The 71630-nt window shown below is 43.8% G+C and overlaps 2 protein-coding genes and 1 long non-coding RNA gene across 5 annotated transcripts; 1 reads left to right on the top strand and 2 right to left on the bottom strand.

Annotated features, from left to right (window-relative positions):
- Positions 1–11110: 11110 nt before the first annotated feature.
- Slc19a3 (solute carrier family 19 member 3) lies at positions 11111–48627 on the bottom strand. 3 transcript variants are annotated; one of them, XM_045147935.1, is made up of 6 exons: positions 48563–48627; positions 22679–22838; positions 18340–19147; positions 14444–14636; positions 12119–12260; positions 11111–11346 (listed from the first exon to the last, which is right to left on the bottom strand). In XM_045147935.1, the coding sequence occupies exons 2-6, from the start codon at positions 22826–22828 to the stop codon at positions 11185–11187; spliced, it is 1455 nt and encodes a 484-aa protein (XP_045003870.1). In that variant the 5' UTR covers positions 22829–22838; positions 48563–48627; the 3' UTR covers positions 11111–11184. The 3 variants fall into 3 exon arrangements, with proteins under 3 accessions (XP_045003870.1, XP_045003871.1, XP_045003872.1); XM_045147936.1 differs by lacking the exon at positions 48563–48627 and adding an exon at positions 44295–44381; XM_045147937.1 differs by lacking the exon at positions 48563–48627 and adding an exon at positions 36152–36228.
- LOC123460162 lies at positions 36491–55404 on the top strand. Its single transcript, XR_006636824.1, has 4 exons — positions 36491–36697; positions 49390–49570; positions 52631–52743; positions 54874–55404. It is a non-coding gene; the product is annotated as an uncharacterized LOC123460162 (long non-coding RNA).
- Positions 52891–53181, bottom strand: LOC123460161 (small cysteine and glycine repeat-containing protein 5-like). The gene has a single exon (XM_045147938.1). It carries the CDS (start codon positions 53179–53181, stop codon positions 52891–52893), a length of 291 nt encoding a protein of 96 aa, XP_045003873.1.
- Positions 55405–71630: the final 16226 nt, after the last annotated feature.

The raw sequence follows: 71630 nt of genomic DNA, 5'->3' as shown, positions 1-71630 counted from the left end.
CGCTTGCACGGGAAGCACACGCAACCTCTGACCATCTCTCCAGTCTTTGGTACAATTGTTTTTTTTTTTTTTTTAATCTCTTATGGAAGGAATAATGCTCCAGACTTTCTTTTATTCTAGCAAGGGCACATTTATCCTCACTCCTTCTTTGTCTTTTTGTCTGTTATGACATGAGTAGGTTTGATTGTCTACCAAAATCTTTTAAACATAGTTTACTACATCTTTGTTTATTTATTTTTTTTAGGCAAACCAAATAAGACACTGATTCTTCAGCATCTGCCACAGCAGCCAGTGCTCCTCACGCAAGGTGGGCATTAGATCTGCATGACCAAGGTTGTGCCCAGAGTCATAGCCAGGCACAAGTTTAAGACATCAAAAAGAAAAAAATTTCAGGGAAACCCAGGCATGCTGGCAGATGGCACAAAAACTATTATCTTTTTACTTAGCAACAGAGAAGAACTTTAAGAATGAATGTGATAACTGAGAAAAAGCTTACAAAATCCAGTACTAGTATGCTTGGCTAGCATGGTGTATCTAAACAGTGGTTATATTAGTATGTAAGTATAATCACGTCATGTGGAAACCTGGTGCCCCTGGCTGGGCCAGTATCTGTAACCAGTAATTATGAAAGCACTGATTATCTCTATTTAGCTTTTATGATTGCTGTATTGTGAAATCAATGATGGCTTGTCCATATATATATAGAAAGGAATGAAATGATCAATAGGATATTGTAAGAATAGAAGAGTCGTGATGGAAGACAGCTCGAGAGCAAAGAGCACCTGGGAGTCTGATGTCGTCTCCGAGGGGCGGGGAAGAGAGTGCCTGCATCATGCAGGAGATGAGGACAAGAGTAAGTGATTTGATAAGACGTGACCCACAAAGTACTAAGAGCAATGCACCTCTGTTAGGAAGTTGTGATCTCAGTCAAATAAATCTTCAACTATTATGGCAACAAGTCAAAGGGTAGTGTTAAATATTGAAAGATTGGGCTGGGAAAGTGACTCAGTGTTAAAGAGTGTTTCCTTCACAAGCCTTAGGGCCTAAGGAGGCCTGAGACCCTGAGTTCAATTCCCCAACTCCCGCGTAACTAGCCGGACATAGCCACCTCTCTTACACCAGTCCTGTGGGGATCAGAGACTGGAAAATTGCTGGGGTTCCCCAAAATTACAAACTACAGAGTCATTGACTCCATCCCAAGGACACAGGCAGATGGGCAATGGCAGGGGGACACCCGCCCTTCTCCCCTGGCCTCTGGCTGCACACACATGGGGAAGCACATCTGCACATAGATGTGCACGCACCACACCACGCCTGCTACACGTGTGCACTTCAAGAAAGAAATCAAGGAAAGTTAATAGGTGAGCCTGGAATTCTGGACTTTGCCAGGCTAAGATAGGAAGCCAGCCACAATTAGTCCCTGTGTTGATGTTTCTGTTGACACAGACAGACTGAGTAGATGTCTTCGTCACAAGCCTCCGTTAAGGGACGAGGTCCTCATTTGCTCAGCAGACGGGAGGACAGTCAGACTTCCGTACTGCGGGTTGGTGAGGCCTCTTTCTCTCCAGGGTGAGAGAATGGACTTGTCTACGTCCCGAATCACGTCTGGGAGGAGCTGACTGCAGATGCTCCCAGTTCCTAAGTTTGTTAGTGACCCGAAGACGGCTCACCTTCCTGCTGTGTCGCCATGTTGACTGTGGCTCCCTCACACAGGCACCGGGCACCCATGGCACTGACTTTAGGAGTGAGGGCCCCGTTACCCCGCTCAGGTTCAGAGGCGGCCGTGTGCCTCCCCCCCCCCCCCGCCCCGGGCAGGTGAGCACTGTGGGCTTGGGTGATACATCACATACGTCCTCAGGGCAGCTCTGTGCTGCCTCTCACGCCCTGGGTCTTTCCAAGTCACACTTCACTTCCTGATACATCAAATTGGGATGACATTTTAGGGATTCATGGACCCCCTTTTTTCTTCTATGTTTGTTCGTTTTTTGAGGCAGGGTCTCACTGTAACTCGGTCTGACCTGGAATTCACCATGTAGTCTCAGGGTGACCTTGAACTCTCTGTAATCCTCGTACCTCTGCCTCCCAATAGCTGGGATTAAAGAGGTACAATACAACACCTTGCCTGGCTCAACCCTAACATTTTCTTAGGTAAAAATCTCCTTTTCCAGGATGTTAAAAACAATTGAATTTATTAGGGCCAAAGCTCAGGCATCTGACTGCCTTTATTGCACTTTTCTGGTCATACCACTTGCAGCTGCTCTTGAGTCAGCTCCTTCAGGGTAGTGGCAGCGGCCCCAGGCCCAGTTCTCTTCTCTTGCTTAAGTGTTTGTCACTAGCACTGTGAATTTTACATAGTGATCCCCTGCCTGAATACATTCCTCCAATAGGAGGGGTGTCCTCAATAATAGCTCCAAGAGCTGGAAAAGGGAAGGAATTTCACAAAGGGAACAAAAGCAAACCACAACATCACCCAAGAGTCTCATTTTGTGCATAGTTCAAAGGAATGGAGTTTGGAATGTGGTCTCCTATAACTCTGGAAATCTTGACTTTGGGTAGATTTAGCCTCCCCTTCCTCTCCAACTGAGTCATCCTGTCTGTGCAAGAGGAACTAAAAACAATCTCTCAGAAATGGTATCTGTCAGGGCAGGAGAGATGGCTTTGCAGTTAAAGACCCTTGCTTGCAAAGCCTGAGGGCTCAGCTTCAGTTCCCCAGTGCTCACATAAAGCACAAAGGGGCACATGCATCTGGAGTTTGTTTGCAAAAATGTGAACCATTTTCTGCTCACTAACAAACTTGCTCACTTTTTCTTTAAAATTTTTTATTGATTTGATCACATGATCACGGAGCTCTCCTTGCCGTGTCCTCACATGATCATCTCTGTGTGTGCACATGATCAGAAAGCTCTGGGGATCTTTCCTATTCTTAAAACATCAGCCCTTTCAGATTAGGGTTCTGTTGAACAACCTTGTTTAATTTGAATTATCTCCTTAAAGGTACCATCTGCACGCCCAGGTTGGGTTTCAACATATGGTGCTTGGAAGAACACAGTCCATAGTGGATAACACTTCTGACATAATCAAAATTCAAAGGAATACCTAGGTGGGATTCCACATAGTATGTTTCAGTTACACAAGTTATTTCTCATGATGCCATAATTCTATTTTGTCTATCCATAATGCCATCTTTTTCTTTGCAAAGCAGTTCAGCAGGTGTAGATGATGGAGTGAATGGCCCTCTTGTGTTTCTCATTGTTCTCAGGACATGCACTTTCCACTGTGTGTCTGGATGTGGTAATGATGTGTTTGGTATAATGTGCTTTCTGCCATCTGGTAAATGTGCCAATCCATGGTACACATCTATAAGACAGCAGGGATATTTAGGTACAATCTGTGGGACAAAGCTAAGTGGCCCACAACAGTAGGACTCGTACTGTGGCCAAGGCCAAGGCCGAAGTGTCCCTCCGTGATGGTATAGCCCTCACCTGGTGCTCTCACTCTAGTTCTATCAATGGCTTGGAAGATGGGCTACAACTTTCTTCAGCCCCTCACCCTGAATGGCTTCCCTGCAGTCATTAATTCCTTCATCATTTGTCCCCTGACACAGTGGCCTGGGGCACTTGCTAGCCAGTTCCATAGGTACCATCACCCTCCACAGCACATGTAGAAGGCTAAGTGTCTTCCATGCCACACAGGACCTCAGAAGTTTTGGGGTCACTCTTTTGAATTGAACAGGTTATCACAGAAAGAGAACAATACATGTCAGTCAACTTACTCCTTCTACTTCGATATTTCTTCTGTCCATACTCTCCTGAGTCAGAGGCATTCATATTTTTCTGTCTTTTATGAACACCTTTTGAGGTTTTTAAGTCTATGAGGGTTGGTGCTTAATGCGTCAATGAGAGCTTTAAAATGTAGGTCTTTTATCAAGCTAAATGTTCCTAGTATGGGCAGAAATGAGAAAAAAACTGTAATATTGTCTGGATGCTGAAATAAACAGTAACAAGAAAGTAGATATTGTCATATGTCCTGGGTCACACTACCGTTATCCTCCTTAAGGTGGTCCACAGGGGGAGGCATCACACGTCTCTCTCTCCTCACTTCACCTGAGTCCTCTCTATGACGCCGTGGGTTGCTGTGGTTGTGGAGGCTGAGCCAGTAGAACAATATGGCTTGTCTTCTGCTTTCAGGTGCGATTTGGTAGTTCCTTAACAAACAGTGACCGAGGGGCTCGTGATATGGCTCAGTGGGCAAAGGGCTTGGTGCATAGGCTTCTCAGAGTCCAGGCGTGATGGCGTGCATCTGTAATTCCAGCGGTGAGGTGGAGACAGGGCCATCCCTTGGGTTCTCTGGCTGGCCAGCCGAGCCTAACTGGTGAGCTTTAGTTTCAGTAAGAGATGCTTTCCCGAAGAATGAGGCAGAGAGTAACCGAGGAAGGCACCTAGCATCAATCTTTGGCCTCTGCACATAGGCACACGTATGGGCACATGTACTTGCACACACACACATGACCTCACAAATACGAACACATCGACACAGCACACACACTCCCTCAAAACTATAGAAAATGCAGGTCCAGCTCAATGCGGATCACTCATTCACTTTGTAGTGCAGGACGGGGCTGCAGCCGGGTGGTGGAGTGGAGCCGGCTGTGCAGAAGGCTCTGGGTTTGGTCTTCGGTTCCCACCTCCCCATTAGCGCCTTCAGTGTTTGGTAGGTAATTTTTTCGGCACTATTTCAAATTTGACTGTAGTGCATTTATATTTGTTTTAGTTCTCTTACAGAAAACAATTATGCTACAAATGCATAACTATAGATTTAAGAAATTACTATTCATAATTGTCAAAACCAAGAGTAAAATGCATAATTGTGATCATGCTATTTATCCAAAGCCTTTTATAGTTTTGTATTTAAAGGGATGTAAGTATTGTATAGTGTTAAATTATTTTCACTGCCTCTCAAAAAATGACACATTATGAATGTTTTAGATTTTGAGTATTTACTTCGATAGAAGTGAGGCATTTTAGTGCAAGAATATCAATAGACCAAATACATATATGAGATACCAAGTCATCAGATATTATTTGTATTTTGTTTCTTATTGTTAAACTAAATATTATCTCTTCTAAAAAGGCATTGGTCAGAGTTGATGTTGTAGAAAGCTTGATTAAACCAAATGATAATTTTTTTCAGGTTTTTTTTTTTTTTTTTTTTTGAGGCAGGGTCTCACACTAGCTCAGGTTGACCTGGAACTCTATGGCACAGGATGGCTTTGAACTGATGGAGATCCTGCTACCTTAGCTCTCACAAGTGCCAAGATCGAAAGTGCGAACCACCATTCTGGCTTCAATGACAGATTTCTATTAGTATTTATATGCTGCAATGAACATCTTTATTTCCTATGAACAGATGGCTGGAAGACCTGCCAGTGAAAGCTGGCTTTGGACGAGAGCTTTTTAAAAAAAAAAAAAATTATTTATTTATTTATTTGAGAGCGACAGACACAGAGAGAAAGACAGATAGAGGGAGAGAGAGAGAATGGGCGCGCCAGGGCTTCCAGCCTCTGCAAACGAACTCCAGACGCATGTGCCCCCTTGTGCATCTGGCTAACGTGGGACCTGGGGAACCGAGCCTCGAACCGGGGTCCTTAGACTTCACAGGCAAGCGCTTAACCGTTAAGCCATCTCTCCAGCCCTGGACGAGAGCTTTTATGAAGGTGCGTTTGGATGAAGCATGGTAGTCCTGGAACAATATGTGGTGACACTGATGTCACATTCTTTGCAGTCCCTTTATGGAAATAAACTCTTCAAATTCAGAAGATAGATAGTGCTAAAAGGCCCAGGCAAACTGTAATGTAAGCACCATCTTATTTGACAGTGTAGACTTGACAGAAATCAGAAATGGATTAATTTTATACAGTTCATTCTGAGTGTTTGGATTAGGTATTAGTGAGCTCCATTTTGATCCATATCAAGAGTGACCATATCTTTGACCCATCACTGACTGAAATGGGTAGTGGGGTCTCTGGAAAAATCTCACTTTAGCATCATTGCACCTGACTGAAAGTTGTCAGTCAGCCCTGTACCTCCTTAATATGTGTACATATGAAGATGCCCGCATTCTGAACAGAATATGTATCTGTATTAGCTACTTTTCTCATCGACGAGGCAAAACGATCTGACAAAAGCCGCTTATGGAAGGAAGGGTTTGTTCTCGCTTACACTTCGGGGGCACAGTCCACCTCGGCCAGGAAGGCCTGGGGCAGCCGCTCGCATCGCACCACAGCTCGAAGCACGGTGCCAAAGGCTGGGCTCCGCTCACTGTCTCCTTTGAAACATTTTATTTATTTGCAAGCAGAGAGACAGAGCGAAGAGAGAGGAAGACAGAATGAGGATGGATACGCTAGGGCCTCTAGCCTCTGCAAATGAACTCCAGAGGCATATGCCACTTTTTTCATGGGGACTGCGGAATTGAACCCGGCTTATTAGGTTTGCAGGCAAGCATCTTAGCTACTGAGCCACCTCTCTCTCCCATTGTCCTTTTTATTCAGTCTTGGACCCTGGCTCATGGGATGGTAAAACCCACATTCAGTGTGGCTCTTTCTTTCTCAGTTAAACTGCCTCACAGACACATAGGTGTGTTTCCATGGTGATCCTAAGTCCCATTAAGTTGACAATCCAGATTAACCATAGCAGTATCTTTTGGCAGGTGTCCTGCGCATGTGTGTTCATAGCATGTGGATGCATGTGTGTATGCGCAGGCAAGGGGTTGATGTCAGGTGTCTTCCTCCATGGCTCTCCACTTGATTTGCTGAGGTAGTCTCTCACTTGAACCAAGCGCTCGCTGATTCAGTTAGTCTAGTTACCTGACCTGCCCCGGGGACCCCGTTTGGGCCTCCTGAGCACCGGGCTTACAAGAAGGCTGGCAGCCCACCAGACATTTACGTGGGTGCTGGGATCCAAACCCTGGTCCTCACCCAGCGTGCAGCAGGTACTTTACACACTGAGCCATCTCTCCGGCCTCCTTTTGAGAGACAGGCTTTCATCCAGCCTGGGCTGGTCTCCAGTGAGGAGGATCTTCCTGCTGCTCCTGAGGGGCCGGGTGGGAGGGAGGAGAGCGGCTCGCAGAGCTGCGCTGACCCCGGCCCACGGCCCACGGGGGAACCGCGCAGAGCTGTCACCTCCCGCGCCCCCTGCTGTGGCGTCGGTGAGCGGGCCCACTCCAGTCCCGGGGCACCGGTCCGTGGCTGCTCCCAGCCACTTCTCTGTGGCCTCAAGATGGGATTTTTCCCTCCACTGTGCAAAGGTCTGTCTCCTCCCAACCTGCACCTGGTTTTCAGGAGCGTGGCTTCCTTTACCTGCGCTTCCCGCATGCTTGGGGGAGACTTCTGCTCCCTCCCCTCCCTTGCCATCCTCCCCTTTCTTGGCATTCTCAGGTATGCTTTGGGAATTTCTCTCTTAGATGTCTTCTTGCTTATCCTCTTTTCTTTTTCTCTCTCAATGGGAAACTGAGAGTCATCTTACCTGGAAGCTTACTTTTCCATTTTATTTTACTTTTAAGTAATAAATTTATTTATGTATTCATTTATGTATTTTGAGACAGGGCTCACTCTAGCCCAGGCTGACTTGGAACCCACTCGGCAGCCCAGGCTGGATTTGAACTCACAGAGTCCTCAGCCTCCCAAGTGCTGGTTACCTTTTCACTTTTTAAAATGTGTATTTTTTCTAAACTTTCATTTATTTATTTATGAGAGAGAGAAAGGCAGACAGAGACAGAGAGGGAATGGAGAGAATGGATGATCCAGGGCCTCTAGCCAAGGCAAACAAACTCCAGATGAATGCACCACCTTGTGCATCTGGTTTACGTGAGTACTGGGGAATTGAACCTGGGTCCTTATGCTTTGCAGGCAAACACCTTAACCATTAAGCCATTTCTCTAGCCCTACCTTTTCATTTTAAAAGGTACTTTCTTTTATAATTTTCCAAGAACCATCTTTAATAGTTTTGAAAAAAATGTGTTGTATTTTCCCTTCAGGGAAAGAATTTAATTTATAAATTGACTTAGGAGGGTCTGATGTATTAATGCATTTTTTTTCTAATGAAGGCACATTTTCTATAGCTTTAGCCATCATTTTTTTAAATATTTATTTATTTATTTGAGAGAGACAGACACAGAGAGAAAGACAGATAGAGGGAGAGATAGAGAATGGGCGCGCCAGGGCTTCCAGCCTCTGCAAACGAACTCCAGATGCGTGCGCCCCCTTGTGCATCTTAGCCATCATTTTTTATAGTTAAAAATTTTTCTTTTCAACATAGGGCCTCACTCTAGCCCAGGCTGAGCAATGGAGTCTCAGGGTGGCTTCAAACTTACAATAATCTTCCTAACTCTGCCTCCTGAGTACTGGGATTAAAGGCATGCACCACCATGGCCAGATGGGCATAATTTTTTAACCTTCAAGTGTTTTCGGCCTACTTATATGCCTTACATATTTTAAAAAAAACCAGTAAGCTGGGCATGGTGGCACACGCCTTTAATCCCAGCACTCGGGAGGTAGAGGTAGGAGGATTGCCATGAGTTCAAGGCCACCATGAGATGACAGAGTTAATTCCAGGTCAGCCTGGATCAGAGTGAGACCTTACCTTGAAAAACCAAAAAAAAAAAAAATAATAATAATACAGTAAATGCAATCTTAGTTACTGATATCTTTGTTTCACTTTAAATGGGATCTAACCTTCTCAAAGATCTCACAAATGTTGTACCATAGAAGCTGTCAGTTTCTATGTAATTACTTTCTATGCTATCTTAGTTTTTAGTTGAGACTTAGGAGTATATTCATAACCTCTGGAATACTTTTGTCTCCTCCTTTCTAATTTTTTTGACTCTTTTTTTTCTCAATTTTTATTAGCATTTTCCATGATTATAAAAATTATCCCATGGTAATAACCTCCCCCCACACCGTCCCCTTTGAAATTCCATTCTCCATCATCTCCCCTCTCCATCTCAATCAGTCTCTCTTTTATTTTTAAAAATTTTTTTTAAATTATTTATTTATTTGAGAACGAGACTCAGAGAGAAAGACAGATAGAGGGAGAGAGAGAATGGGCGCGCCAGGGCTTCCAGCCACTGCAAACGAACTCCAGACGCGTGCGCCCCCTTGTGCATCTGGCTAACGTGGGACCTGGGGAACCGAGCCTCGAACCGGGGTCCTTAGGCTTCACAGGCAAGCGCTTAACCGCTAAGCCATCTCTCCAGCCCTCTCTTTTATTTTGATGTCATGATCTTTCCTCCTCTTATGGTGGTCTTGTGTAGGTAGTGTCAGGCACGGTGCAGTCATGGATATGCAGGCCATTTTGTGACGGGGGAGCACGTAGTAAAGAGTCCTACCGGCAGAAAGAATGTAAGAGCCAAAGAAAGAGTAGGACTCCTAATTTTTGACTTTTGATTTTTTTCTTGTCTAACTGCACTGGTGAACACCTCTAGTCCAATAAGGTAAACAGGAAAAACAAGTAGTGGTCATTCTTTCTGATAAAGGTAGGACTGTGTCACTGACGAGGTTTTCTTCAGAGTGTGGGTGAGCGTGCTGGTCCTGTGCTGGGTGTTGACATCACGAACCGTATCACAGCTGGCAGAATCTATGTTTTTGCCTCTATACACAAACCTATGACACAGTCAGCTTTTCCATTTTGTATGCTGGAATTTCCAGAATTACTCCTAAAGCACTTCAAGGTCAATAAAACTGAGAGGACCATTAAGTGATTGATGGGAAAGTACCACAGATAGACTGGATAGAGAGATGGCTTATATCCCAGGCAGGGTATAGTAGGAATGGTGAGTGAGATTTCAGTTCTGCCACTCATAGTAGCATGCAATTTAAATTATATTCTCTTCTGGAATTTTCCACTTGATATTTTTTTGGACCATGGTTAACTAGAATTACAAAAAATAAGACTATGTAAAAAGGGAGGCTACTGTATTGGCTTTGGGTTGAGTTTCAACTTCAATTCAGTTGGTGAATTTTGTGAAATGAAATAAAACATATTTGAGACATAAATCCTGAGTCAGTATTTTTTATTCACAGTGGCAAACTGCTTACTGCCTTAACCACTATGTTTCAAATGACAGACATACTTAGATAACTTTCAGTACAATCTCCTAAAAAAAGACGTATTTAGCACAATCACTGGCATTTAAAAATCAGGTATTTGGGTAGGGCTGTAGCTTAGTGGTAGAGCACTGGCCTGCCATGTATGATGCCCCGAGCTTGACCCCCAGCATCAAAAATAAATGAAAACCAATCTGAATCAACCCCGTCAAGTGTGGTTCTTTTTCTATTTATAAAGACTTCTAGAAATGTCTAGAAAGTCCTCTGCAGGCTTCTGCTGCGGGCAGCCCAGAGCGTGGGGAGCACTGGGGGACTGCTCTGAGGTCAGGCGGGAAGAAGGCTCACCCCTACCCCAGCCCACTGGAAACTGGGGTGCGTGACGTTCTGTGGACACACCAGAGTGTCTCGAGTTACTTCTGAGGTAGTTTCAACATAAAGACTAGCAGAGCACAAATTACAAATGATTATGAAACATTCCTAATGGTGAATTATCCGATCATAGCTTGTGAAAAGAATGTATATTATTAGTGGTGAGGTGGAGCCCTTAGAAATGGGACCAAATCTGACAATTCCCTCAGAGAATTGTGAAGTTCAACGGGAATATGAGGAAGGATGAAAGATGAAGTAAGATAAGGGAGAAAAATAGTCGAATGTGGCAAAACCATATGTCTCATTGTTACCTAGTTAGAGCAGGCTGGCATCCAAGCTGAGCCTGAGCCAGCACTGTTACCATCTCTGCTCACGAATGGGAACCCAACTCCAAACTGGGTTCCTCACGGCTTGTTTCTGCAGCCATTCACTTTGATCGGAACCAGATTTCTCTGGTTATTGCTATCCATGGAGGCCCCTGTGGGTGGTCTCACCGTGTTGGGCCATAAGGACTGCATGCAGTTCCACTGGTCATTACAGACCTCTGGTCCAAAGCTGGGGTTTGGCTTTGTGGTTTTGTAAAGGCCTGCTGGGATCCGCACTGGTGGAGTATGATAGCATTTGGCAAAAAAAAAAAAAAAAAAAAAAAGGCGCGTCCATCTCAAAATCCTGTCCCTTGTTAACTGACTCACAGTGTTGGAGTTGATGTGACCAGGTCAGAGCTTGGTGGACACAGTTTGTATCTCCTCTTTGGCCAGCCTCTGAATTGCAGCAGGGCTCTGAACTTCCTTTCGGCACTTGGCTGAGTAGAGAATGTACATGCTTCTTATTAGGAAGATTCCAGCAATGACTGCAAAGTAACTTCCATACACTAAAAACTGAAGAAAAACAAATAATTAGCAAATATCGGCTCTGACCACCTATGTCACTAATAAACAATTTGCCTGGATTATGGGTAGGGGAGCCCCAGAATTTAATCTAGGTCATTTAGATTGGTCAGGACCTTCATCTATCTTAGAAGAACCATGTACAAAAGTTTAATCAGGGCTGGAGAGATGGCTTAGCAGTTAAGGTGCTTGCCTGCGAAGCCTAAGGACCCAGGTTCGACTCCCCAGAACCCACATAAGCCAGATGCACAAGGTGATGTGTGCACACAAGGTGGTACATGCATCTGGAGTTTCATTGCAGTGGCTGGAGGCCCTGGCACACCAATTCTTTCTTTCTCTCTTATAACTTTTTTTTTTTTTATGTAATCAATGCAGTGACTAAGGGTCACTGGACTTGGAGCACAATGATTTGGTTCAAATCCTAGCTTCGTCACCAACAGTGGGAAACTCTGTGCCCCTAAATTGTTCTGGTCCATCTGTGTATTTGTAGATATAATGCTGTGTCTCTAAAAATGACTGTTAGAAACAGGTTGCTTCTTACCTGCCTCCCCCAAGTAAATGTGAATGAAGTTGCGATAATTGTTCAAAACTAACTTGGTGTTATGATGCAATTAAGGAAGTATATATTTTAAAATCTGCCTAATTAAAGAATCCAAGATACTTAGATGTTGCAAGTTTAGGGACCGAGACACCCTGAGGCAACCTAGTTATTCCACGTAGCCAGTTACCACACGAGTAGGAACACGGAAGTACTGCAGCTTGCCTGAATGCTGATTGGCAGGTTAAGGCCTCTCTGGTCGACCACAATCACAGTCATGATGGTCTGAATCACCAAGGCAATGAAGGTGTCCATGCCAAATACCAGGGCGTAGCGTTCCACGCTCAGGTTCACCACAATCTGAAACCTGTCATTAATGTCCAATAAGCACATTTAACCACAACACATATCAAATTCTTATCTTTTAAAAAAATTTATTTATTTGACAGAAAAAGAGGGGGAGAGAGAGAGAGAGAGAGAGAGAGAGAGAGAGAGAGAGAGAGAGAGAGAATGGGTGCACCAGGGCCTCCAGCGACTACAAATGAACTCCAGATGGGTGCGCCCCCTTGTGCATCTGGCTTATGTGGGTCCTTTGGCTTTGCAGTCAAATGTCTTAACTACTAAGCAATCCTTCCAGCCCCAAATTCTTATCTTAAAGGAGAAATTGAAGAGAAAACAGTATTATGGTATATCTTATCTTACTCTCTTCCAGCACAGGCAAACATGTGAAGTAAAGAAATTAAATATTGTGAAATGCCAGATTAAGGGCAGCATGATAAATTCTTCCCATACTACCCAGTGTTTTCTAGAACTTAAGTTCTTGTAATGTGAATATTGAATACTAGCTGATTTTATATATGTTTGCAGTGAATTTTTACTGGCTTATTTTACTTTTTTTTTTTTTCAAGGCAGGATCTTACTCTAGTCCAGGCAGACCTGGAACTCACTCTATAGCCCAAGGCTGGTCTCAAACTCACAGAAATCCTCCTACCTCAACCTCTTCTGTACTGAGATTAAAGACATGCACCACCATTCCTAGCTTATTATTATTAATGTCATTCTACATTTCAATCCTAATCTTAAAAAATGAAGCTACATACATGAGGTTGATGCATTAAACCAAGACATTTCAATGAAAACAATTGTTAGCTTGAGTTGGGCGTGGTGGTGCATGCCTCTAACCCCAGCACTTGGGAGGCAGAGATAGGAGGATTGCCATGAGTTCGAGGCCACCCTGAGACTCCATAGTGAATTCCTGGTCAGCCTGAGCTAGAGTGAGACCCTACCTCGAAAAACAAAAACAAAACAAAACAAAACAAAAAAAGAGTTAGCTTGCTAAGTAGTTACATCTTCATTTTCCCATGATATTTTCCCTGTGGCTCATTTTCTATATTTTGCCAACTGTTTCTCAAACATGTTTTTCACAAATTAGAAACAGCAGTTGATAAATCTTATCTCCACTTTTTTCATGAAGCTTAAAGTTCAAATGTCTCTCGTTGTTTTGGTTTACACTAAAGCGAATGTCCTTCACTTCATGGGCATGGTCTATGTAGCCCACATAGGCCTCAGACTTGCTACGTAGCCAAGGATCCCCTTGGACTTCTGATCTGCCACTTCCTAAGTGCTAGGATTACAGGCGTCTGTCATCATGGCCAATGTGTGCAATGCCTGAGATTGAACCCAGGGCTTCCTGCAGGCTGCGTAAGCTCTCTCCCAACTGAACCACTTCCCCAGCTCCCCAAGCAAATTTCTTGTAGTCAGCTTTAACTTGACTTATAAGAGAGCCAAATGGTTTTTAATAATTTATTTTAAAATTCCCTAAAAAAGCAGTTGCAGATGTTGAAGCAAACTCTGAATCCTTCATACAGTTCCACAGACAAGCACAGCTGAATCTTTGCATCTACTTTTCCCCCATCCAACTTTTTATAACTTTCCTGAGAATATTTTGTTCATAGAAAAGCATGTGTTTATTACTCAAGCAGTTAATGAAATGAGGGATGAAATCCAAATGTAAGCATTTAAAATAGAATCACACCATACCTTATTATGGACATTGTTGGAAGATAAAAATCTCATAAAGGGCTGGAGAGATGACTTAGCAGTTAAGCGCTTGCCTGTGAAGCCTAAGGACCCCAGTTTGAGGCTGGATTCCCCAGGACCCATGTTAGCCAGATGCACAAGGGGGTGCACGCATCTGGAGTTCGTTTGCAGTGGCTAGAAGCCCTGGCACAACCATTCGCTCTCTCCATCTGCCTCTTTCTCTCTCTGTTGCTCTCAAGTAAATAAATAGAAATAAAAAATAAGCAAAAAATATTTAAAAAATCTCATAAACCAACACTTTTAGTGCTTTTAGTTTATAATGTATCAGCTTTTTTCCTTGATGATTAATCTTAGCAATATTCAGAGAGCAAATAGTTAAATAAAAAGATGGTTTTGTTGAATTTAATTCAATATACAGTTAATACCATGACTGAATAAGATCTCTCTGAAGTTCTCAGAGGAACTTTAGGAGAACAGAAGGAATGGAAAGGAATGGTTAGTAAAACTTACACTGCAATGGTGATAAGAAGCATGTAGCTGGACTTGAATATCAAATAGCCAGTGTAGCACACCCAGATGTTGAGTGTGTAATGCATAAGAAGCAGAGAGCCTGCATTGATCACTGAGAAGACCGCCAGAGCAAGCTCTCCTAGCAGGTCCCAGTTGACCTTGACATAACCCACTGCGAAGGCAGCCACAGCCCCTGAAAATAAAGACCCAGGAAGGTCAAACATATTGACTTTGTATGTAGGAAATAGCAACACACTAAGAAAAACAAAACACACACACACACACACACCCCAAATCCCAGATCTTGGGCAATTCTAAAAGATGAATATACTGCTTTCACAAAGACCATGACATCCATTTGAATCAAGATTTAGGAAAGATTTTTTTTTTTTCAGCCAGGTTTTCTTTTTTTACTTCCTGTTTTTTTCCAGTCATTTAACTGTCATACCTTTAAAATTTTTTTTTGTTCATTTTTATTTATTTATTTTAGAGTGACAGAGAAAGAAAGAGGGAGAGAGAGAGAGAGAGAGAGAGAGAGAGAGAGAGAGAGAGAGAGAGAGAATGGGTGCACCAGGGCCTCTAGACACTGCAAACGAACTCCAGTCGTGTGCGCCCCCTTGTGCGTCTGGCTAATGTGGGTCCTGGGGAATCGAGCCTTGAATCTTGGTCCTTAGGCTTCACAGGCAAGCACTTAACTGCTAAGCCATTTCTCCAGTCCTAATGGTCATACTTTTAATTAGTATTGATTATGTACCAGATACGATGTTAGGTAGAGGGGCCAGAAATATCCTAAACACAGTAGTGTGGGACAAATAATACAGAGATCCCAAGCACCTAAAGAACATTCAGGATTTTTTTTTAATGAAGTAAATGCCCTGGGAATGTACCTGTTCTCATTACTTCTGCTTAATAATTATTTTTTTAATTGTAGGTTTCTGATGATGGGTACCACTTAAATTAGGTTGAGTTTTTTTTATTATCATTAACACTATATTTTACATATATTAAGTTTTTATCACTAGCATTCATCTCACTTTTTTCTGTGTATATGCGATGTGCATGAGTGTGTGTGCACACTCCTACGTGTAGGTGTACCTGTGTGTACAAGTGTGCATGTGGAGCCAGAGGTTGACATCGGGTGTTATACTTGATCATTTTCCACATTACCTTTTGGGACAGGGTTTCTCATTGAATCCACAGCTCACCAACTGGGCAAAACATGGAAGCCAGCTAGGCTCATGAATCCTGTAGTCTCCACCGCCCAGTCTCAGGGATTACAGGAGCGTGCCACCACACTTGGCAGTTTACATAGGTGCTGGGAACTGAAACTCAGATTCTCACATGTGAAGCACTTTCCTTACTGTTTCGTCTTCCTAGCCCCTTCATCTCACTTTAAAAAAATTTTTAATTTATTTGTTTATAAGCAAGAAGAGAGAGAGAAAATGGACATGGCAGGTCTCTTGTGCTACAATCCAACTCCACATGCATGTGCCACTTTGTGCATCTCGCTTTGACTGGGTAATGGGGAATCAAACTCTGGCCACCAGGCTTTGCAAGCACGTGCCTTAACTGCTGAGCTATCTTTCCAGGCCTCATCTTACTTTGGATGTTTTTTAAAGTACTTGAAATATAATCTGATTCTTTCTCATAGGGGAGTCATGTTATCCTGGCTGGACTTGAACTTCTGGATTCAAATGTTCCTCCTGGCTTAGCTTCCTGAATAGTTGGGGGCACAGATACATGCCACCATGCACAGCTGACCTATTTTTCTTGAGGCTTTGGGTGAAAAGGCCTATACTGATTAACTGACAGTAATTGGGATTGGGAATTAAGATTCTTTTTAACAAGATGAAAGGCATTTAGGTTTCAAATTACTGATAATTCAATCAATTTCCCCTCATGTGGCCTATTAAAGAGCTAACTCTAAGAAAGGGTTAGTTTTTCCCCCAAGAATTAGGAATTTAGGGGGCAATTATTTCAATTTTTGGCATAGTCTTGCATTTCAGGCATTGATTTGGAGCCTCCTAAAAGGGAGACGGCAAAAGAGACTATGTGATTTTTCTGAAGCTTTCTGTAGATGAGGGTGTGGAAAATTACCATTTCCTAAGAAAACACCTTCAAAGTCTCATTTGACATTTAAGTTTCAGTCTACTAAGATATAAATATTTATTGTGAATTAAGCTTCAAAGACAGATATTCCTTTGATGGTAGAATCTTGACTCACGTCTATTCCATTCCTTCCTGAAACTGCATAAAAAAGCTACTATTGAAAATTGTTGGTGTTCAGCTGAGGGTTGTTAAAGGTCATTAACAAGACCCTCTTGGTGAGATTTTGTAAACTTTCATTTATTTTCTAAAATAAATTATAAAATCTTGCTTATGTCTATTTTTACCTTTAAAACAGTCTTGATTCTAGTCACTCAGGAAGTAAGGCCAACAATCAACAAATGAAACCTCATGAAATTAAAAAAAAATTCTATGCAACAAAGAACAGAGTTAAATGAGCAAGGAGAGCTTGCAGGAGAAAAATCATTGCTAGCTATACATCTGACAGAGGATTAATGTCTAGAAAATCAAACAGCCCAGTGAATAAATGGACTAGTGAAATGAACAGTTCTCAAAACAGGAAATGCGAATGTCTAAAAATGTGAAAAAATATTCAACCTCACTTGCCATCAGAAAGGTGCGAATTAAGACTACATCAAGATTCTATTTCACCCCAATAGAATGACAGTCGCAAAGAAACACTGAACAATGCTGGTGAGGATGTGGGCAACAGAGGGCTCACACACTGCTGGCAGGGATGTAAGCTAGTCCAGCCGCTGTAGAAGTCAGCATGGAGGGTTCTCAAAAAACTAATAGCAGATCTTCTGCGTGACCCGCTCATCTTTACCCCAAGGACTGAAAGTGCATATTATGGAGATACTTGTGGATCAATGTTTATTACAGCAACATTCACAATAACTCGTGACCAACAACAGAAGGATGGATGGAAAAAATGCAGTACCCACGGATTTTTATTTTAGTTGTAAAGATGAACAAAAGTTATATAGTTTGCAGGAAAATGGATGCAACTGGAGATAATTACATTATGCAAATTAAGGCAGTCTCAGAATGACAAATATTGTATGGTTTCTCTTACTTGTGGTTCCTAGATATTATATAGACATGTAAAATCACATGTGTATGTATGACATGAAACAGAACTAAAGCTATGTAGTGGCAAAGGGGCTAATTGGACGGGGAGGCGAAGGAAAGAGATATGGCAGTGGCGGAGGACATGTGGTCCACATACAATATATACCTAAAGGAAAACGTAACAAACAAATAAATTTAAAAGATAAAAGAGGGCCACAGAGATCGCCCATTCGCTAAAGTGCTTGCCTTGAAAGCATGAGGAGCTGAGTTTGATGTCTAGATCCCATGTAAAAGCTGGCATGTGGGTAAGTGGGTTTGTAGTGCCCGTGCTGGGGCGGTGGAGGCAGCTGGACCCCTGGGGCTTGCTGCATGGGGAATTCCAGACCGTGGGGGGGATGCGCTCTCCATTTTCTTTTCTTAGAATAGGTGGGCAATATCTGATGGTACTTGAGAACTGACACTTGAGGTTATCCTCTGCCCTCCACGTGCACACTCACACTCATGCACACATACAAGCAGACACACACACACACACACACACACACACAAACACCCCAAAGAAAAGATAATAAAGTTCCATTGATGTCATTCATCTTTCAACCAAAATTAGTGAACTTACCAAACTTAAAAAAAATGAAAATAATTCTGAAAGAACAGGGCACATTAAATACTGGTCTTAATCATGAAACGGAATCGGAGCTGACGTACCACCCACAGAGGGCAGCCCCACCAAGGACAACACAGAGATGCTGGCTTACCTCCAAAAGTTGCGGTTGCTTCTACCGCCCCATTGTAGACTTCAGAGTCCTGGAAGGGTGCCTTGTACTCCCACAGGATTTGAACATAGTTTAAAACTTGGTTAAAACCTGCAGTGGCCAAAGCCCACCACAGGGACCAGTACCGCAGGCGCTCTGACGAGTAGCACTCCTTCAGGTCTTGGAACCACTGCGCAAAGACCCTCACAGCCTCATGTGCTGGGCTGCTCTTCTCGCCGTCCTCCAGGTTCCCCAGAATGGTGACTGGTTCTTGGTAAGATGACTTTTGACCCTGCCAAGTTTCCTGGGGGACAGGGTCCTGTTCTGGTGGCTTTTCAGGAGTTTCTCTCTTGGGCTTTGCATGGAAAAACATGCTCTTCTTAGGCATTGGTAGAAAGAGTGAGAAAAGGAAAGCCATGGAGACAGACACCAAGCTTATGACGTTGAGGTAAAAGTATGACAGGTTTCCAAGGGACACCAGGAGTTGGGCCAGCACCGAGGCCGTTGTGTAGGCCACAAGCGTGACGCTTCGGCAGTAGCCGCTAACCCTCTGATAGTGCTCAGGGCTCACCACACTGTATATATAGGCATAGTAGGCCACCTCCGTGGCCGAGACCATCCCGAAGACGAACTCGACCACCTGCATGGCCATGACCCCTTGGCCAAACAAGAGCAGCAGCCAGGTGACCACGAAGCTAATGCCTTGCAGGACGATGACGGGCTTGTAGCGGAGGTAGTCCGTGAGGACAAACACGGGGAACAGCAGCACCAGGTAGGAATACGTCCAAACGGGAAGGACCTCATTTGTGATCTGCAAAGTCGATGCACACGGTGACTGCAGGCACAGCACATCCGAGACATGCGCTTTGCACGCCACGTTCACGTGCAGCCAAGCAGTCTTCATATCATGGTAAATATAATCAAAAGCTGATTTTCAAGAAGATATTAAGAAAAAGTAGTGACTTTCCAACTGAAAACCCAACAAGGACAAGTGGGAGGGAACTCCAAGTAATTTATATGCTTGGATATAAAAGAATATATAGGGAGCCAGGCATGGTGGTGTACACCCTTAATCCCAGCACTCGGGAGGCAGAGGTAGGAGGACCACCAAGAGTTCGAGGCCACCCTGAGACTACATAGTGAATTCCAGGTCAGCCTGAGCCAGAGTGAGACCCTACCTTGAAAAACCAAAAATAAAAATAAGGGCTGGAGAGATGGCTTAGCGGTTAAGCGCTTGCCTGTGAAGCCTAAGGACCCTGGTTTGAGGCTCGGTTCCCCAGGTCCCACATTAGCCAGATGCACAAGGGGGCGCACGCGTCTGGAGTTCGTTTGCAGAGGCTGGAAGCCCTGGTGCGCCCATTCTCTCTCTCTCCCTCTATCTGTCTTTCTCTCTGTGTCTGTCACTCTCAAATAAATAAAAATAAAATAAAAATAAAAATAAATAGATAAAAGAATATATAGGGACAATAAACATAATTGATCTATATATTAAGAGTAAATAATATGTACAGATTGTGTGTGCCTTGTGGGCTTGCCTGTGACAGGTGTAAAAAAGAAGTTAGATGTCTCCTTCCACCACTTACCTGTCTGTTTCTTCATGTGATGGACTCTCTTACTGATTTTGGAGCCATTTTGGAGCTCTGGTGATCCTCTGCTCTCTTTCCCCCCACAGGACTGAGGTTACAGATGTAAGTGGTCATGCCTAGCTGCTTATATGGGATCTGGAGGTTTGAACTCAGGCAGTCTCAGGTCCCTATGCTTGCACAGGAAGCACATTAACTGCTGAGCCATCTTGCGAGCTCACTTAAATTCATTTACAGTTCTTAAAAATATTCTTAAGCCAGGCGTGGTGGAGCATGTCTTTAATCCCAGCACTTGGGAGGCAAAGGTAGAAGGACCACCATGAGTTCGAGGCCACCCTGAGACTACATAGTGAATTCCAGGTCAGCCTGAGCTACAGTGAGACGCTACCTCAAAAAACCAAAACAAACAAACAAAAAGTTCTTAAACAATGCCAGCCCTATAGGTAGATATGGTGCCTCATACTTTTAATGCCAGTACTTGGAAAGCTGGAGGAGAATCACCATGAGTTTGAGCCCAGACAGGGCTACTGAGTGAGTTCCAGGTCAGCCTGGGATAGAGTGAGACTCTGCTTCAAATGAACAAAAGTGTCATTCTCTTCTTGTCCAAAGATAATACCAGATAGTAGTGAGGACAAGCTCTCTCTATCGGATACATCACTATGTCACAAATTTGAAGCCCCTTGAAGCCAGGATGAATACCAACCATGGCAGAAAGAGCAAATGACTGACAAATTGCCAGTGGGAATGAGAAGCACATTCCATTTTCTTCCTGCTCCGATTTGCTATGCTGCCGACCTCCTCCCACGCCTCCCATGTCTACTGACTTTTCTCCACTTGCTCCACTTAGCCTCAGTTTAAGGTGGATCTTCTCACTGCGAGCTCAATTTTCACAGACAGAAAGGACTGAAGAAGTTATACTCTTCAGGGTCATAATGAAGGAGAATGGAAGCCTCCTGAATCACGGGACGTCTCTCCACATAAGGGGTTGCTGAGGAAAGCAGACAGGCTCAGAATGAAGCCGATGTTTGAGGGGCGTCTACACTCTTGCTTGCACTGCGTGCACCCACATGGTTGGTTGAGCTGATTGTGGCTCCATCGCTGTCCTCTGTCTTAAGTGTGACATGCTTCTATCCAAGAAAGTCTGAAGCAGTTTTCCCTATGTGATTGTACAAAACAAGCTTTTCTTTCTGACCTTGCTACCTCCCCACCCACAGTGTAGCACCAATTAGCCTTTCTGGTGAAGCGAGACTCTACAAAGTGTTTCCATGAAAATCAGTTCAGGGTAATTTGGCACACTTATGTTTTCAAGTTTATTATACAGAGAAAGAGAGGGAGAGAGAGAGGTTGTTTTTTTTTTTTTTTTGAGGCAGGGTCTCACTCTAGCTCAGGCTGACCTGGAATTCACTATGTAGCCTCAGGGTGGCCTTGAATTCACAGTGATCCTCCTACCTCTGCCTCCTGAGGGCTGGGATTAAAGGTGTGTGCCACCACACCCAGCTATTTATTTATTTATTTGAGAGGGGGGGGGAGCATGAGAATGAGAAGGGTGCTCCAGGGTCTCTAGCCACCGAAAATGAACTCCAGACACATGTTCCCCTTGTGCCTCTGGCTTATGTGGGTCCTGGAGAATAGAACGGGGATCCTTTCGCTTTGGTGGGCAAATGCCTTAACTGCTAAGCCATTTCTCCAGCCTGAGAGAGAGATTTTTAAGTAAGGGAATTTGATCTTCTAGGGGGAAAAACATGGGGAGATAAATCTATTAATGTCTCTGCTGCTAAATAGTTTTAGTTTTTTTTAACTAAGCCCTATCCCTAAAGAAACAGTTTTGTGTTGCTTAACAACAAGGATGTGCTCCAAAAAAAGTGTTACTGGAAAATATTCTTCACTGCAAACCTCAGAGTATGCTTACCCAAACCCAGACAGACTAGATGGTAAATACATGGCTCTATTATTCCTAGGGCCACTATAACCAAAATATAAACTAAACACAAGAGAAAATGATGTAATCAAGACAGGTAGTAAACATAAGATGTTCAAATACTAGCCATATGGGCTGATGATGGTGTAATATGGTACACCATTATACAATAAACTTTCTTATTGCATGTGGAGGTGTATGTGTATGTATGTTTTTATGTGTGTGGCCATGTGTGTGCATATGCATGTGGAGGCCACAGGCTGCTATCAGGTATCTTTCTCAATCTTATGTCACATTTATTTATTTATTTATTTATTTTTGAGACAGGGTGTCTCACTGAACGTAGACTACCAGTTCAGCCAGAGTATCTAGCCAGCGAGCTCTAGGGATTCTCCTGCTTCAACCTCCCAACACAGATATTTTAGGCACACACTAACATGCCCAGCTTTTATGTGGATATTGGGGATCTGAACTTAGATCTTCATGCTTATACCCACGAAGCCATCTTTCCAGCCCTTTTTTAAAAATTTTTTATTTTGATAAGTAGAAGTACACTCTAAGATTATGATAAACATCAGTAAATATGTAGGGCAGTAAGAGTAATTTATTAGCATTACCAAGTATTATATACTGTATATACACGTGTGTATAACATTTCTATGGTTGGGAGCATGGACTTGTTTACACCAGTATCAAAAGTATTTGTATTATATGGTAAACACTGTGAAAATGGGACTCACTGAAGTCAGAGCATTCTTATTTCATGTTGACTAGAACCCCATGTTCTTTTACAAGTACTATAAAATCTAAACCCACCAGATATATATGCATATTAACTTACCTGCGTGCTAGTTAGATTTTTATTTGGTACAGACAAATATGGGATAAGAAATGGTTCTGAAGGCCTCATCATGGAGAAATACCCATATAAGCAGAGTATCACAGTGGGATAAATCCAGGAGTCACTTGGGGAAGTTCTGAGGCAATTCATGGCTAGTCAACTGAAAACAAATTGGAGATTAAGTGATGTTTATAACGTTTTGGCATTTTGGATAAATAAAATGCAATTATTTCTACACGTCTTATGAAAACATAATGCTTCATCCGGCTGCTGCTGAAATGGGAAAGTGTGTGAGGAACAACTGGTCTAAACATTTACTAGGTGAATACGCCTGTCAGTGGCCTCCTCCTTCGTTATTCCTGGAGAGAGGTTCATTTCTTGAGTGTTCTCACACACATGGTAATGAGTAGCGACTGGTCAATGATAAGCAATGGGCTGGTACATGCTTGGTCCGAAGTTCACCGCTGGCTTGTGGATCACTGGTGACATGACATAAGGTCAGGAAAGAACTTAGAAGTGATCAGTCTGGTATCTAAGTACACCTGGATCGTGGCTCACTAATGACTCGTGGTCATGAAAGAACTTGAAAATGAGCAGAGTATTGTATCTGCCCATTCTACTTTGCACTGATTCTGAAATGTTTTAACACATTGAATAGCATTTGCTTGTCTATCCATTTATCTCTCCACCAGAACATTCTTGTCTAGAATTTTACTGGTCACATGACGGATACCTGAGATGTTTGTTCAGTGTCTCCAGTCTTGAAGGAATTTATAATTCTTCAGTTAAAATAATTAACTGGATAAGATTTGACTTTTCCCATCCCCTTAGACTTTCTTGCTGGTGACAATTATGTTGGGAACATCACTTCTAAGACTTCATTTTTCATCATGACCAGGCCATTCTGAAATCCTACAGTTTCACACTGCTCAAATGGGGCAGGTAGTTAATTCTTCATACTCTTTGCTAGCAAAATATTTTATGAAGTTCAAACTTTAGACATAAAGTACAAGAATATCTCATTAGTCACTGCACAGAGGAAAAAAAAAACAAAGAAGTAACAAATAAAACTAATCTTATTTTTTGGTAGTTATACTTGAAAACATTTCCTTTTTCATGTGAGCTCAGGACAGTTTATTACTCCTTCATGTTTGAGATCAAACCACAGTTTTGGTGGTCTTTATTTTGGTTAACTTCTGAGATAGTTTATAGGGAATAAAAACTGATGGGGCTGGAGAGCTGGCTCAGCAACTGAAGAGTCTGCCTGCAAAGCCTAACACCCGGGCTTTGATTCCCCAGGACCCACGTAAACCCAGATGTACAGTGGCACATACAGCTGAGTTTGTTTTCAGTGGCTGGAGGCTCGGACATGCCCGCTCTTTCTGTCTGTCTCTCTCTGCTTGCAAATAAATAAATAAATATTTATTTAAAAATTGGCTACCAGGATAATGTCTTCCTATATATTTTCTCATTAAAGTATCTAATAATTATAATCCCAAGGTGGGCATATAGGGAAGCCAAGATTTCCAACAAGTGGATTCAAATCATGTGGTCAATTTTTGAATCAAGTTCTCCTAATTCTCATCAGAATTCTTTCCTTCACTCTACTCTGCCTCCTTCCCTCTCTCTCTCCATTTCTTTCCCCTGCTGTTTCATTAACTTACCTGCATTTGTCTAAACTAATGACATCTTGTTCCATCATGAAGAAAGAATTTTCCTAAAGAAATCCATAGCAGATATTAGGACATATTATTTTATGGCTTTCAGAGGTCCAGATTGAGTAGCGGGGTTGCAAGCAGGTATTTATCACAGAAGAGCAAAGTAACTGGATGGAATTCCAGGATCCAGGTACAGGTAGCTACCTGGTCACACCCAGCTTACCGTCCATTGTACTCTTTCACAAAGTGAATTCTTTTGCTGTTTAGTAAATGCTGTTTTCATTTACTTTGATAATGTTTTGGTCTACTCAGTGTAGAGATCACAATGGCTGGATTGTGGAGCAGGGGTTCCAACAATGAGCTGACCAATGTAAAAATTCTGTCAAGGACAAACTGAATTCTACCATCTTTAATTTACTTCCTCAGCCCAGAAATCAGGACATTTGTTTCTGTCCTTCCTGAGATTCTGAGGGTTTTCTGGGACTTTCTTTTGTAATCATTAGTGGTCTCAACAAAAAGGTTATCCCAAGGAGCCAATTACTTAGGTTGGGGAATTTTTTTTAAATTTAATTTATTAGTTTTCTTTTCAGTAAATACAGGCAGTTTGGTACCATTGTTTAGGCTCATTTGTGATCTACACCCTCCCATTGGACCCTCCTTATTGATGAAAATGGGTCTTGCATTGTGGAGTTAGCCCCCAGTTATTGGTATGATAAATGTCTCTGCAAATCATGACCCAACATGTGACTCTGACATTCTTTCCGCTCCCTCTTCTGCAAAATTTCCCTGAGCCATGTTGGGTTCATTTTTGTTCTGCTTCAGTGCTGAGGTGTTGGGGGCAGGTTGGGGAATTTTTTGAAGAGTGGGTATGATGGGATAGCATTTGCTGATTACATCTGGAATATTCTGTTCATCTCTGCTGCAATGGATTTGGTCATTATTAACTCTATGAATCCCAGACACCTTGGAATCCTTGGTCTCTGAGCTACTGAACTCTGCTGGTTTCTTTACCTCTTTTTCTGTAAGGCAGTAATATCACTATGCAACTACAGTTAGTTGGGAAGTTCAAGCAAAGAAACACAACACTGGCCTGAAGAGTAAACTCCATGAGGGCAGGCCACGCTGTTTGGCTGTCTGCTCTACTTAGAGCGGTGCCTGAAAGGATAAAAGTTGCCATATTTCTGCTGCTCTGTTTTCTAGCTGCTTTGCTAACTTGCCTTTTTAAGCTTCTGTAATATGGCTTGCTTGCTACTGCACTGAATCACAGAACTGCCATTTTGCAACTGCCTCCATTTTGTAAAAAGTATGCAACTACCTCCATTTTGTAAAAAGTATACCATGAGGACCTGGCCCTTTGTACGCCCTACCCAATCAGAGGGACCCTCACGAGCCCGCCTCGTGGGCCCCACCCAATCAGGGGAACCCACGGCTGAAAAGCCCCTATGACTCTGCATACCTATAGTTTTCAGCCTTTATAAGCTGACCAAACACGTGGCTAGGGGCTCTTCACCTTTCCTCCTGTGAGAGGAATCTGTGTTGAGCCCCGATGCATCGGAATCAATAAACCTCGTGCGGTTTGCATTGAGAGCGTCCTGCGTGAGTGTTCTTGGGGTCCCGTAGACAGCCCTGAGCGGGGACCCCTCCGGGGAACCCCACATTTGGCGAGCCAGCCAGGAGTCTCTACAGGACCCCAGACCTCATCTAGGACCCCTCAGAGGTAAGAGGCGCCTCCCGTCTTGTCTGTGTATGTCTGTACTTTTATATCTGTCCTCTGGAAAAATTCTCGATTTCAACCGGTTTCAGTATCTGGATGCCTTCCCTTTGGGTGCTCTGAGTTGGGGCTGACGGGCCTGAGAACCACCACCCAGCAATCTGGAGGACGCTCCTGATTGCCCCCAGGAGACAGGTTTTTCTGTCTCCTATCTGAAGAACTCGGATCGAGTTCGCCTCTGTCGGGAAGCATCATCTGGGTCCCGCTCGCCGCCATCTGCTTCAGTTTCGTTTTTACTCGAGCAGCGATCGGGCCGCCTTTGTCTCTTTGTTCTCGGTGTTCTCCAGATCCTTTTGTTCTCCTATCTCTTTTATTCCCCTTCCAACATGGGACAGACTATCTCAACCCCTTTGGACTTGACTTTAGCTCACTGGACTGACATTAAGAGCTGAGCTCATAATTTATCTGTTGAAATAAAGAAAGGAAAATGGCAAACTCTATGTGAGGGAGAAGGGACTATGTTTAATGTTGGATGGCCCCGAGGAGGGACCTTTAACCCAGATCTTACCAGGGGATGATCCAACTCAGAGACCTCTGCCACCCCTACAATATTGGCCTTTCTCCTCCGCAGACCTTTATAATTGGAAGGCCAACCACCCTCCCTTCTCGGAGGACCCCTCAAAATTAACTGCACTCATGGAATCCCTAGTTTTCTCCCACCAGCCCACATGGGACGATTGCCAGCAGTTACTCCAGACCCTCTTCACGACCGAGGAGAGGGAACGTATCCTGTTGGAAGCCAGAAAGAACGTCCCTGGTGACGACGGGCGCCCAACGTGGCGGCTTGAGGCACGGACCCCTGCTGGACGGAAAGCCCCCAGCACATGAGCTCCGGGGTCACCGCTTCTCCGCCCAAGAAGACGGCAAGACCTGGTAAGTTTTCCCTCTTCATTCCATCCCATCAAGATGGGCCATTCATTGTCTAAAGAGGCTTCTTTCATAAAGGATTTAAAAACCTCTCTCAGAGAGCGAAGAATATGGGTAAAGAAAAAGGATCTTATACAGTTTTTTATTTTTGTTGATAAGACATGTCCATGGTTTATGATTGATGGACCTAACATTCATCCCAAGAAATGACAAAGGGTTAGTAAAGAATTAAATCAAAAACTTACTACTGAAAAAAATGGCAAAGAGTCAACACCTCTGTCTCCTGTGTGAGATATGTGTCGACCCCAGAGCTCTGGTTTCCTGAGTAAAGCCTCATGCTTTTGCAGCAAGTTGGGTCTCCTGTGTGTCTTTGGGTGCATGCTATCTCGAGACTTGAGTGAAGGTCTCCCTCTGGGGGTCTTTCAATTGAGGACTCGTCCAGGGATTTGCACGTCCACCCAGGACTCCAGAGACCCCCTTGGAGGTAAACAATGTAAATGTCTGCAGCGCTGCTTGTCTGAGTGTTTGTCTGAGTGTTTGAGTGATTTCTGTTGCTCTGATCTGTTTTAATTTCGGTTTGGGCAGCTGTTGTTCAGGACCGTGAGGACCTGACAATGGTGGTTGGCAGGACCACAGGCTGCAATCCTGGGGGACGCCCCAGGATCTGAGGAGAGTCAGGGTGGCTGACAGTCTCCTATCTGGTAAAGGAAGATTGTGTATTTCTCCTTCAGGAGAAACCACAGAGGCATCTTCCATCTGAAACTGCATTTGGTTTTCTGTTCTGGACACATCGGAGGTGTCACGGATTTTTGGTTTCTTTTTGTCAGTATCTATTTTGTGTTTGTTTGTGGACTCTTGTTTCTAATTATGGGACAGACTATGACGACCCCCCCTGACTCTGACGGTATCTCATTTCTCTGAAGTTAGAAGTAAGTCTCATGACTTATCTGTAAAAAAAAAAAAAAAAAAAAAAAAAAGGTAAATAACAGACTTTCTGCTCCTTTGAGTGGCTGCCAGAGGGAGCATTTGATCTAACCATTATTTCTGCTGTTAAGAATATTGTTTTTCAGAAGGGACCCATTCTCACCCAGATCAACAGCCATACATCCTGGTCTGGGAGAGCCTAATAATGGATCCCCCGGCATGGGTCAAGCCCTGGATCCACCCCCGCCACGGTCAGGCTCCCAAGTCCTGGCAGTGGCCCAACAAGCCACGAGAAAACCAAGCCGAATGGCCACAGACCCCTCGGCTCAGCCCAAAATATATCCTGAAATAGAGGACCCTCCCGAGTGGCCCTCTGCCCCGATTCCATCTCCCCCACCTTAGCCCCCTGCTCTCCCCGCTCCAGCTTTGGCTGAGGGAGGAGAAGATGGGCCCACTGCAGGGACTAGAAACTGAAGGACCTGATTCTACCGTATGAGCCTTTGGTCCTCCCGCTGACCCTAGCATGCATCAGGCCCAAATGAGCAGCCTACCTAGCTCCCAAATGAGATTGATGTGGGATTCCCTCTCACCCGACCTGAATGGAATTACAACTCAGCAGAAGGTAGGGAGCAACTGACAGTCTACCACCAGGCTCTGATGGCAGGTCTCAGGGGGGCTGCTCGCCGCCCCATGAATCTGGCTAAAGTAACCTCCCTCTATCTTTTTAGAATGCTTGATGGAGGCTTCCCAGAGATATACTCCTTTTGACCTTACTTCTCCCGGTCAACAGGCAGTGATAACAATGACATAGATAAGGCAGTCCACTCCAGACATTAAAAGCAAGACAAGAAAGGAACTTAGATAGGATATTGGCTACAGTGAAAAAAAAAAAAAAAAAAAAAACCCGAGGGCTTTAGGAAGCCCCTTGAGAAGGATCAATGTACGTATTGCAAGGAAAGAGGATGTTGGGTTCGCGAATGCCCCAAAAGGAAAGAAACTGGGAAGGAATTTTTCAATGTTGGGACATAGAGTGCTTGTTAAAAAATGTCTTTTGAGTGGTACTTAGATCAGAATGTTAAAGTATGTAGATGAAGATGTGTGGATATAAAATATATATATATATATATATATATATATATATGTGGATATAAAAAAATATATTTTCAGGCTGAAGTATGTTGGGATAGTTTGCTTGAGCTTTATCAAATTTAAGTCATGGGTAAAACATAAAATTGTTTTATGTTAATAAAAATTTCTGTGGTGCATGAAATCAATAGTTATCAAGTTTAAGCCAAAATCATTGGTTGTCAAATAATGTTTTTTTTCTTTCAAAAAGATTTATCAAGGGTTATATTAATATTTAGCTAGCTGTTTGGGCTCAGAAAAGACCAGATTCTACTTTGTTGTATGTAAAGTAACTGTCTCAATTTTGGCATCTTAAGTCCAGTGCTTATAACAAAATTAACCCTTAAGACATATTCCCTACTTTAGGGCACAGCCTCATGCTCAAACAATGGTCCTCATCTGAGGAAAAAAAAAAAAAAAAATTCAAACTCCACGGTTCTGTTTCCAATGTTCTCTGGGTAATTTGTACCCACACAGGTATCTGAACTAATCAAAGATGTTTTCACACAGGTGCTAAGATCTTATATTGTCTTACTTGTTTTCTACGTTAAATGAATTAAGTTTGTAAATCAACTGGTACTGTTTTCAAGACTGATAACAGGTTCTGCCTATACTTATAAATGTTGGATATTTAAAATGGGAGATGTGCCTACTTTCTATACCTCGGATATATGGCTTATGCTACCACAGTACAACAAAAATTTTAAAGATAGGACAAAATGATTTTAGAAGCCCTGTGCCATTCTTTAGTTAAGTCTATTTCAGTAATTAAATGTGCTCTATATGTATGTACATCCAAGCTGGTGTAACTTCCTTTCTAAGTGTGTTAATCACCTATGTAGAAGCCAAAGCCAATTGGAATCATCGGAGTAAAAAGTGTCAATATTTTGGCCTGTGCTCCCATGTCATGAGGCCACTGGAGATGATGGGACACTTCTACACTGGCCCCCTGGTAAGTCACCTGTCTTCCTGAGCAGGGAGGATATGGAGACCCAAACAAAAGTGGTGTACAATGTAAAACAGGAGAGTCACAATTGAGGAGCAATCAGTCCTCCTGACTTCCCAAAGAAGGGAAAACTACCTGGCCAGCATGGCCCTGACTCATCCTAACAGGCAAAAGACACCAGTAAGCTATGGGGCTACTCCTGTGTCCCTAAAGTCTCTTTGGAGAGCCATTAATGACCTCCAAAATTAATCCTTAATTAACTTTTGGCTATCTACAAGGTCTTAAACACTCAGAGAGAAATGTATAACCAAAGATTAAAAAAAAAATATATAGCTCTTTATTATTAAGATTAAATGTTATGTATATGTTTCTGATAACTCTACTAGCATCTCATCTGTTTTACAAGCCATGTTAAATACTACTGTGCCATTTAATGAACAGTTCTGAAAGAAGATCTCAGCCAGCTCATCCTCAGATGGTCCTGAGATGATCCAAGCCTGTCTACCTGGATTCCCTCGACCTGCAAAAAGACCAGTTTGCTGTGTGTTCACTTCTCAGTAACTCCTTACTTTTATTCTTTCCAAAGTTATCTTTCAAGATTATCTTCCTACACTCTGGGGTACATTAAAATAGTTCCCCTCTCTAGGAGAGATTCTCTAACTGCAACAAGTCTCCACTTCGTGTCCCATTCAGCAGGAAGTAGTAAATGATCTGATGTCTTCGACCCAGTCCCCTAAAGCAGTTAGAGTGTCTTCTCATGAGAGGGAGAAATAAAAGGGAAATAGACTATCTATACCATACGTTCCTGTTGTCATAGATAAAGTTTACTTAAAATAAGTTTATTTAAAGTTCCTCAAATAAAATTATAGAGCTTGGTTGAAATGCCATACAGATTAGGACCTCCCTTTTATGAGGGAATTGCCATCCTTACATCTCCTGTGTCTACTAACAGTGCAGAGGGATTATTCTGGCACTCTGCCCCAGAGGGGGGTATTACTCTTGCATCCATTTCTGGCCTCGGACTGTGTCTATTAGGCCCTGATATGCTCCCTCCTCTGACTCTTGAACCGGTATGCAACCAAACTGCTATTATCAATGACTCCTTTATATATACTAAAGCCCCTAGTAACTCCTATCTTGCTTGTTCCATGGGGCTGACTCCCTTTATTGTCAACAAGGACTTTTTACAGACTAAGGCCTATTGTGTTGTAGTTATAGTTTTGCCACGATTTTTCATTCATGATTCTGAAAGTTTTACATCTACTATAGATTAAGGCATTGCCATTAAACCAAATAGAGAGCCTTTAACTGCCCTCACCCTGACTGTGCTCCTGGGACTTGGTGTTATGGGAGCAAGAACAGGCATTGCCTCGCTGGTACCTCCCAACAGCATTTTTCACAACTCAGTGCCTTAGTGGACAGAGATCTTAACCTCATACATGAGGGGATACAAGATCTCAAAGATTCTTTGGCCTCGCTCTCTGAGGTTGTACTTCAAAACTGGAGAGGGCTAGATTTGGTATTCTTAAAGGAAGGGGGACTCTGTGTAGCCCTCAAAGAAGAATGTTGTTTTACTTAGATAAGACTGGGCTAATACAAAATAGCCTTGATAAAGTTAAAAAAAAAAATCTAGAAAAATTGGTTTTCCACATCTCCCTGGCTAACTACTTTGCTTCCCAGTCTTTTATGCCCTTTTGTTGGATTCCTTTTGCTTATCTCCTTTGGCCCCTGGGACTTCAGATGACTAACCAGTTTCATTAAGAGTCAGGTAGATTCTGCAATCAAGCTGGTTACTACCATCGCCTCGCACAGAAGAAACATCTGCCGCTGACCTGCCAAAAGAACAAGACAACCCCCCATCTCGACCCTTAATAATGGGGTTGGGTGTTGCAGGAGCAGGCACCGGCATAGCTTCCCTTGTCACCTCCAACCACTCAGCTTAGCAATAGACAAGGATCTACAAGAGTTACAGTCAGGAATGCAGAACCTAAAGGACTCGGTTTCTTCACTTTCAGAGGTTGTGTTACAGAATAGAAGAGGCCTAGATTTATTATTTTTACAACAGGGGGGACTCTGTGCAGCTCTAAAAGAAGAGTGCTGCTTCTATGCAGACAAGACTGGATTAGTAGAAAACAGCTTGCAGAAAGTACGAGGAAGCCTAGAACAACGCAAACGGGAGAGACAACAGAACCAGTCTTGGTATGAATCTTGGTTCACCAGGTCCCCCTGGATGACTACTTTGATCTCCACCTTGCTAGGGCCACTTATCATCTTAATTCTCCTCTTCACCTTTGGTCCATGAATAATAAATAGATTAGTTACCTTTATTAGAGAAAGGATCAGCACTGTCCAAGCCATGATACTTAAACAACAGTACCAGTCTCTTGCAGAAACTGAAATTCCATGATTGGAATTATGACAAAGAAAAGGGGGAAATGAAAGGATAAAAGTTGCCATATTTCTGCTGCTCTGTTTTCTAGCTGCTTTGCTAACTTGCCTTTTTAAGCTTCTGTAATATGGCTTGCTTGCTACTGCACTGAATCACAGAACTGCCATTTTGCAACTGCCTCCATTTTGTAAAAAGTATGCAACTACCTCCATTTTGTAAAAAGTATACCATGAGGACCTGGCCCTTTGTACGCCCTACCCAATCAGAGGGACCCTCACGAGCCCGCCTCGTGGGCCCCACCCAATCAGGGGAACCCACGGCTGAAAAGCCCCTATGACTCTGCATACCTATAGTTTTCAGCCTTTATAAGCTGACCAAACACGTGGCTAGGGGCTCTTCACCTTTCCTCCTGTGAGAGGAATCTGTGTTGAGCCCCGATGCATCGGAATCAATAAACCTCGTGCGGTTTGCATTGAGAGCGTCCTGCGTGAGTGTTCTTGGGGTCCCGTAGACAGCCCTGAGCGGGGACCCCTCCGGGGAACCCCACATGCCTACCATGCAGGGCTATGAATTTCAGTGGTGCAGGAGCATGCTTAGCTTACGTGGATCTGGGGATAGAATTCTGGGCTTTGTGCATTGGAGGCAAGTGCTGTACCAGCTGAGCTACATCTCTGGCCCTTTGTCTTCATTTTACAGAAGGAAACCTGGGAAATAGAGCTTGGCCTTCGACTCAGTTTTTCTTTTGTCCTTTCTTTCTTTCTTTCTTTCTTTCTTTCTTTCTTTCTTTCTTTCTTTCTTTCTTTCTTTTTGTGTGAAGCAAAGTTTTATTGGGTAAAATGAAAGAAAGGAAAAAGAAAATAGACTGGTAAATCAGGTCTGCTCCCCAGAGGTTGGGATCTCAGGATGCAGCTCCAAACTGTTCTTTTTTTTTTGTTTTTTTTGAGGTAGGGTCTCACTCTGGTCCAGGCTGACCTGGAATTAACTCTGTAGTCTCAGGGTGGCCTTGAACTCACGGGCGATCCTCCTACCTCTGCCTCCCGATTGCTGGGATTAAAGGTGTGCGCCACCACGCCCAGCTCCAAACTGTTCTTAATGTCAACTTTTATTGGGAATAACCACATGATGTTTACAGAAAAAAAAAAAAAAACAGGATGAAAGTTAAACCATAAAGTTTACTGTTAAGCAGGGTCAGGACTATTGCAAGAAGTCATAAGGAATTCATTATACAGATCATATTGTCATGAGGCAAGTAACATTCTATGCTATGTAATCACAAAGATATCTAGAAACAAAAAGGTACAGGAAGGTCATGGTACTTTGCAAAGAGGGGTCATCCCATTTCTTAGATAACAAAACACCTGCATTTTGCAATAAAGCCTGAGATAAGGATTCCTGGAACCTCTCCTTTATCTGTCAGGAAGATCAGCTTGGGTGGTGGCCTCCATTATGTGTGCCTAAAGACAAGGGCTGCACAACAGTATGTTTAACTAGGTCTATTGTGTTCCAATTTCCAGTTAGCTACAACACTGTTTCAGATAACATTAACATGTGTTACATAGGGGTACATACTTCTCTTCCAACCTAGGTATGCTAAAAAAATGTTTTGTTTGGTTTTAACTGCTCTTTCTACACACACACACACACACACACACACACACACACACACACACACATATATATATATATATATATATATATATATGAAACTGATTTATTTATTTATTGGAGACAGTGAGAAAGAGGCTGAGAGAAAGACAGAGGGAGAATGGGCATGCCAGGGCCTCCAGCAACCGCTGGATGAACTCCAGACACATATACTACCTTTTGAGCATCTGTCTTACTTGGGTACTGGGGAATTGAACCTGGGGCCATATGCTTCACAAACAACTGCCTTGACCACTAAGCCATCTCTCCAGCCCTTCTTTCTATTTTTCTTAAGGTACTTGTTGTGGTTTCAAGGTAAAATGATTTTGACTGATTCTTATATGCGCATACTTGATCCCCAGCTGGGAACACTGTTTGGGAAACCGATGGAACCACTGAGAAGGTGGAGCCTTGCTAGAGAAGGGGGGTCACTGGGTTTGGGTCTTGTACTTTGTAGCCTAGTCCCACTTGCTGTTTATCCTCTGTTTTCTGGTTGTTAATGTAATAGGATGTCTTCCTGTTTCTGCCTCCATTCCTTCCTTTGCCTGAACCTCCCCATTGGAAGTGTAAGCCAAAATAAGCCTTCATCTTCCATAGGTTGCTGCTGGTCAGGTATCTGCTTACACTGAGGAAAAAGTGACTTACGTATTTCTTAAAATTTGTTCATTAATCTCTTTGACAGGGGAATGTTATGTGTATACTAATCAGCTAAATTAGAATCATTTGTTTCCTTTCTTATCTTTTTCAAGTTCACATTCATTTCTAAAGAGTGATTTGACTACAGAACTGAATTCAGAACTTTTGTGTTTGTCATTGACTATACAGTTTTGGTCACGGACATGTTCCTTCATATCTACAATCACGGTAAACAGAACTGTGATCCTGATGATGTGAACACTTGGGAAGTGACAACTGTTCAGACACTCTAAAGCACCTTACCTCACAGAGCAATCACATTTTTATTCAAGAAACAGGATTTATCTACCTTTAAAGCTCATCCTGACTAGTTGAAGACTATGAAAAAAAAGATGTCATTCATTACTCCTGGGTGTGCCTGAAGGATTTATCAATCTAGAACCATCCCTTTGTATTTACTTGTTTAAAATTAATATATATTTTAATATATTTGACCTGTGAAGAAGAAAGATTCACCTTGACTATAATGGGTATCATTAGCTATAGTCAATATGAAGCTGGTTTATGTTTCTTTTTTTTTTAATGCTGCTTTTTTATGTTTGTATTTATTTATGAGAGAAAAAGAGAGAAAAGCAGGTGAGAGAGATGAAGAATGGGTGCACCAGGGCTTCTAGTCACTGCAAACAAATTTCAGTCACATGTGCCATTTCGTGCATCTTGCTTTATGTGAGTACTTGGGAATTTAACCTGGGTCCTTAGGCTTTGTAAGCAAGTGCCTTAACTGTTGAGTCATCTCTCCAGCCCTGATGCTGATTATCTCCAAGGACTTTTAAGCATCAAAAAAATAGTGAAATTCTTGTCAAATTTATATTTCAACTGTATGATCATATCTAGTAAAAGAAACATGTAAGAGTACTTTTTTTTTTCAATTTGGTACTATAGGTCTAAGTGACTTTGCAGATGGACTCAGTTTTTCTAATTCCGACTTCACTAGTCTTTCCTTTTACCCTGTGCTAAGCATGCCCAGGTATATGCCCAAAATTCATAGCCCAGTTTATTTTAAAATAGCATCTTTCAGACTCTGGTATCAAAAATAATTAGCAGCTCACAATGCTATTTTCAAAATATGCAAAAACATTAAACATCAGAGTATATTGCAGGGTAAGGCTGAGTTTGTTTTCTGCATCTTTTGTTTAAATAAGCACATATGATCATTAAACATTCTTAATGTGGGATGCAGTCACTGGCTTAGAAGTTGCATAGAAAAAAATAGGATCATGTGCCCATGACCTTCAAAAGCTCACCTGTGACAGTCCTCTTAAAACACCTGTGTGGTCTCAGAGCCAAGTACTACTTTAGAATAGAATTCTCTTTGGAATGTTTCAATTTATCATTCTATTTGATGCCCTGTGATATAACCTCCATTCTAAAAGCATCACCTGAAGTTTCCTTCGCTTCGTGGCCTGTAACCTGTGCATGTGGAGTTCTGAGGAATGAATTCCGAGAGACTTACCTTTCCCCTTTATTTTCTGTGCTTTCCAAATAAGATTGGGCCTGGTGAGATGGCTCAGCAGTCAGAGCTGCTTGCTTCCGAGAAAGATGAGCCTTTTAGAAGTGGCTCCATAACAGTGATGGTTGCACGGAGCAGAGCACAGATCGGCACGTCAAGGCTCTCAAGACGTGAAACCACGAGCAAACGTCAAGTCAGTGACAACTCCAGAAATGCAAGTCACGTGCAAGGTGGAATTCACCAGCCATTTCTAGCTCAAACCGGCAACAGCTGAGCGGGTGGCAGCCTGGGAAAGCCCTGGAGGATTGCGTAAAGGGAAAGCACAGGCTGCCGACAGCCGACAAGGGGCAGACCCACGGAGGAGGTGAGGGCCCAGCTCTGGACTCGGCTCCACTTGTGAGCCATGGTGGACACAGGGCTGCTGCACCCGCCCAGCGGAGACCGAAGAGCTCCTGCCTCACTCCGCTGCAGCACACCTGCAGTGCGCCCTGCAGGAAGCGGCGGCCAGCGCTGTGGCAGTGATGCAGCCGACCAGGACCAACCCAGCAGGTACGTTTGGCCTTGAAGGAGTCCACAGGCCACTGTCACCTCTTCATGGGAAATGACTTCCCAAATTCCTGTGGAAATGTCGTTTTTCCCCCTTTTCCTGGGAAGGGAAGAGTGCCGGCCATTTTCTTCATTTTTTAATTTCTATTTTTTTAGTTAAGACAGACAGACAGAAGGAGAGAGAGAGAGAGAGAGAGAGAGGAAGAGAAAGAGAGGGAGGGAGGGAGAGAGAGCACACCAGGGCCTCCAGCCACTGCAGACGAACTCCACATGCTTGTGCCACCTTGTGCATCTGGCTTATATGGGATCTGAAGAATTGAACCTGGGTCCTTAGGTTTCGTAGGCAAGCACCTTAACCACTCAGCCATCTCTCTGGCCCAGGCCTACATATTTTTATTGCTGCTTCCCTTCAGCGTGTGAGATGCTGTGCTTTTTGAAAGATGACAATTCTCTCACTAGAATATCTAATCCCATTTCATTAAAAAAAAACATGTTCCTATTTTTTTTTTTACTTCCTATAAAATGTAAGGTTTACTTGTATTTTCTTTTTTTTTTTTTTTTTTTACTATGATCACGTTTGGCTAGAATAGATTCTCACAGTTTTTGTTTAATCTGGACTGAGAAATTTGTTTTATATTTACCTCTGACTTGTTGGTAGTCTCTTAGTATTGGAGTTTGATTTTTATTTCTCCTCTTTATTCTAATCATTACTTACTTACTTACTTTGTCCACTTTTAACCATATCCTTAAAATGTTCTTTTTTAAAAAATATATTTTAATTTGTGTGTGTATGTGTGTATGTATGTGTGTGAAAGAGAAGCAAATATATAGAAAGAATGGTTATGCCAGGGTCTCTAGCCACTGCAAATGAACTCCAGACACATGAGCCACTTTGGGCATCTGGCTTACTTGGGTATTGTGGAATAGAACCTAGGCCCTTAGGCTTAGTAAGTGAGTGCCTTAACTACTAAGCCATCTCTTCAGCCCTAAAATGTTCTTTCTTAAACACTAGGAAATAATGCTACATACTGATTACAAGATAAATTCATGTGTCATCTTATTAATTCTTTGGTGTGCTAGAGAAGGAGAATTCTCTTTTTAACAGAGGAAACAAAAACCCTTACTTTGTTGTCTAAATCTCTTTGGGGTCAGTTAACAGAGAAAAACTAGGATTCCTTCCTGATTCTACTGATGGATTTCCTGCAGTGGCCTTAACGTACCCTTGCCATATGAGGTGGTTTCATTCAGGTGTCCTCCATACACTTATGTCTTCTGAATACTTGACCTCTAGCTGGTGGAAATTTGGGACCTTGTTGAAGGTATGTTGTTGGGGGCGGGCTTATGGGTGTTATAGCCAGCTTCCCCTTGCCAGTGTCTGGAACACTCTCCTGCTGCTGCTGTCCACCTGATGATGGCCAGGAGGTGATGTCTGGCCTCTGCTCATGCCATGCTTTCCCCTGCCATTGTGGAGTTTCCCCTCAAGTACATAAGCCAAAATGAACCCTTTCTTCTCACCATGTAGTTGGGGGCTTTAACTCAGCAAGAAGCAGGTAATTGCAACAGCATGCTTGCATACACACAAACATTTTCATGTAATGCTTACGTGCATGCACTAAGGAACCAAATTTGCTTTACTGGGGAGTCCCAGTGAACTTGTACCTTATCCATATTTTAGCCATGGACAATGTTTTATTTTCTAACTGTTAGCTTGTGTCTATGTGTACAGAAGTGTGTATGAATAGAACCTCTAGTGGTGCAAATATTTCTAGATATTTCTTCCTGCATGCTAGGTAAGTATACTTCCAACTGAGCTATATCACCAGCTTTCTAGATGTATTTTCCATTGGTGCAGAATAAGTTAAGTGTTAAAATCAAGAACTATAGAGACTGGCAGGCCTTGGGCTGCTTCCTGGCTCCCTTGGGCTTAGGTGGTTTTCTAGCCAAGGATGAGCCTTAGTTGATCAGCTCTTCCACCCATCAGTCTGGGCAGGGGTTATGTCCTGAGGCTGGAGATGTCTTTAAACCTGGTTCTCAAAAGTTTCCCACAAGAGACAGGCTGAACAAGAGACACAGACAGTGGGATAGAATCCTTTTATATTTTCTCAGAAGATTGTGGTAATTTGAATAGATGGCCCCAATATGTTCAGTGTTTTATTAGTTTGTAATTTGGATCTGCAACCACCTGGCTGGAGAAGGTGTCACTGGGCAGATGTTAAGGTGTGGTAGTGGGTTTGAAATTCCAATCTAAAGGTATGCCAAGTGCCTTGTTCTACCTGGAGTTCCTGAAGTGTGCTGTGTGGGATGGTGTTCTCACTGTCTGCTTGGTCCCTTGAGAGGGGGCCAATTTCATCTGCCATTATGAAACTTCCCCTGGATCTGTAAGATTCAATAAATCCCTTCCTTCCATAGTTGTGCCTGGTCTTGAAGTTCATCTCAGCGAAACTGAAGCAGTCTGCTACAGAAACTCATAGCGAGAGTGGGGTAAGATGAATCTGGCCACATGGATTTTGGTGTTTTGTAACTTTTGTTTTGGAGAATTGGGCATGGACTTGTTTACAACGGAAGATACCTTTTGGAGTGATAAGCCAAGTTTTATGGGCTATTCTGATAACAGTTTGCAAATGCTAAGTGCAGCCAGAATTGTATTTGGAGGTTCAGCTTATTAACTTGGAGGCTTGGCTTATGAACTTTCTAAAGGGAAGGAAAGACTGCAGAGGACTTTGTTGGAACTGGGCTACTGGCATAAGGGCTTGCTGCATTTTGCTGCCCAGGGTCAGAGAGTCTGATCAAGGGTTAAATTTGTAATGGACTAGTGTGCTTGTCTAAAGATATGGGACTGAGATATTTAAGACTGTAAGTTGGAAGACCTCAAGCAAGTTAAAATTGCAGGCACTGACACTGGTTTTAGGTTGCTAAAGCTGCTGTTATGAAATACATTAGCAATCTTAAGGAAGATGGCCTGAATGCTTGACATTAAAACAATGAAGAGGATGCCTGAGGAACGACTATGATAGAAGTGTAAACTCTTTCATAAAGAGTTGAATGGAAAAGGAACCTGCTTTTCAAGGCCATGATTTATTTCATCCCTGAATTAAGAACATGGCTGTGGCCTGCACACCTGGTATTGGTTTTGGAAGCATGAAAAATATATAGAGCAGTCATGAAATGCACATGGTTCCATGAGCTGCTGCTGAGATGTGGCATGAGGCTGGGCATGATGACCCTTATAGGCTGGCAAAGCCATTGGAAGATGGACCGTGGCTTGCATGGAGACCTGAAGATGTTTTGGATATGCCAGGACTGTGCAAGAGCTACCATGGAGGCTGTTAGCTAGGGATGGAAGTTTTCCCTGGCTTAGCACAGCTGGAGGGGCAGAATTGGAAAACTCAGAGACAGTTACTGGGTATGATTGAATTGAACTGAAGAAGTTTGAAGTTGGTCAAGACTGTGGGGACCTTTGAAATTGCACCAAATACAATTTATGATGTGTGATGGTTTTGAATCTATTGGGGGCCAGGGGCAGTATGTGGTTGTTTGAATAGATGGCCCCCAATATATTCAGCATTTTATTAGTTTGTCATTTCTATCTGTAGCCACCTGGCTAGAGAAGGTGTCATTGGGCAGATCTTAAGGTGTGGTGGTGGGTTTGAAATTCAAGTCTAAAGATATGCAAAGTGCCTCGTTCTGCCTGGAGTTCCTGAAGTTTGCTGTGTGGTGTGGCTTTCTTTCTCTGTCTCTCTCTCTCTCCTTAGTTCTTTAAGAAGGGGCTAACTTTGTCTGCCATTATGGAACTTCCCCTGGATCTGTAAGCTTCAATAAGTCCCTTCCTTCCACAACTATGCCTGGTCTAGAAGTTCATCTCTGAACCTGAAGCTGTCTGCTACAGAGATATTTCCAGAATCAACTCAGATGCCAATGATATATAAGGAAACTACCTAGACATTGTAGTCTCCACCCAATTCCAGCCCATGCCTCTACCAATCACCTCAGACATCTGGGACAGACTGCTTGATAAGCAGGCCTAACTTTCACATAACTTCCAGATCTTTATTGCAGTCAAGACACTTTATTATTATTATTAATTAATTAAGTTTTTTTAGAGGTAGGGTCTCTCTCTAGCCTAGGTTGACCTGGAACTTACTTTGCAATCTCAGAGTGGCCTTGAATTTATACCATCCTCCTCCTTTGGCTTCCCAAATGCTGGGATTATAGATGTGCACCACTACACCCAGCCCTGATACTGTTATTATAAAAGGTAACAGATCAAGCCAGGTGTGGTAGCACATGCCTTTAATCCCAGCACTCAGGAGGCAGAGGTAAAGTTCAAGGCCATCCTGAGACTACATAGTGAATTCCAGATCAGCCTGAGCTAGAGTGAGACCCTATTTCAGAAACCAACAAGAAAAAAAAGTTAACAGTTAGTAATTTAAAATAATCATAAACCAAACAGCCTCCAAAGTCAGTGACAATTGTAAATGATTTCTCTTGCTCCTACAGCTCAATTGACTACTTTTTGTTGCAGAAAGAAAACAGTTTTATATATTTCTGTTTGCACACAATTCTCCCCACACCAAGCAATTCTCCATTGGATACCACTAGGTATGTTCGTTCAAATAAATCCTGATACTACTGACCTGAAGAGAGTGTAAAATCCGTCAAGCTCAAGGATTCTTCCCTCCCACGACTGAAAGTAGTAGATGTCACCTCCACTGCTGGAAGATCAGGTGTAAATTGGGTTTCCCATTTCACCCTGCTGTCGCAGCTGACAGAACTCAGGGAAGTATGCTTACTGGTTTATCTCGAGTCCCAGTAACAAAGGTTACTAATGGCGGTTGGATGGTGGTGGTGGGGGTGGGGGTGGGGGTGGCGAAAGCTCTGGCTGGATAATCCTTTGTCTCCCCAGCCACTGCCTCACCTCCAGGCTGTTAAGGATGCCACTCTAGGATAAGACTGTTAGCATAAACTCTGATGTTATGAAAGGGGTCATTATGTAAAACAAAATAAACTCCAAATACTCCTACATCTCAGGAATTCCCAAGAGCTACAGAGACGAGACACAAAGTGAGGAACAATAATGGAATAATACTGTACCAGCTGCATTTTCCCAAAGATCCAACTCTTAACACAAGTCAGTCCTCTCACTAGACATTACTAAAAGTCAGATTGTTAAACATTTGAATATTTACCTTTAGGTGATATCAAAGCATAACAATCAACCATGTCTTTCCCTTCACTTATTACCAAGACCACAGAATAAGCTTTGAATAAAATACTCAAGTGAAGGAACCAGCAAAACTAAAGGCCAGCCACTGCTGAAGGAGGCAGGGGCAAGGAGTACCAGGCTCTTGCATAACTTCTGTCCCTGTGATGCAATACCAGGACTGGAGGGTGGCTCCACTCATTTCTAGCCGAGCTCCTGTATTTCAGCCATGACTCATGCTATTTAAAATGCCCTGTGCTGATATTACCTCATGCTGTATACAAAAGCCAATCTGTACTGATGTTACCTCACACTACATACAAAAAAAAAAAAAAAAAAAAAAAAGGCCAGGAATGATGGCACACCTTTAATCCCAGCACCCAGGAGGCAGAAGAAGGAGGATTGCCATGAATTCAAGGCCACCCTGAGACTACACAGTGAATTCCAGGCCAGCTTGGGCAAGAGTGAGACCCTAACTTGAAAGAAACAAAACAAAAACAAAAACAAATAACCTGACAAACAGACTATGTCCATTTCAGCCTGCAGAGCACCCACAAGAAAACAGACCATGGAACCCAGCAAGTATTTCAAAGAAATGATAATAGGACTTATCTTAAAAGAAAAAAAAAAAAAAAAAAAAACAGGACAGAGAAATTAGAACCTCATCACAAAACCGTATTTCCTCATAAAGTAAGACTATTAAAAAGTTGAACAGGAAAGCTACAAATAGGAGGAAGCAGCACAGTACCAACATCTGACAAAGGAACTGTGTCCACACTACGTAAGACTTCTTCCATCCCATTATAAAGGAAGCACACACAAAAGTACTCAACAGAACTTATAAGAAAATCATATGCTAAAGCTACACACAAAACCTTCATAACCATGGGAAGGCTAAGTGAGGAAGGATGGTATAGCAAATGCTGATAAAAGTTTTGAGTGTGTATACATTGCTTGTGGGAAGGCAAAATGGTCCAATGTTTTGGAAAATCATTTGGAAACCTGTGCAAGAAAGTTTTTATATTCATATAAAAATATTTTTATTTACTTATTTATTTATTTGCTAGGGGGGAGAGAGAGAGAGAGTGAGGGAGAGAAAATGGGCTAGGGCCTCCAGCTACTGCAAACTCCAGATTCATGTACCACAGTGCATCTGGCTTTATGTGGGTACTGGGGAGTCCAACCCAGGTCATTAGGCTTTGCAGGCAAGCACCTTAACCACTGAGCCATCTCTCTAGCCCAAGTTTATATATTTATGACAGTGAAAAATGAGAAGCATTTAACATGCCCACTAACTGAAAGAATGATTGTACTATATAGCATATTTAATTTACTAATAGTGATCAGTAATAAAAACTGATGCATTGTGGTTAAAAAGCTTGGGACAATATCAAAAACATGCTATACAAAAGGATTTTGATACCAAAAGACGACATATAAAGTTCTAAAGTGAGTCAGACCAATTATGGTGATGGGAAGTGGGTCCATGGCTGCGTGGTGTGGGAGGCAGGGAAGGGCACAAGGGAGTGTTCTGTGGGGATAAAAATGCTTCCCCTTGCTGGGGGTGGTGACGATACCTTTAATACCAGCACTTGGGAGGCAGAGGTAGGAAGATCACCATGAGTTCAAGGCCACCCTAAGACTACAGAGTTAATTCCAGGTCAGCCTGGACCAGAGTGAGACCCTACCTCAAAAAAAAAACAAACAAAAAACCAAATAAAAAAACCCACAAAACTTCCTGGCATGACTGTGGTGATGGTTGCAAACACTTGTCCAGACTTAGGCACAGCACCCGCATCATGTACATCTCATTACATGTGGACCACCTCTGAGCAAGGAGGAGTTGATCTATAGAATGATACGCGAATCTCAAACACTATGCTTTCTATAAGAATCTAGATATAGGACGTACTGTATAATACATTTACGCCAAGTCTCAAAGCAGACAAACTATAGGACCTCGGTTGAATCAGAACTGTGTTACCTCTGAGGTACGGGGCTTGGCAGGGATAATGATTATGTTTGGAGATCTTCTTGGCTATTAAGCACCTTTATCTTAACAGGATATTATATTACATGGGTGTTCACAGTTACAAACAAAGTGAAAATCTGTACTCTGAATATATGTTGCCCTAATTTTAAGAGAAGACACTCTCTCCTACACTCCTCCAAATATTTTACTTCAACAGCGCTGAACTTTTCCTACAGACAGAGTGATTAAGGTTATTCCAAATTTCATGTCACGGTGAGCCCCCTATATAATGAGAAAATAAAACAATATCTTGGAGTTTGGCTCTGTCCCAGAAAACCTAAAATGGAAAGAGAATCCACAGACCAACAAGCCTTGTTAAGTCTGGCTACACAGAACATGCTCCAGGTTAATTCAGATAGATCAAGTACCTGTTTATTCCACGTCTTGACTTTATCTCTTTACAATCAGGGCTGGCTTTCTGCCTTGGAGCCAACTTCTCCTCCTTCCAGCGTCCAGCAGCTGCTAAGTCAGCCAGGCACAAGGCCCTTTCTGCTTGCTTAGGGACAGCGAGGAAGTCTCTCCTTCAAAGCCGACCTGTCAGGGCAATGGTCCCAGCCCTTTCCTGATGGCTTAAAGCTCTGGAGCCCACGCCCTGTCCTTCAGTAGCCACCCTCTTTTGGAACCCAGCTCAGTAAATCAAACACCTAGGTTCAGAGTGTCCTGAAACAAAAAAGGCTAGAGTGAGAGAGACATGAATTCAAAAAAATCTTTTCACTTTTCTCTGAGTGTTACAAAATAATTTAGTTTCTCTAGAATTTTGTACAAAGTGACTTAAGCTCCAAGAAACTCAGGAGGGGTCCCACCATCCAACAACCCCTCCAACAGTCTTAGCTGTCCCCCACAACCTCAAGAAGTATGAGCAAGGCCCAGATCATCAAGAAATGGGCCAGAACAGTTCTGCTTTCGATCAGGTCCACTGCAACAGCTGAGGCAGCTAGCAATGAAAACAGTTCAGGCCAGGGAGAGAGACAGGTTAATGAATAAAATGTTTGCTGTACAAGTGTGCGGGCTTTCCAGATCCCCAGAGCCCACAGTGCAGCCGAAGCGCTGTAACCCCAGTGGGCATATGGTAGGAAGAGAGGCAGGGGCGGGAGGATCCCGCAGAAGCTCACAGGCCAGCTAGTCTGGGAGACACAGACCTTGCTTAAGACCAAAGGGAGCCGGGTGTGGTGGCGCACGCCTTTAATCCCAGCAGTCGGGAGGCAGAGGTAGGAGGATTGCCATGAGTTCAAGGTCACCCTGAGATGACAGAGTTCATTCCAGGTCAGCCTGGACCAGACTGAGACCCTACCTCGAAAAACCAAAAAAAAAAAGAAGAACAAACGGGATCTGGCTATGGACACCTGTGGTTGTCCTTTGACTTCCACACATGTGCTGTGACATATGTGTTCCCCAATACATAAAAAAAACTGAAAATATACATGTTTCACGTTCTATTTTGTCATATACACTCTTTTCACTTGAGTGAAGCATTTGCTGATTAATAAATGACCATTTTCCTAATTGTGTTTTGTTCTCAGTATATTGATGGTTTGAGCCATCTAGTATTAGGGTCGACACTGGAAAGGTGACTATCAAAACCATGAAACTGGTGGATAGCTTGGTTAGAAAGTCAGTCAGGCAAGCCTAGCCACAGGCATGCAGCAGACATCTGCTCAAAGGCATGAAGACAGCGTGGGGAAACTATATGTGGTTCCAGCTGTTTCACAACTCTGCATTTTAACAACTGACAGCCTTGTCCGTGGACATGCAAATGCGTCTTATTCAGAGGAGGGAGGACAATCTTCTTCTCTGGTGGAAACCAGTTTCAGTATTCCCCATCCATATTATATTACTCCATGTCCAATGGTCCTGTTCCATCAATGTACCCATTCTCTGGACCCTCCATCAGTTGATACATTTAAATTCTTAAATTAAAAAATTAAAATTAAATTAAAATTGTTTAAAATTAATGAAATTGATTAAAATTAAATCATTACATCGTTAACACATTTGTTTCTATGTCTGCAGGAGTCATGGCTCTACTCTTCTGAAAATCAACTTGTCATAATGGTTACCACTCATTGTGCCTCTAGGCTAAACAACCTCCCATCTACACCTCCGAGTCAGAATGATGTGGGAGTGGCTGCTAAATGGTCAAATTTGCTTCAAGTGCAAACATTTCCAATTTTGGGCCCTCTTTCCCTTTCTTCCTTCTTTTTTCCTTCTCTAGGTTTGGGTTTGCAGTGGGGGACTTTGGTGTTTGAAACTCTGTGTCCCTCCTGGCTCCATCTTTACTTACAGTATATATACATCTCCAAATCGCCTTTTAAAGTTCGGAGGAGCCTTCCTGCCTCACATGTCAGTCTCAGGAAGGGCTTGGTCTAAGTTTTAGCACATAGTAAGCGTTCAATAAGCCTATTTCCCCTAGTGTTGCAGAACTTGTCTGAAAAGATCACTCCAGTGTCAGCATGAGTGAAAGTAGAGGGGTTTATTTCCTGGGGAACAGAAGTTGGGATTGCTCCCCCAAGTAACTTTGGTGTTAAGCTGAGATGTTACTTGCATTTTACGGTGTTCATGGCCGAGGGGAGGGGTGGGAGAGCAAGCGGGCAGCTGGTTCACAGGACTACGACGTGACAGCTGTGCAGTCTGTATGATTCAAAAAAATTTTTCAAAGCATACCTATGAAACAACATGCATAGGGATCACGTAGTGGGGTCACCCTAACCACGCGCTCTCTTTTACTCTATTTCAGTTTAAACTGCCCTTCCCTCTTGTCATCCCTCTGGGTTCCCCCCATACAGTTCTCCTTTTGGAATTCCTTCAGAGGCTGGCAGCGGCTAGTTCAGCTCCTCAGCAGTTAACTCTTTCAGTGACTCAGGGCATCAGTCCAGCTTTTATCTTCTTTTCCATTACACTATCTTTACTACATGGCATCAACCAGAGCTGGACATTCTGTGTTCTCCTAGTCTAGGGACAGTAATCACGGGAAGCAAAACGTTTTTAGCTAAACTGCTAAGATCCCAAAGACTGATAAATTCATCTTTGTCTACTTTGGTCTTCGTGAAGCTCCTGAACTGGGTCCCCACAAACCAGGGTAAAAGTCAAGATGGAGCCGTCCCTGCCAGAGTCCGGTATTACTAAGCTGAACCTAAGCTGTTTACTTGAATAAAGTTCTCTCTGACTTAGTTATGAAATAAAAGAACTAACCTGAAACCAGTGACCTGTTAACAAATGGGTCATTTCCCAGTCCCTCTGTCCCTGCAGCAAAAAGAAGAGCAACTCCAAAAGGCCTATCTCTCCCCTGGTCTGTCCACCATTTACACAGGAGCCCGGCAGAACGAATGATGCGCTGCCCATTCTAGAACTCACACGAAAGAAAGCCAGTTAAGACCACTAAACTAAAATCACAGACGTCTGCCGGGCGTGTGGAACACGCCTTTAATCCCAGCACTGGGGAGGCAGAGCTAGGAGGATTGCTGTGAGTTGGAGGCCACCCTGAGACTCCATAGTGAATTCCAGATAAGCCTGGGCTAGAAAGAGACCCTATCTCGAAAAACCAAAATAAATAAATAAATAAAAATAAAAATAAATAAAATCACTGACATCTTATCCTTTGACACTCTTGGATTCTTTCACAATTTGTTCTGTTAGCAAAATGACTGAACAAAATTGGCACTTTGGTTCATTAGGCTACTCTTAAGAGAATCTGAAAAGAAACCTATTTGAAAAGTTGGTCACACTTTGGTCTATTTAAGGAGGGCTTAGTAGAACCGAGTTTAGGCCTTAGTGTTTTGTGTGAGAGGACTTTTAGAAAACACCATTTCACCCTTTTCAATTTGAAGCACTCAGTAAACTCCAACCTTCACAGATCCACCTCACGGACAGGCCTGATGGGGCTCACACACGTTCTGCGCCTTTCCCTGAAAGGCAACAGGTGTGGATGCATGTCATGTCGGTTTTAACCAAGCTGGTTGTATTTTAAAAATATTTTTATTTACTTGCAAGCAGAGGGGAGAGAGAGAGAATGGGTACCCCCGGGCCTCTTGCCACTGCGAAGGAATTCCAGGTGCATGCGCTCCTGTGTGCATCTGGCTTTACATGGGCACTGGGGAATCCCACCCTGGCAATAGTCTTTGCAAGCAAGCGCCTTTAACCGCTGAGCCATCGGTCCATGCCCAGCCTCTCCCCTCCCCCCCCCACCCCGTCCCCCAAGCTAGTTCTTAATAGAGCCTTGGTTTTCTTTAATTTCAAAGTTCACCTTCTTTCCCTCACTCGGAAGGACCTTTCCTCCTCTTTTGGCGCGGGACTTGGCATTCTGTGTTAAAACTGCTTTTTAGTTAAAACCTGAGAATCGGGGGGGGGGGGGGGGGTGACCCCGGCAGTTTCAGGCTGTGGACCAGAGGAGAGGCTTTCTGAAAGAGCTTTAGCAGACGCAGCACTGGAGGGAAGGTTGGGGGAGAAGACGGTGCACTAGGACGCACCGGTCCCGCCGCAGCCCAGGCAGCGCGAGCGCCCGCTCCGCACCGGGACCGCAGGACGCCGCAGCCGGCGCATGCGCACCCCACCCGCCCGCCGGCACCGGCACCGGCAGCGGCAGCGGCTGCGACCCGAGCCTCGGTCTCCGCACGGAGCTCACCTGCAGGCACGCGCTTACCTGGGCGCAGGCGTCGCTCCCTGGCAGGCACCGAGCACCCTCGGCCTGGGTCCAAGGTCGCCCCGCCGGCCGGAGGCCACGCCCAGCGGAGCCGGTGCGGAGGAAGCCGGGCCTCCGGTCCTGGGCGGGAGCCGGCTGGCAGCGCCTTCCTGCGGGCTCCGCGGCCAAGGCGGGATGCTGAGCCCAGGGCCCACCGTCTACCCCGTTTATAAGAACGTGGTTATTTATGAATCCGTGTATTTTTCCTCAAAAGCTGAGGAGAGAGTCTGTGATGCCCATTTGACATATGAAGGAAATGGGGAAAAAGGAAGTAGGGCTGTGAAATGAGAAGCCCTGATTTCAACTGGGAGATTTTGGCTCAAAAGTCAGTGTTTAAAAGTTTCCATTTTAGGGCTGGAGGGATGGCTTAGCGGCTAAGGCGTTTGCCTGCATAAACCAAAGGATCCAGGTTCGATTTCCCGGAGACCCACGTTAGCCAGATGCACAAGGGGGCACCTGCGCCTGGAATTAGTTTGCAGTGGTTGGAGATCCTGGCGCGCCCATTCTTTCACTCTGTCTCCCTCTTTTTCTGTCAAATAAACAAATAAAAATAATTTTTTTAATGTTTCCATTTTATTTTATGTTTTTCCTCCTAACGATATGGGTGAGATGGTTATATGGGGCTTTGAGAATCTTCTGATACAAATAGTTCATGTATTAAAATAAAATAATATGTATTGTGTGTGTGTGTGTGTGTGTGTGTGTGCGCGCGCGCGCGCTATTCAGCTACACCTTGAGTGTGGAGTGACCTGTGCTAAGCTACTCTTGCAAACTTTTGGCTTTCCCAGAGAACACTGTGGCGTTGTCTGAAGGCTGAAGTCATCTTGATTTCCTCCACACCTCTCCAGCAGAGAAGACCTCAGTGGGATCTTCTTTCTGTTTGTCGGATCACCCACAGCAGTGGCTTGACTCTCTCCTCTGCAGAAACATGAACGTGTCTGCAGGCCAGATCTGGATCTGATTCATATGGTAAAGAGGGTGTGAATGGGGTCACAAATGAGGAGGGACTGGCCATGCATTACTGCGCTTAGAAATTAATTGCATTGTTTTCTACATTTGTGTACATTTGGCATTTTTTGCCTGTGAATGTGTGTGGTGTGCATGTGTGTAAGCGTGTTCACATGCTTGTAGGCAGGCACATGTCTCTGACGCAGGTGTCCTCCTTGATCATTCTTCACCTTAGTTTTGAGACAAATGCTTTCTCCTGAACTCAGAGCTCATAGATTCTGGAAGTCTTTGTAGCCAACTTGCCCTAGGAGTTCCCATCTCTACCCTCTGGCACTGGGATCACAGGCTGCCATGACTACTTGATATTTACGTGGCATCAGTGATCTGAACACAGGTCCTCACCCCCTAAGCCGTCTCCCCATCCCTAGAAAAAAAAAATATCACCTATTCATTAAGAAGTTATTGAGTAGGGCTGGAGATATGGCTTAGCAGTTATGGCGCTTGTTTGAAAAACCAAAGGCCCCAGCTTTGATTTCCCAGTACCCATGTAAAGCCAGATGCACAAGGTGCTGTATGTGTCTGGAGTTCATTTGCAGTGGTTAGAGGCCCTCTATGCCCGTTCTCTCTCTATCTGCCTCTTTCTCTCTATTAAATAAAATATTAAAAATAAATACCAGACACTGTACTAGAGAAATATTATTGAAGAACGTTGCTAATCCCTGGCTTGGCAAGTTTATATTCTGGTTTGGGATAGGGTTTCATAAACTGAGCAAATTGTAAACACAGCAAGGTCACAGATGTCATAGTTTCACTGAGAAGGAAAATGCGAACAGGAGATCCTGTGAGAATGGAGAACTGCTGGAGAAGAATGGAGAAGAAGATCACGTGAGAATGGAGAACTGCTGGAGAAGAACTGAGAAGTAGATCACGTGAGAATGGAGAACTGCTGGAGAAGAATGGAGAAGGAGATCCTGTGAGAATGGAGAACTGCAGGAGAAGAATGGAGAAGGAGATCCCGTGAGAATGGAGAACTGCAGGAGAATGGAGAAGGAGATCACGTGAGAATGGAGAACTGCTGGAGAAGAATGGAGGAGATCCTGTGAGAATGGAGAACTGCTGGAGAAGAATGGAGAAGGAGATCCCGTGAGAATGGAGAACTGCTGGAGAAGAATGGAGAAGGAGATCCTGTGAGAATGGAGAACTGCAGGAGAAGAATGGAGAAGGAGATCACGTGAGAATGGAGAACTGCTGGAGAAGAACGGAGAAGGAGATCCCGTGAGAATGGAGAACTGCTGGAGAAGAAAGGAGAAGGAGATCACGTGAGAATGGAGAACTGCTGGAGAAGAATGGAGAAGGAGATCACGTGAGAATGGAGAACTGCTGGAGAAGAATGGAGAAGGAGATCACGTGAGAATGGAGAACTGCTGGAGAAGAATGGAGAAGGAGATCACGTGAGAATGGAGAACTGCTGGAGAAGAATGGAGAAGGAGATCACGTGAGAATGGAGAACTGCTGGAGAAGAATGGAGAAGGAGATCACGTGAGAATGGAGAACTGCTGGAGAAGAAAGGAGAAGGAGATCACGTGAGAATGGAGAACTGCTGGAGAAGAATGGAGAAGGAGATCACGTGAGAATGGAGAACTGCTGGAGAAGAATGGAGAAGGAGATCCTGTGAGAATGGAGAACTGCAGGAGAAGAACGGAGAAGGAGATCACGTGAGAATGGAGAACTGCTGGAGAAGAACGGAGGAGGTCACGTGAGAATCGAGAACTGCTGGAGAAGAATGGAGAAGGAGATCCTGTGAGAATGGAGAACTGCTGGAGAAGAACGGAGAAGGAGATCACGTGAGAATGGAGAACTGCAGGAGAAGAATGGAGAAGGAGATCCTGTGAGAATCGAGAACTGCTGGAGAAGAACGGAGAAGAGGAGCTGGGACCTGAGCCCTGGGGCCAGTGCTGCGAGGGGAGGCTGCGCGGAATGGCAAGCGGCAGGAGCAGTGGCGAGGCCAGAGAGTTCGTGGGAAAGGAAAAGGGTGAAGTCAGGCAGGACAGCTTTACTAGGGAGGAGGGAGTAGGCAGTTGTGCCAAGCAGTCACTGGTGTCACACGTTACTAGCCAGATGAAAATTCCTATGGTGGGCTGAAGAAATGGCTCAGCAGTTAAGGCACTTGGATCCCCAGTACCTGAGTAAAGCCAGATGCACGTTATCTGGAGTTCGTTTTTAAAAAAGGAAATTCCTGTGGCAAGATTGCCAGCCCCCCAGGGAGTGAAATGAGGGTGTCTTACATCGGTTCTCCAATATACCTGCACTGATGTTCACAAACCTCTGCTCAAACGCGACAGATGGGAGCAGAGAAAGCACTGCCAGAGAAAGAGAACCGGACTTTGGGCAGCCGTTGTCATCCATCCTAATTTATCCATCTCGGAGACTACTCGAGGGCCAGAGCTCGGTTATCCGTGGATCTCCATCTTGGCTGCATACCTGCTCGGACACACACTCAGGCTTTTGCCAAGAGACTGCGTTAAAAATTCATAGGGAGATAGAGCGAGCTGTGACCTGGCACGTCAGCTGTGGCTCAGCTGCAGAGGCACCCTGATGATATCTGCAGGAGGGCCTGGGATTTCCCCTATGACACTGATGACCAAAGGTTGGCGATTTTTTCCAATTTCCATCCTTGTTGTAAAATTCATTCTAAGTCACTGTAGAACGAACCATCTGCCACCAACTAAGCCTCTCCCAGGTATGAGGACGACACCCACTTTTTCTTGCTCCCTCGCCCCCTCCCCTATTAGGGAGAGCATTTTACAGACCAGACAGACACATTTGAATAGGCTGAGATTTTATTTATTTATTTATTAAGAATTGTTACTTTTTTTCTTTTTAAACAGAGACATGAAAGTAGGAAAGAAGCATGGTTATATAGAATATGAATGAATAAAAAGCTTATCATAAGTATTTTTTTCAATAGTGAAATATTAGCAATTTTCTTTCATTAAGCTCATAATATAAATACACTTCGGGATAAATGCTTTTTTTCCCAGACCATCATAATATATATTAGTGTTTTATCTTTATTCCAAGCACGGCAATATTATAAAGACGATACCAAGTCCTAGAAGACACCGGAAGAAGAAATTGTTGGAGTCTTGATGCCACTGTAAAGGCAAGAAAACACCCCTGACACCTCAGAGTAGGTAAGCGGAATGAGCAGGCCCGGGGTGTGGGCATGCCTGTCCCCCGGGAGGGAGGAGAGGCCAGGCAGGAAGACGGGTGGCAGGGCTGTCACCAACGCTGTGAGCCAGGCCTCGGCGTTGCCCAGGCTGCGGGAACCCGCGGCCCTCCTAGCAGCAGCATTGCTTCTGGCAGCAGCACTTCTGCTGGCAGCAGCCCTTCCCGCAGCCGCAGCCTTTACCACAGCCGCAGGAGCGGCAGCAGGTGTGGCGGCAGCAGCAGACCGTGGGGCAGCAGCAGCCGCAGCAGCCACAGCAGCTGCCACAGCCACAGCTGCCACAGCCACAGCTGCCACAGCCACAGCCACCACAGCCTCCACAGCCACAGCCTCCACAGCCACCACAGCTGCCACAGCCGCAGCCCCCGCAGCCACCACAGCCTCCACAGCCACAGCAACCCATGGTGTCAGTAGAGAGGACTCAGGCAGGTGAGGAGAGAGAGTCAGGAGAGGAGAGGAGAGGTCTGACATCCTTTGTTTCAGGGGCTCTTAAATAGCCCTGTGGGGGTCACACAGGGCAGGCAGCCACTTCCTTATTTGTCACCAGCTTCCCTGAGGGGTGTCCCAAGATCCTGGGTGTACTTCCTCATGGAATACCTCTCACCCCACGGAACTGCTGATGTTAGCATTCACTTCCTCGGGTGAGGCTTCTGCTAAAAACATGTTTCTGAAGTGTTTAGTCTTGCTCTGACACCAGTTTTAAAGCGCACATGTGACCTTCCCGCTGTCTTGTTTGGCTGAAGCGATGGGAACGCCACATCCTCCAGTGCAGATCTGTCCCTGGGCTCCAGAGCAAACTCCTCCCAGAGCCTCTCTGCAGAAGGGAGGAGAAGCGGACACCGGTGACAAGGGGCGAGGCGCTGAAGCCTCTCATCTACCCTGAGGTCTTGATGCTAGGGTGTCAGAAAGTTCTCTCGAGTATGTTCAGACTCATCCTTGTTCCTGATTCACAAGAAAGCCACCTGGAAGGCCACCCTGGGGTTGGAGGACTAGTTGTGATGTATTCCAAAATGAAATTCCTTGACCCCTTCACGTCCCCATTTCTTATAATTCCTCAGGAGTGGGCAGTGGAGCCTCTGCAAATAGCAAGTCATTTTTATTTGTTTAAATTATGCAGAACTGTTTTAAAGAGAGAGAGAGAGAAAAAAACAAAAAACAAAACAGCTAACTGTTTAGAGCAGTTTTAGGTTCCCAACAGAAAAGTACGGTGAGTGCTTGTATGTTCCCTACAGAGAGCGTAATCTACCTTGCTCCAGCACTACCCACAGTTCATTACTTAGATTAGGAATCCCTTTTGATGCTGTATGTTCCAAGGGATCAGAGAAATATAGAAATACACATCCACCAACAAAGCACTAGGCAGACGACTGTCATTACCTGGCTAGTCTTCCCTTCCTTTACCATGGTACCACTGGTCATTTTGCTGTGCCCACAGTTTTAGCGGCACCAAAATGTCATCTAGATGGAATCATAGTTCAGGTCTATTTATAAAATATATTTTAGGGCTGAAGAGATGGCTTAGCAGTTAAGCGCTTGCCTGTGAAGCCTAAGGACCTCAGGCTCGATTCCCCAGAACCCACATAAGCCACATGCACAAGGTGGCGCACGCATCTGGAGTTTGTTTACAGTGTCTGGAAGCCCTGGTGTGCCCATTCTGTCTCTATCTGCCTGTTTGTCTGTCTGTCTGTTGTTCTCAAATAAATAAATAAAAATGAACAAAAATATTAAAAAAAATATTTGTGTGAGAGAGAGGTAGATAGAGAGAATATGAACACACCATGGCTTCTTGCCTCTGTAAGCAAACTGCACATGCATGCACCACTTTGTGTATCTGGCTTTACATGGGTACTGGGTAATAGAACCTGGGCTTTCAGGCTTTGCAACTAATTGCCCTTAATAATGGAGCTATCACCCTAGCCCACAGGTCTAACTTTTATATTGTTATTAATGATTATATTTGGCAGTCCTGAGGGTTGAACACAAGGCCGCATGTGTGTTAGACAGGCACTGTGCTAGTGAGCTATATCCATAAACCCCTAGTCTAATTATTTTTTTAAAGCCATATTTTATGTTCTGCTGATCTTCGTGTCACCAGGCCTGAAAGGATACCACAGTTTTGTTAACTACTGCTTGACGAGCCTCGCAAGAAACACGAGGAGCTCTCCCTGCACAGTTCTGCTCCCAGCTACTGAAGATCGCTGCACGTCAAAGACCGTATCAGGCTCATTCTCAGCAGCAATCTGGGAGGCGCGTTTCAGTGGCTGTGGCTGATAGGGATTGCGTCCATGCTGAGGACCCGATATCTGCTCGTTTGCTGGGAAACAGCACGCACCGTATCGAGGACACCCCACCACCCAGCTCTCCTCTGAAAGAACGCACGCCTGTTTCCATGTAGGGATTCTGTAATGCCACTGCAGATCACAGAGCCTGGAGGGAGGGCAAGTGCCCTTTGTTTTCATGTCCAAATTTAACTTAGCGGTTGGACATCTATACCCAGGAAGATGCCGTGATTGGCCATTTCAAAAATCTTATTTAGGGCTGGAATGAGGGCTTCATGGTCAAGGTACTTGACTGAAAAGCCTAATGACCCAGGTTCAATTCTCCAGTGCCACCTAAAGCCAGACACAGGAAGTGATGCATGCACACGGAATTCATTTGCAGCAGCTAGAGGCCCTGGTGCGACCACTCTCGTCTTCTCTCCCTCTCTCTGAAGATAAAATTTAAAAGTACAAAAAAATTTATTAAATTGAGACAAGACACCTCACCATCACGTGGAAATTTTCTATCTTACCCAGAATTCACTGGAAGTATCTCTATACTTTCATTGTCCATACACACAGAGTAACTCACACCTTCCTTTACACTTTGCCTGTTGTGTTTTCTCCGGCTCATCACCAAGCCATCACCCCTTGTGTCCCCGCTAGATTTTGAGGACTTGGACTGTGGGCAGGAGTAGAACAGCCCTTTCTGCTGCGGTCAGGTCCGCACTGCTGGTAGAAATCACTCAACCCAGAGCAGGTTCTGGGAAAAAAGAGGTTTATTTTGGTTTATAGGCTGGAGGGGAATCTCCACGATGGCAGGGGAAAACGATGGCCAGAGAGGAGGGTGGACATCACCCCCTGACCAACATAAGGTGGGCCACAGCAACAGGAGAGCGAGCCAAACACTGGCATAGGGAAACTGGTTATAACATCCATAAGCCCACCCCCAACAATACACTCCCTCCAGGAGGCATTAATTCCCAAATCTCCGTCAGCTGGGAACCTAGCATTCAGAACACCTAAGTTTATGGGGGACACCTGAATCACAACACCACATTCCATCTCTGACCCCCATAAACTGATAAACATGCATGGTTTTAAATGTCATGCATTCAGTCCAACTTTAAAAGTCCCCATAGTTTTTATCAATCCCAATGATGTTCATAATCCCCATAGTCCAAGATCTTTTAACTGAGCCAAAATACTAAAAAGTCCCCCCCAAGCCCATAATGGCACTGAATAAACATTCATATTGCAAAAGATGGCATTGGGCATAGTAACGAAAAACAATACAAGAAAAGCTCAACCAATACAACAACCAAAGCAAACCATCAAACTCTGTAGCTTCAAGTCCAACAACTCTAGCCAGTGTCAAATCTCCAAGTCCGATAATTCTAACCATCACCAAGTCTCTGGAGTTCCAATTCCACCCCTCCAGCTAGGCTACTCACAGTCCTGGAAAACTTCATCCAGGGCCGGCAGCTTTCCTTAGCAGCCATCTCGTGGTTCTGGCATCTCCACTGGGTCTCCACTGTAATCCATGGTTCATCCTCATGGCCCCATGGGCTCTGCATGCAGGCATCCAGCAAACCTGCTTCACACTGCCCATGGCCATTTCCAAAATACAAGACCATGTTGCAAACTCAATGACCCTCTCTTTCCTGCATTACTTATACTCTACAATACTAGGTAGGGTGCCAATTTGTTAATCCAGGGAGGAATAAATCAGACTTTGAAGAACAGGACACTTTTTGCACACTCAGGCCCCTTCAAAAGAGTCTACATTCTTCCTATTGGCCCAGTGCAGGTCAGCTGGACAATCTCAAAGGTTGTAATCTCTCAATTGCAGCTTAACAGATAGCAGTTCACCCAAAGATTTCATTTTTAAATGTGCCATATTCCTCTGCTTGCACCAGTTCATTTCTATGCAAAGCAACCCTGCACAACTTCTCACAACATAGGCATAATAGCAAGCTTCCCACACAGACTGCTAGCCCAGTCCAGGCAAAGCTCTTTCTCACCCCCATAAGCCAAACCTCACAGTCCATAGTTCTTACTGCTTTCAGGTCTTTCAACTCTGACCAGAATAGTCCATCAAGCTGTACTTACAGCACTTCAAGGCATCTCTTAGGCCAGGGTTTTAAATCCTTCCACATTCCTCTTGCAAATAGGCTCCAAAAGGCCAAAACCACACAGTTAGGTGTCTATTAGCAACCCCACTCCTGGTAACACTTTACTGTTGCAGTCAGGTTCGCATTGCTGGTAGAAATCGCCCAACAGCAGCTTGTGGAAAAAAAGAGGTTTATTTTGGCTTACAGGCTTGAGGGAGAAGCTCCATGATGGCAGAAAAAATGATAACATGAGCAGAGGGTGGACATCACCTCCTGACCATAGCAACAGGAGAATTTGCAAACACTGACATGGGGAAACTGGCTGTAACACCCATAAGCCTGCCCCCAACAATACACTGCTTCCAGGAAGCATTAATTTCTAATTGCTCTTAGCTGGGGAACCTGGCATCCAGAACACCTAAGTTTATGGGGGACACCAAACTCAAACCACCACACTTTCCTTAGAGGCTTTCTTTATCTCCCACTCTATCTTCCATCAACTCTGCATCATCTATGCCCAGAACAGCCCCTTTCCCCAAGAAGCTCACAAAACCTACTTTGCTGTTCAGAATTCCACAGCCTCCCCACCCTGCTCTGACTTCGGGGCTCCACTTTGCTATCTGGGCATGGTGAAACACCTGTCCAAATAAAGCCATCTTTCTAAAAGGGTATGCATCTCAGCTGCCTCTCATCTCATCAAATCAGCCTGCTTTCCTCTCTTTCATCTATCATGGTGGTACCTTCATCTCTTTTGGCCTCTTCCCCTGGCCCCTGTCTTTTCTATAGCAGATCATGGCTCCCAAGAGTCAAAGGGTCTATCTTGGACTGCTGTTATACCAGCTTTTCTTATCAAAAGATGGCTTGAATATTTTTGTACAGTTGTCCTTAGAGTCCAGGAGAGACCAAAGTCATCTGCAGGAGTTCAAGCCCCTATTGTAAAATAACACAGGATTTGCTTGTGACCTATGTAACTTGTGTGTTTTATCATCTTTAGATCACTGGTAATCCAAAATACAATGTAAATACTATGAAAACAGTAACAATCTTGGGGGAAAATAACAAGAAATAGTCTTGCATGTGGTGTACAGATAGTTTTTTTGAAATCATATTATGACCTGTGAGTTATTGACTTTGCAGGTATGGAACTAACCTTCTGGGGGGAAGGATGTCTTGCTAGGATCATGCTGAATGCCAATAGTGCACTGATTTCACATTTGTGCATATGTGTGTTCTTTGTTCTACTTCATTTTGTAAAAAAAGGAGAAGAAGAAGGAGAAGAAGAAGAAGAGGAGGAGGAGGAGGAGGAGGAGACAGTATGTTTCTTTTTCTTTTTTGGCTTTTCAAGATAGGGTCTCACTCTAGCTCAGGCAGACCTGGAATTCATTATGTAGTCTCAGGAAGGTCTTAAACTCATGGTGATCCTCCTACCTCTGCCTCCTGAGTGCTGGGATTAAAGGTCTCTGCCACTATGCCTGACAAGGCAGCATTTTGACTTGTTATCACTATTAATATTTCCTGTGGTGGTTTCACTGTCACCAGCATGACTTCCCATGAGATACACACACACACACACACACACACACACACACACACCACACAATCCAGATGACAGCACATGTCAATTTGTGTCAACACTAAGAGACTTTTTATTTGTGATCATGGTGCCAGGCATGGATAAGAGAGGGTGAGTCCTCCTTTCATCCTTCACCAGAAACCCCAGCTATTCAGACCCTTCAGGATCATGTGCCCCAGAGAATCCCAACAAAAATTTTCAAAAAAAATATTTTTTTTCCTCCAAATCCTGATGAAAATCTCAAGTGGCTTTTTCTAAACTTGCGTCTATTCCTAGGCGCTGTGATGTGAGGTATTTCCTGTAAATCCCTAGAGTATTAAGCTGTAAGATAGTTCCTGTCTGTTCCTAGGTGCTCTGAGATAGAGCATTTCCCATCCATCCCTAGGTGCTGATATGTAAGATATTTCCCGTCTGACTAGAGTGCTGGGATAGTTCCCCCTACATTTTTGTATGAGAGTGGATTGCAATTGGAGAGGGGTGGTCACCTGTCAAACAGAGTAGGCACTGTCTCAAGACAATTTCAGTTTTCATCAATGCAGAGAGATTGTTATAAGTGGTGGCTTGGGTCAGGAATGTTGCTCAATATCCTACCGTGGTCAGGACCATCCTCCACCACAAGAAAATTCATGGCTCACACTGTCAGTAGTTCCAAGGTTGAGAAACCTTGCTGTCTTGTTGAATTCTTGTGCCTCATTTTCCCATCTATGATCTCAAAGTGATAGGCTTGCCTGATGCGCACCTATAAGGAAAGTATTCTGCAATACAAAGATGCATCGGGCCCGGGAATGTTTCTGCAGAGTGGTTCTGGAACTGAGGCATTTTGTACATCGTTTCCTAGTGATTCAGAGTAATGGCTGGATGAGTGGAGAGGAGCCTATAGCAGATCCGATGAAGGTGAACAGTTCTGGCCATGTTGGTGATTCCATACATGTCCAAAACGCCAGTAACAAAATATGTGTGCATGCCGAGATAATTCCAGGTGCCCACCCATCCCTTCTCACCTTCCCTCCAGTCCCCTACAGGGAAGCTGCACCGACCTCTAGTCAGTTGCGCCTGCTGTGGGCTGCTTCCATATTCCTTATCACTTCCTCCCTACGGCTGGCTTCTGACTACCTGTGTTAGTTTCTGTTTAGTTCCTTGGAGAGTTGACTCCTTTTTACCTAACTGTATTTATTGTTAGTGAGGTCCACAATGATGGTTCCTTTATTATTGCACATATTATTCACTGTAGAATCATACAGTCCTCTGTGATTAGATATCCTGGATACAGAACCTTTTTCTAGAGTCTGATAAAATTTTCTTCTGCTTCTCTCCCCTCTCCCTATTTGTGTCTTTTATTCTCCCTTCTCTACCTTGTTTTATTGCTCTTTTGGGGCCATTTTTTTCAGACATATGTTTTTTTCTGGAATATCAATTTGTAAAACATTTCAAGCATCTAAATGAAGTTCTCATTCAAATACAAAATGCCTACCTATTTTAAGCTCAATGAGAATTTATCAGAAAATATTAGACCGTTGGGAAGGATGACTTATGTCTTTTGGGTAATCATACAGCGTTAAATGCACTGAATGCTGAAGCATTTCCATGGGCCGTGGCTGTGTGGAAGGGGAGAGGCAAGTCTTCCCTTCCTCAGTGGACAAACATGGCAAGGTGTTAGGACTGATTTTGCAGTTGACAATGACATTTGCACCTGGGACTTTTCTCCAACTTTTGGTAAGAAAACGTCAGGCACCACACAGGCAGAGTCTTCTGGTGCTGCTTCTTCTTCCTTTCGATGTGAAAACACCAGCTCCAACAGTGCCTGTGGACTGTATGAGTCTTCTCGGTGTGTTCATGGATCCCAGGGCTTACTGCAATTTCATACAATTTAGAAGAGTAAACAAAAGAAGCAATCCGGTAAGTCCAGGTGGCATTCCAAAGGGAAACAAATACTCCATGAGATTCCTGCGTGACAAGTGAGCCAAATGTCAACAAGGAAGTGCTCACATGCTCTGGTCTTCCCTCCCCGGAGTGGGTACATAAGGGCCCCAGCAGTGGAGGCATCACACCTTCCTCTCCTCTCCTGAGTCTCTCTGTCTCCTCACCGCGCCTGAGTCCTCTCTACTGACACCATGGGTTGCTGTGGCTGTAGAAACTGTGGAGGCTGTGACAGCTGTGGAAGCTGTGGAGGCTGTGGCAGCTGTGGAAGCTGTGGAGGCTGCGGAGGCTGTGGCAGCTGTGGCAGCTGTGGTGGCTGTGGAGGCTGTGGAGGCTGCAACAGCTGCACCACCTGCAGATGCTACCGGGTCTGCTGTCCCAGCTGCTGCGGCTGCTGCGGCTGCTGTGGCTGCTGCGGCTGCTGCGGCTGCTGCCGCCGTGTCTGCTGCTGCCGCCGCACCTGCTGCCGCTCCTGCGGCTGTGGTAAAGGCTGCGGCTGCGGGAAGGGCTGCTGCCAGCAGAAGTGCTGCTGCCAGAAGCAATGCTGCTGCTAGGGCCTGAGCTGGCCTCTGGGCAGGGGCTGCAGGTTCCTGTCCTGTTGGTAAGATTTTCTCTCTTCTAGCTTCACAAAGGCTTCATCCCTGTTTCTTTTTGTTTTGTTTTGTTTTGTTTTGTTTTTGTGTTGCCTCTGAGCTTCTGCCTCCAAATGGAGAATAACAACAAAAGCCTTCAATAACCAATCAAGGCATGGACCCAACAAAATAGAATCATGATTTCTAATGCTTTCTTGGAATTTCCCAGTCGGAACGTTTCTGTTCTCTCCTCACTCCTCAGCTTTTCCTTACTGTGTCCCAGATGTTCTTTTCCATTGCTACAAATCAGAGACTGTCTTTTCTCAATAAACTACATAACATTATGAGCAAAAACATTTCAATGTTGCCTTCCCTTTTTTTAAAATTCTAATGTGTCTAACCAAAAATACAACTCAACGCAAAACAGTAAACTTCCTGATATTTGCTTGAGATAGTTTAGAATCATCAGGGATAACCTGCCTCTGCTCGGGACTGTGAAAGTTTAGTGGCTCTAACTATCCTCTTATAAAAAGCCCAAAAGAGGATCTCAGTATTGTACCACGGGACTCACATTTTATCACATTTTCTTTACACTGAGATTCACCATTGCCACCAGATTCCAACCTCAGTGTCTATGGCCAGACGAAATGTAACACACAAAGCATCCATGTTGATTTGGGTCTTAGTTATTCTACTTTGGATCTACTACCAGATTAATATTTAACCACAATTTAATGGAAATTTTTATCCCACCTCCGGCTCCAGTAGACTATCTCTCTGGCAGATTATGATCACAACATACTTATGTGGTGGTAGTGAAATGAGTTTGTAGCAAGAGTTGGAAATTACTAACAACAGTTTATCCATGTTGGTTAGAATCTGCTATAAGTAAAAACTTTATGAGAAGCTGAGTATGGTGGTGGCTGAAGGTGGTGAAGGGAAATAAAAAACAAAATTTGTTTGTGGAACTGGATGTGGTGGTGCAAGCTTTTAATCCCAATACTTGGGAAGCAGAGGTAGGAGGATTGCTGTGAGTTCAAGGCCAGCCGGGGATTATAGAATGAATTTTAGGTCAGTTTGGGCTAGAGTGAGACCCTACCTCAAAACCAACAATCAAAGTAAAAAAACAAAACAAAACAAAAATGTTTGAGGTGGGGAGACACCTTAGTGTTTAAGACACTTGCCAGCAAAGCCTAATTACCCAAGTTCAATTCCCCAGTATCCATGTAAATCCAGATTCATAAAGAGACACATGTGTCTGGAGTTTGTTTGCTAGAGGCCCTAGTATGCCCATTCTCTCTCTCTCTTTGCAAATAAATAAATAAAAATAAAATCAAACATTCTTATTTAAAAATTGTTTGAAACACACCACACTTATATCTAATTAGTTGTAGGCTCATAAAAAATTGTAGGGTCCCTAAGAGAAATAAAAGTCAGTGAGGAGTTAGGGAGATGGCTCAGATGGTAAGAGCACTTGTTGTGCAAGCATGAAAACCTGAATTTAGTCTCTAGTACCTACTTAAAACACTGAGTATGGCCACACATGCCAGTAACTCCAGTACTGAGGCAGGTAGAGATAGGAGGATCACAGAGGCTCTAGCAAAAACCAGTGAGTGTCAGGTTCAGTGAAAGACCCTGTCTCAAGAAAATAAGATGAAGGAACAACAGATGAGGACACCCGACATTGTCCCTGGCCTCTGAACATACGTGGACGCACATGGTACATACATGAACACACCTGCCCACACACCACATGCTCTACAATCATCCCCAAAGAATACTTCTATGAACAAAACAGATACTCATATTGCCCTCGTAGTACCCATAATCTGGTCACAGGAGAGAGATAACCCACACGACACACACATCATGTAGCAAGATGGGCACCGAGCGGCTGAGTATGCGAGTGAACAACAGTAGCTGGACTACGTAGAAAGATTTGAACTGATGGTCTGAAGGAATCACCCCAGGAAAACACTGTCGTCACTGGTGACACAGCCAGCCTACCATCTACTGGAGACTCCTAGGAAACCACACCACCACCTTTCTCAATCATCCCAGGAAGTCACGTGATGACAGTGGGTTCCCAATGACCAGACTTGGTGAAAACCTGTCAGCTCTTCTCCTTACTGCTGCCCTTTCCAACGCTGGGCCTGCCAGAAAAGCCAAGTAGACACTCTCATCGTGACGGCAGCCCATCTATGGCTTCCCCATGCACACGGCCTGTGCTGGCCGGCTCAGTGCCTTGGCAAGCCTTGAGGAAAAGAGCCTTTGCTAAGCTCGTTTGTCTGCTTCATTGCCACAAGACTCTGGCATTCCATTCATAAGTGGGATATTCTTAATTCTTAATAAATAGTCTTTATTAATAGAGATTCTTATTAAACAGAATAAATTTAACTTAAGCATAAGTTAAAATTAAATATAAAATATTTAGATTTAAATTTATTTTGTCTACTTTAAAAATATTTATTTGCAATAATAAACACTTTTTTTTTGGTTCCTTGAGGTAGGGTCTCACTCTAGACCAGACTGAACTGAAATTCACTATGTAGTCTCAAGGTGGCTTTGAACTCACGGTGATCCTCCTACTTCTGCCTCTTGAGTGCTAGGATTAAAGGCATGTGCCACCATTCCTGGCTGATAAATAACATTTTTTATTAGAGAGAGAGAGAGGGAGACAGGGAATGGATGCCTTCTATCATCGTAAACAAACTCCAGAGGCACACACCACTTTGCATTTGGCTTTACATGGGTACCAGGGAAGCAAACCTGTGCCATCAGGCTTTGCAAGCAAGTACCTTTAACTGCAGAGCCATCTCTCCAGCCCCAGATATAAATTCTTTTATTATTTATTTATTTACTTATTTATTTATTTGGGATAGAGAGGAGGAAAGAGCAAGAGAGAGAATGGGCAAGCCAGGGCCGCCAGTTGCTGCAAATGAACTCCAGACACATGCACCACTTTGTGCAACTGACTTATGTGGGTCCTGGGGAATAGAACTTGGGTCTTTTGGCTTTGCAGGCAAGTGCCTTAATCATGAAGTCATTTCTCCAGCCCCCCAAAATTCTTAATAAATAAAAAGTAATTATTCTTTTTAAAAAATATATTTAATTTTAGTTACTTATTGATTAGAGACAAAGAGAGAAAGGGAGATAGATAGAGAGATAGAGATAGAGATAGAGATAGATAGATAGAGAGAGAGAGACAGAGAGAGAGAGAATGGGCATGCCAGAGCCTCTAGTCACTGCAAACGAACTCTAGATGCATGCACCACCTTGTGCATCTGGCTTACGTGGGACCTGGAAAATTGAACCTGGATCCTTTGGCTTTGCAGGCAAGCTCCTTAACTGCTAAGCCTTCTCTCCAGCCCAATTATTCTTAATAAATGGAAATTCTTGCATGCATGTTCCAGCAGACACATATAGTGTTGCTCAGAGCAGCATTGTCCAAAATAGCATAAACAACAGGAATTCCATCAGCTGGAGAAAAAAGTAAGTGAACAAATTACATCATATCCATAGAAAGGAATGCATGCACTTACACGAAAGGCGTGATGTAGGGTAAAGGCTGTCTTGGGCCACGGGAGGCCGGAAGTTGGGTTGTGTGCGGCAAATCTTGTTGTTAGACTTTATTGCCAAAGTCCTGGTTGTGTTTGTTTTTAAAAGAAGTAGCTGTGGAGGCTTGAATCTAAACTGATCTTCATTTTTTTAAAAATATTTTTTGTTCATTATTTATTTATTTATTTGAGAGCTACAGACACAGAGAGAAAGACACATAGAGGGAGAGAGAGAGAATGGGCGCGCCAGGGCTTCCAGCCTCTGCAAACGAACTCCAGACGCGTGCACCCCCTTGTGCATCTGGCTAACGTGGGACCTGGGGAACTGAGCCTCGAACCAGGGTCCTTAGGCTTCACAGGCAAGTGCTTAACAGCTAATCCATCTCTCCAGCCCCTGATCTCCATTTTTGAGTATCTGATCTCCAGCTGATGTCACCCTTTGGGAAGGCTCTGGGACTTATAGGAGGTGTAGTCTTACTGGAGGCGTGTCCCTGAGGGGCAGGCTTTGGGGCCGCAGAGCCCAGCCCACTTGCTTTTCTTGGTCTGCCTTCTCCCTGTGGGTTTGACAATGTAACTGCAGCTGCCTCCTGTCTCCCTGCTTTCCCCTCCATGAGGGACTTCCACTAGTAACTGTCAGCCAAAACTGAGCCCTTTCCTTCTCAAGAAGCTACTGGTTGGGTATTTTGTCCCAAAAATGTGAAAATAGCTAATACAGTGGCCAATTCAATGAGGAAGGCTATCATGGTCCAGAAAAATTGTGGCCCATTATTTTTGTGCCTTTTAAAAAAGTAAATTATGGTCAATTAGTGCACATGTATTACAGAAAAAGTAAAACGTAGTGGGAGGGATTGAGATTGTTGGGTTTCAGCGAGACTGGGGTGGATGTAACGTTTGAGCAGACTACAAAGTGATGAGGGAATAAACGTCTAGTGGTGTGGGACAAGAACGTTCTCGAAAGTCAGAAGACAGTGGTGATAACTTTATTCAGTATCCAGAGTGCAGACTTTCTCGCGGTGAGGGGGGAGGAGGATGCTTTTCATTAGAGTCACTCCGGTCACTGCACACGTCAGCTTTGATGACCAGTGAAGGAGAGAAGTTGGCAAGGAAGGAGCGCTTCTGCCTACCATGAACAGGAAGAGCTTACCCAGTGCACTGAGAACTGGCCCCATGAGTGGCTCCAGAGGAAGCTCCGCTGGGTGGATGGGATGCAGCTTGGCCTCGGGGCTGGGGAAGCAGGCCGTGGGGTCTGCTGAGGGTGAACCCAGGAGTCCAGAAGCACTGTCTCATGCTTGAGGAAAGGTGCTGCTTTGACCTGAGACTCACTGCGACGGCGTTTACAGAGAAACATGTACTCTGGGAGAGGAGGGCTCTTAATGGGAGTGTCCAGAGTTTAGTTTCTAGCACATAAACCTCTCATTGTCTCCTGTCTTCCCTCCTATAATCGTGGCTCCTATAAATCCTTGGTGAGAGAGGAGAGGTTTCATGTGAAATTTAATGTGGTTTTCTGTCTTGGCTGTGGAGTCATCAGTTATACAGCAGATGTGCTTCTGTGATTTGGGTCCACAGAGAGACAGGCAGACTTTCTCTTAGGTCCACACAGGGACAGTCAGGAAGTTTCCACTTTCCATGATGATCTGGGATATACTCTTTTGTGCTGGTGGAAGCTGTCTTTTCTCTGTAGAGACTGGGGTGGCTCGTCGTCTGGGGGACGGGCAGTGCGTGCTCAGCTCAGCTGACGCTCACACATGGCTCGCAGTGTCCACCGCGAGGGTCAGCAAAGGCTGCTGCTGGAGGAATTTAACCTTCAGCCAAAGAAGTGACCTCAAAAAAACAGAACACAAACATAACAACGACAACAGCAACAAAAAACACAGAGCTTGACACATTTTGACAAAGGTGTGATTTATTTTATCACTTCTGGGCTGAAGTCACGCCTCAGCCTTCTCAGTAGCTGGGATTGTAGGCGCACATTTCTTGCCCCAGCTGCCAAAGGCACAATGTTCTTATCCTCCACATGATTTTTGAAATGAAATACCGTAAGTGAAGTTGGCTTATTGAGTCCTGAAGCAATTGTGCGTCTGTGAATTTAGTCATGGGGCAAATCCATCATCTCATGTAAGGGTAAGAGTACAGTGGGCTTTTTAAAAGCTGTTTTCTTGGGCAGAGGCAGACCTGAGGCCATGTTGGAATGTGGGGGATCCCTTCTTCTCATTACCCTTTAATTGTGGCTTTTGGCTGGACTCCCAGGGGAGCCCAGGTGGGAGGAGGGCGGGGGCAGCGGGCACTGTTACTAGCATCAAGGTAGACGGGATGTGAGAAGACAGATGAGTCTTTCTAGAGGCTAGCTTGGGCTTTGATTTTAAATTATTCTCTTAGTAAAGACTTTCCCAACGATGAAAACCATGGTCTTGTTCACCCTGGGGATGGAGCGTGAGAAGGGGAGCTTAGCCCAAGTAGTGGATGGACAGTGGACACCAATAGAAGTTATGGGGATTTGATGGGATGTAAAGATTTTGCTTAAATTAAGCCTTCTTTTATATCGTGTTATAGCTATGTGAGATAATATGTTGCATTATAGCTATGCTATGCAATTGTTCAGTCTCCTGTCCTATTTTATGGCTACATTTATTTTTTAAACATATATAACTGGGTGGACAAATGGGTTTCTCCCTGGAGTTTCCATACGTGCACATGTAGATGACAATATGCAATGTCCCTTCTACCCTCTCTTCCCCCTTCTTACTGTTTTCATAACTAGAAGCCTACAGTAATTCTGTATTAAAAATACATGTCATTTTGTTGCTGAAGTTGGTATCCAGGTTTATTTTCCAAGTAGTTAGCAAAATATTCAGTATTATAATTTACTAGTGGAGATGAGGTAATTACAGAAATTCTATACATTACTGCCCATTATGTTGTAGTGATTTGATTCAGGTGTCCCTCATAAGGTTAGGTATTCTGAAAGTGAGGTCCCTGGCGGATGACAATTTGGGAATTAAAGCCCGCTGGAGGCAGTGTATTGTTGGGGGTGAGATTATGGGTGTTATAGCCAGCTTCCTCTTGCCAGTGTTTGGGGCACTCTCTATTGTTGCTGTTGTTCATCTGATGTTTCCCAGGAGATGATATCCATCCTCTGCTCATGCCATCATTTTCCCATGTCATAATGGAGCTTCCCCTAAAGTAAGCCAAAATAAACCTTTTCTCTCCCACAAGCTGATCTCGGTTGAGTGTTTTCTGCCAGCAATGCTAACTTTAATGAAACAGTAAAGTTGGTACCGAGAAGCTGTGGTATTGTTGTGAGTGTGGCTTTTGGCCTTTTGGAACTGCTTTGCCAGAGAAATGTGGTTGAATTTTAAATCTTGGCCTAAGAGATGCCTTTCAGTGCTGTAAGTAGAGCATGATGGACCATTCTTGTCATAGTTGAAAGATTGGATGCAGTAAGAACTAAAGACTGTGAGGTTTAGCTTGTGAGGGCGAGAAAGAGCTTTGCCTGGACTGGGCTAGATGCAGTTTGCATGAGAGGCTTGCAGTTATGCCCCTGTCCTGAGAACTTGTGCAGAGTTGCATTTTATAGAAATGGACTTGTGTAAGCAGAGGGATGTGGCACAAAAAAATGTAATCATTGGACCAAAACTGCTGACTGTTCAGCTGAAATTATTTGAAAGATTACAACCATTGAGATTTGGGCCAGCTGACCTGCACTGGGACAACAGAAAGAATGAAGAGTCTTTTGAAGGGGTCTGAATGCTCAAGGAGTGTCCTGTTCTTCAAAGTCTGCTTTATTCATCCCTGGATTAACAAATTGGCACTGCACCTGGAATTATAAAGTATAAGAAATGGAGGAAAGAGAGGATCATTGAATTTGCTACATGGTCTTGTGTTTTGGAAGTGGCCATGGGTGCTATGAAGCAAGTTTGCTGGATACCTTCATGGAAACCTGATGGAGTGATGAGAATGGACTGTGGGTTGCCATGGAGACCCTGTGGAGATGCTGGAATCCCAAGTGCTGGAACCACAAGGTAGCTGCTGAGGAGAGCTGGCAGCCTGTGTGACGTTTTCCAGGACTGTGAGTAGCCTAGCTGGAGGAGCAGAATTAGAATTCTAGAGACTTTCTGCTGGTTAGAATTATCAGACTTGGAGATTTGTCACTGACTAGAATTGTTAGATTTGGAGTTGCAGAGTTTGATGTTTGCCCTGTGTGATGGTTTGAATAGATGGCCCCCAATATATTCAGTTTTTTGTTTGTAGTTTGCATCTGCAGCCACCTGGCTGGAGGCAATGTCACTGGGTAGATCTTAAGGTGTAGTGGTGGGTTTCATATTTCAATCTAAAGATATGCAAAGTGTGCCTAGCAGGAGTTCCTGAAGTGTGCTGCGGCTTTTGGCTTTAGGCTTGTGCTTCTCTCTCTTTCTGCTTGGACCTGTGAAGGCAGGCCAGCTTCTTCTGCCATTTATAGAACTTTCCCTGGATCTGTAAACTTCAATAAATATCCCTTCCTCCATAACTGTGTCTGGTCTGAAAGTTCATCTCAGTGAACCTGAAGCTGTCTGCTACACCTTGTTTAAATCCTGTGTTGATTGAATAATTCTTCGCTATGCCCAATGCCATCTTTTGCAGTGTGTTTATTCTGTGCCATTATTATTATTAGTATTTTGGTACTATGGCTCAGTTAAAAGATCTTGGGCTATGGGAATATTTAAATATTATTGGGATTGATGAAAACTATGGAGACTTTTAAAGTTGGACTGAATGCATTGCATTTTACATGATAACTAGTTATCAGTTTATGGGGGCCAGGGGTCAGAATGTGGTGGTTTGATTCAGGTGTCCCCCATAAACTTAGGTGTTCTGAATGCTAGGTTCCCAGCTGCTGGAGATTTGGGAATTAACGCCTCCTGCATGCACGGTACTGTTGGTGGTGGGCTTATGGGTGTTATGTTCAGTGTTCCCTTGACAGTGTTTGGCACACTCTCCTGTCGCTGTTGTCCATGTGATGGTGCCCAGGAGGTGATGTCCACTCTCTGCTCATGCTGTTGCCTTCCCCTGCCATCATGGAGCATTCCCTTGATTCTATAAGCCAATATAAACCTTTTTTCCTACAAGCTGCTCTTGGTCAGATGTTTTCTGCCAGCAATGCAAACCTGACTGCAACATATACTTTGGTTTGAAAATGATTTGCACTGCCCCCAACTCACGCTGGCATTTAAGCCCCATTGTGAGGTATTAAGAAATTAGAAACTTAATTTGACTATGGTGTTTAGAGAGATGCTTAGGATTGGATAAAGTCATTAAGGTGGAGCCTCATGATTGAGTCTGGAGTCTTCAGAAGAAGACGGGGAGGGGCCAGCCAGACACACAGACATATATGTGTGTTTCCTCTTGTCTTTAATGTGATGTCCCAGTTCATGCAGAAATTGGCCAGAAAAAGGCCATCATTAATGAGCCCCCTAACCTTGGACTTCCAGAACCATGAGCCTAAATAAACAACTTTTCATGAAAACATACCCAGTTTGTGTTATTGGGTTATCAGCAACAGAAATTAGGTGAATAATGTGGTCATTAAAAAGCTTCTAAAAAACAAATATTTAATAGCAGGCATTTTTATACATGTTAAGTATTAAATCTTAGAATAAAACTATATATTCATAATTATTTTAATTTTGTCATATAAACGCACTGGAAAAGTACCACTTAAAAAAAATTTTTTTAAAAATTTTTTTCGAGGTAGGGTTTCACACTAGCCCAGGCTGACCTGGAACTCACTATGTAGTCTCAGTATGGCCTTGAACTCATGCGATCTTCCTACCTCTGCCTCCCGAGTACTGGGATTAAAGGCATGCACCACTACACCCAGCGGAAAAGTACCATTTTAATTAAAAGTGAGAAAGGCTATACTAATATGAAGAAATAATATGAGCATTATACTTATTGGATGATCAAACTTATTGTTACCAGTAATGTGATAAACTTACATCAGTTATTTTTTGATGTAACCCACTGACAAAAGTCCACTGACTGTGTAATATTTCCCCCCAAAATGTTAAAGAACAATCTGACTATGAAGAAGCAACCGCACTGATTCTGTATTGAAGATTATTTTGCAATACAGGTTTCCAGAGTAAAAATACAATTTTTAAGGATTGTTTAAGTTAAAGCTGACCAAACATATGTCTTTGATTGGATACAAGATGAAAATATTATGAATGGCAGCCAGGGAGATTGCTCAGTGGTTAAAGGAGCCTGCTTGCAAAGTGTACCAGGGGTCAATTTACCCGCCACCCATTCGAAGCCAACACAAAGTGGTGCACATATCTGATGTTCATTTGCAATGGCAGGAGACCCTGGTGCACCACCCCATCACATACTAATAAGAAGAAACTATTAGAAATGGGGATACAAGTTATAGAACATTTTTGGGATCGAGAGGGACATCTAAGATTGAATATACATTATATGTGAACATGTATCACTTTCATAATTCTTGAGTTGGACCACTGTCTTCTGGGTGTATAGGAGATCTGTTTTGAGAGATACATGATAAAATTCCTATGTGTAGTTTTTTATTTTTATTTATTTGTTTGAGAAAGAGAGAGAGAGAGAGAGGCAGAGAAAGGGAGAAAGAGAGAGAAAGGGGGGGGAGGAGAGAGAGAGAGAACAAGCATATCAAGTCCTCCAGCCACTGCAGTTGAACTCTGGACACATGTGCCACCTTGTGCATGTGGCTAACATGGGTCCTGGGGAATTAAACCTGGGTCCTTCCGCTTTGCAGGAAGCACGTTGACCACTAAGCCACCTCTCCAGCTCTATAGGTGTAATTTTTGCACATTATACTTCAATAGGACGGTGAGAAATAGGAAGCAT

This window comes from Jaculus jaculus, chromosome 4 (genome assembly GCF_020740685.1).
Source record: "Jaculus jaculus isolate mJacJac1 chromosome 4, mJacJac1.mat.Y.cur, whole genome shotgun sequence".
NCBI lineage: Eukaryota > Metazoa > Chordata > Mammalia > Rodentia > Dipodidae > Jaculus > Jaculus jaculus.
The sequence above is the reverse complement of the archived record's forward strand: the minus strand, read 5'-3'. Positions and strand labels throughout refer to the sequence as shown.

Excerpts from the sequence above, each read along its gene's own strand:
- Slc19a3 (XM_045147935.1), bottom strand. The coding sequence starts at position 22,828 with ATGAATTGCCTCAGAACTTCCCCAAGTGACTCCTGGATTTATCCCACT. Across the intron at positions 19,148-22,678 it reads AAAATCTAACTAGCACGCAG|ATCACAAATGAGGTCCTTCC; the intron begins GTAAGTTAATAT and ends TCGACTTTGCAG. Across the intron at positions 11,347-12,118 it reads ACCTGCCAATCAGCATTCAG|TTTTTAGTGTATGGAAGTTA; the intron begins GCAAGCTGCAGT and ends GTTTTTCTTCAG.
- LOC123460161 (XM_045147938.1), bottom strand. The coding sequence starts at position 53,181 with ATGGGTTGCTGTGGCTGTGGAGGCTGTGGTGGCTGCGGGGGCTGCGGC.